The sequence below is a fragment of the Lathyrus oleraceus genome, chromosome 6 (assembly GCF_024323335.1).
Source record: "Lathyrus oleraceus cultivar Zhongwan6 chromosome 6, CAAS_Psat_ZW6_1.0, whole genome shotgun sequence".
Taxonomy (NCBI): Eukaryota; Viridiplantae; Streptophyta; class Magnoliopsida; order Fabales; family Fabaceae; genus Lathyrus; species Lathyrus oleraceus.
Genome location: NC_066584.1, coordinates 500,471,281 through 500,543,369, shown reverse-complemented (window position 1 = coordinate 500,543,369; position 72,089 = coordinate 500,471,281). Strand labels below are relative to the sequence as shown.

The following is a 72,089-nucleotide window of genomic DNA, read 5'->3' as shown; positions in this document are numbered from 1 at the left end:
TGCCTAAGACTATGGTGAAATTCTAGGACTCAGTCGAGATTTGGTGGAATTGAAACTACCAATTAGATCTAACAAAAGACCTGTGAAACAAACACCAAGAAGGCTTGCACCATACATAATGTCAAAGATCAAAGAAGAGATCAAAAGGCTTCTTAGGAATAAGTTCATAAGAACTTCCATGTATGTTGAATGGTTAGAAAATATCATCCATTTGATTAAAAAGAATGAGACTATTAGAGTTGTATAAACTTTAGAGACCTAAATGTTGATACTCCAAAAGATGAATACCTTATTCATGTGGAAAAATGCTAGTCGATTAGACGACAAACTTTGACTATTTAAGTCTTTTAGATGTCTATTCTGGATATAACCAATTTTTTATTGTAGAGGAAGATTTTTTGAAAAAGGAATTTTGATGCCATGAGGCCTTGGGAACTTATGAATGGTTAGAAATTCCTTTTGGCATAAATAATGTTGGTTCGGCATACTAAAAGGCAATCAATCATATGTTTCATGAATTCATTGAGACCTCTATGTTGATATACATTGATGATATAGTCATGAAATACTTATCAAAAAATGGTCCCTTATACCACCTTTGACATTCCTTTGAAAGGATGGGGAAACATGGACTTGAAATGAATACATTAAAATGTGTTTTTGATGTTCATGCATGTGACTTCCTGGGCTTTGTAGTTCACAAGAAAGGCATGAAGATAAATCAAAATAAAACAAAGGCCATATTCAACACAAATCCTTCATAAAATAAGAAGAAACTCCAATATTTACAAGGGAAGATAAATTTATCAAGGAGTTTCATTTCGAATCTAAGTGGCAAGACAAAAGTATTTTTGCCTTTGCTATGATTAAAGAAAGAAGGATTCACATGGGAACCAGAACATGAAAAATCCATTGAGGAGATTAAGACATATTTGTCAAGTCCTCCTATATTGTTACCTATTGAGAGGAATAAACCTATGAAATTGTACATTTTTGCACCTGACTCGACATTAGGTAGTATGTAAGCATAAGAGAATGATGACATCGTTGAAAGGTCTATTTATCACCTCAGTCGAGTCTTAAATGATGCAGAAACTATATATAATCCAATAGAGAAATTGTGTCTATGTTTACACTTCTCTTGTACGAAATTGAAATATTATATAAAGCCAACAAATATTTTCGTCTATTCTCATTTCGACATTATTAAACATATGTTGTCAAAACCTATTTTACATAGTCGAATTGGAAAATAGGATATGGATTTAACTGAATATTCCTAAACTTACGGACCTTTAAAGGTCGTGAAAGGCCAACTTGTGGTTGATTTTATTGTGAATCGTGCAGTAGTCAAAGTGACACAAAGTTATGAAGAGCTAAAATCCTGGAAGTTATACTTCGACGGCTCCAGACACAAGAATGGAACTGGTATTGGAATTCTGATTATTTCTCCTAAAGGGATTCCAACCATGTTCAAATTCAAAATCCAATGTTGTTTCTCTAATGTCGAGGTTGGATATAAAGCCTTAATTGCATGCCTTAATATCTTGTTAGAATTAGGGGCAAAAGGAGTCAAAATTAAAGGCGGATCAGAGTTTGTTGTGAAGCAATTAACAGAAGACTATAAATGAATCAAAGAGAATATATTGATGTACTTCATTTCATAGAACTCATTGTTAAAAATATTTGATTCAATCGACATCCTACATGTGCCTCGATTGTAAAATTAAGAGGCTAATGACTTTGCACAATTGTCAAAGTCAAAATTGGTTGGGGTAGAAAGGTTTGAAGACTTTTGCAATTAACAAACAGTGGAATAATGATTAGCGAAAATCAATTATAGATTTTTTAATAGATCCAACAGGAACAACATATCGAAAGATCAAATACAAGGCATTGAGCTATGTTACTATTGGTAATGAATTATTTAAAAAGACTGCTAAAGGAGTTTTACTTAAATACCTTAGTGAAAGCGAATCGTATTTGGAAATTTTTAATGTCAATAGTGGTCATGTGGCACTCATCAAGCAGGTCACAAGATGAAGTGTCTTTTATTTTGACAAGGTGTGTATTGGCCTACAATACTGAAGGATTGCGTCGATTTTGCCAAAGGTTGCCAAGACTGTAAAAAACATGAAGGTATTTAACATGTCCTTGTGAGTGAATTACATTATATTGTTAAGCCTTGTCAATTTAGAGGTTGGACATTAGATTTAATTAGTGAAATTCGTCTTGCATCATCCAAAAGTCATCGGCATATCTTAGTATGCATAAATTATTTTACGAAATGGGTGAAAGTCATACCTTTGATGAATGTTGATCAAGAAGTTGTGATCAACTTTATTCAGAGTCACATCATTTGTAGGTTTTGAATTCATGGAAGTTTAACCACTGACCAAGGTTCAGTTTTCACCAATCGAAAGATGGTTGAATTTGCTTTAGAATTAGGAATCAAACTTATAACATATACACCCTACTACGCTCAAGCAAATGGTCAAGTTGAAGCAGCCAACAAGATCATAATTGGCCTAATTAAGAGACATGTTGGTCAAAAGCCAAAAAATTGGCATAAGATTTTGGACCAAGCACTTTGGGCTTGTTGAATACCTCATAGAGAAGCAAATAACCCTACTCTATTTCGTCTGACATTTGGCTATGATGTTGTCTTGTCTATGGATATTTAGTTGCATTCAGTTAGAATCCAAAGACAAGTTTAAATCCTATCTGACCATTATTGGAAAATGATGCTAGATTAGTTAGTCGATTTAGATGAAGAAAGGTTAGCTTCTTTAAATGTCCTTATAAGACAAAGGGAACGAATAGATAAATCCTACAACAAAAAGGTTAATTCAAAAATATTTGCAATTGGGGATTATGTTTGGAATGTTATTCTGCCCATGGATCAAAAGGACATAACCTTAGGTAAATGGTCACCAAACTGGGAAGGGTTGTTTCAGATGCTTACAAGGTCAAAGAGTTAGGTCATGACAATAGAATAATAAGGATAAATGGCAAGTACTTAAAATTGTACAAGCCTATACTCCAAAAAATTCATATAGTCGGAGAATAATAATGCATGGGAAATTATAGAACGTTGAAATGGAGTTGATTTCAAAAAATGCCAAAATAGAAAGAGTCATTACACTAGTAATACAATTACAAATAGTCCAAAATTAAGGAGAAAAAGTCATCTTTCATTTTTTCAAGTGTAGTTTGGAAAATCGAATCTTCTTGTCATTCATTGAGTCCTCAGTCTTCAACTTGTTGACTTTTTTCCCCATTGCACGAGAAATTTTAGCATACTAGATACCAACCTTAGCCTCTTCAACCAGTTTTGCTTTAACAGAAGCCAACTGTGAAGTATCAATCCCAATTCCCCCTTTTCTATTGCTTTAATTTTTTGTTGTAGCTCATACATTTGTTGCATCCACGGTTGAATATTGGCATCACAAGTAGCCACTCAATCTTTGTATGCTTTAACCTTCGACTCCAAATCTTTGAATTGACTATGAGCTTAAGTAACTAAGTCATATTGCTAAGACATAGTGTTAATCAGTCGGTCAAGTCTATTAGCATATTCCTTTTTAAGCCTAACATTTTGAATGCTTTGCTCAAGAAATAGTTTGAAGTCAAGAATAAAACTGGAAATAGAGTCGGCGCCTTTGGCCTATTCAGTTGTGCCAACAATCCCTTTCTTTCATAGAGAGCAACAATATTGTCTTCTATGTCATGAAATAGATCCATATCGACAATATTGGTTTTTAGTTGTTGGATTAACTTAGCAAAGACATCACCAGAAGGTTCGGTGCTTGGAGCAGGTGAGGAGTTGGGAGATATTTCAATCAAATTCCCTCAAATACCTATGAGCATATTGAAAGCTTTTATATGCTTATTCTTACTGACATCCTCCAGTCCTCCCTAATTGAGATTGGTGTTGAAAGTGTTGAACGAAAAAGGCAAACTCGTACTTCCGCTGGCTATTGGTGAGGGCATTGAAGTATGAGTTGTGTGAGTTCCCTCCTCTTCGACCACATAAGGATGAGATTGGATAGGACCTTGAGTTTCCTGGTCTTGACCAATATTTGGTTCCTTTTGAATTGGATCATCATCTTGATTCCCTTACGAATGGTCAACTTTATTTGGAGTCCCTGATGCCATTGCACTCTTTTCTCGACCAATCAATTGGTGGTCAAGGTCATCGTCCTCAGAGTCAAGGTTTTTGTGGCATGACCCATCAGTCGAAAGTCCATATTGTTGGTTTGCAGCTATTTTGTCAGATAGCTCTGCAACATTTACCTAGACCACTTTCTCTGGTTTATCAACAATCATCCCTCCAACTAGATTGTAAACTATTATTGATTAAACTGATGGAGAACTTGGTATATGAGTCAACCAATGGATACTTGAAGCAACGTTTGTTAAAGGAGGATTAACAGGTTTGGAATGTGATGATGGAAACTTAGCATTAATGGGTTATTCTTATGAAACAAAGTCTAATTAGAATATGGAATGTAAATATGGAGATCAAAGGAAAATTGGAAAGGAATATAAAAGAATACCTTAGTGAACCTGAAATCAGGACTTGTGTTAGCACCCACGGGGATTTTTCTAGGCTGAAGTGGCTTTTTTTATTCTTTTTTCTTTTTGATCATCTAGGGGAGTTCCTCTTCTCCATTCCCTTCATCATCAATAGTGACAACCTTTTCTTTCCTGGATTTTTTGGAGCTTCCCTCATAACTATGTTTCTTTACTTTCTTTTTCTTTCCAACTTGGCGAGGTTCAGAAGTTTCAGCAGAGGATTTTCCATTCTTCTCTTCTTACCTTATAATAAAAACATTTATTTTATATTGAGAGGATGTGCTAAGTCGAAACCACGCTTTTGTCACTTTCAGCAATTGATTCATTTCTTTGCTACCTTCCTGATTCCTTTGTCTATGTTGAGGTATTCATAATTGTTAGTATGGTAAAGGATAAGAGAAAGAAACGAAAGACACAAGAAAGTAAGTTAAACTCATGTCACTTATTGGTCAATAAATTCAGTCTCCTTGTTCTTCTTAGCTTTCTTTGTATTGGTTGGGGCAACCGCGGGGGTGTTTCCCCTCTTTCGACCCTGAAAGATAAAAGAAAAAAGGAATAAGTTTTGCAAAAATGTCTATACACTTAATAGAACAAATGTATGGAAGTTTACTCGTGTTTTTTCCCTCGCTTGTTATTCTTCGTTGGTTGTCTCTTTTTGTTTGTTTGATTATTTTGGATTAATGAGAATGGTTGAAATAGTTCGAAACAAGTGAGTAAAAGGGAAACATAAAGGAATGTTCAGAATTTTCCTAAGAGTCTTGTGTTCCACCTTCTGAAATGGGGGACAAAACTTTAACATGTTCGACATCAACATGAAGATGACCTATATAATTGTCCATCTGATACTTAGTTGAAACTACTCTATGACAAGGTTCTTTCAGTTCATTATTTAAAGCTGATAAAGACCCATATGGGAACCAGTCTAGAATTGGTGTTCAAAAATCCAAGCCAAATTCACAAGTTGGCAATGGTGGAAGTTTAGAAAAATAAAATTTTAATGTGAAGTTATACTTATCTTCTACATATGGAGGAATTTTCAAATTTGGAAGTTTTTCAATAACTTTATGTTTTAAAGTAACAATTGTGTCATACATGATTCGACAAATATCACAAGGGTTATATAAAATTTCAAAATAAAGCTAGAAATCTTGAATGTGTGCACCTCTGCTTTTCTCCGGCTGGTTATGCAGAAATGAAAAAAAGCATTTGTTGGCCACTGAACCATAACTAAAGGTTTTGTTATGCCATGATAGTAAATGAACCACCCGTTTTCGAACTCTTTGATGCAGTGGGAAGAGGGTGTGAATTAGAAGGATTCAAGGGCAAGACCTTTTTGGTATAAAATTTAAGCCCTCTTAATACAAATTTTCATTCAGCTCATTAGTAGCTAAGAATACTGACCCTTCTTTGAAAAAAAAGGACTTAGGCAAAAATTGGATGAAGCCAAATTGTATGGCCACCGAATTTGGATACTAGGTAGCCGCCTCAAAACCTGTTTTGCATAAGAGATTCTAGTCGAAAAAATGGTAGGTTTAGAAAACTCCATCCAAATTTCATGGACCTCTATCTGGTCTTCAGGTGAACTGACCCAATCTGGTATGTAGCTTTGACTAACGAAGGGTGCCATAGTCGAGATAAAATCTTTGCAATGGTGAAACATATAGAAGTACGTTTCAAAGACTTATTTTGATGGAGCGTTGCCATCATCTGATGTGACCATGTTAAGCCTCGGGGCTTCGACTCTCCTCTATAAATCTGGCGAAATTTTAGCATTGAGAGAAGGCTCGAAGGTGGAATTAAGCCACAACTGCAAATGTCATATGGGGTCAAAAACTAAATAATTATCCTCAGGATCTTCGTGTTCCTTGAGGTCACAGGCGGCAGTTCCCAAGGATTGGTATACGTTACCCAAAAATAGTTTGTGTAAGCAAACATTCATCTTCTCATGAAGCTGAGTGGCCAGATTAATAAATTGTCTGGCTACTTGAAGGTAATTGGAGCAGAAAACAAAGTGGGATAGCCAGAAGGCCAAGAAGGTTATGTGTTCCTAAACGCTGATGGTGTCAATGGATTCATGGTGATCCTTGATGAAAGCATTAAAAATAGCATGTGAAAAGGTAAATCCGATTTACTTTTTGTTTTTAGAGTGAGGTCAAAGTTTTCTCCAGTTAGTCGAAGACCAACAATTGAGGTTAGGTCAAATAATGTAGGGGTAACCATCCCATGTGGTAGATGAAATATGTTGGTCTATAGCTCCCAGTGGCAAATAACAACGATCAACATATGAGGACTATACTTAGGTCTAACTCGTGAGAGTTATATCATATCAAATATGCCATGATTTTTCCATGTTCTTTCTTTCTTCCGCTGAACCCTATTAAGCCAACTAACATAGGCAACATTGTTGATTGAGGGGGCAAAGCGAAATACACGTTTTTCATAAAGTTGAAATCAAAATGTTCGTCCTCAACACATAAAGGGGTCATATGATAGAAGACAAGGAAATGATTTCAAGTTATGAGGTTTCTTGTTGGAATTGGGTAGAGGACCCATGAAAGCATGGATGGTACCTACAATAGGGTAAGCGGTTAATACACGAGAAAAACAAATTGCAGTTTTTTCCTCTTGCATTGGAGGTTATGGGACGTAGGTGCATCCATCTCTAAAAATAGGTGTTTTGAGTGTGGCAGCAGAAGGAACTTGGGGTTCACGTTTGGTAAAAGAACTGGAAGCCATTGTTGTTCTTGAGAAATTTTGAGTGAAAAAGCTTGTTGAAGGAGTGAGAACGAAAGTTGTAGAAAGATAAAGGGTTTCCAGGGCTCTGAATAAGAAGAATATAGAAAAAGGGAAAAGAAATGAGGATGGTGCATATATATAGCCACTAGGAGAAAACTTTTCAATTTTCCTCTTAAAAACTAAACAAGTGGCATTTTGAATTAGACAATTGGTATCTAACTTTTTTTTAGGGAAAATTAAATTAAATGATTTCTTTTAAGTTGGCTTAATTTTGTGGCCCACAATTGTCCTAGGAAATCAGAGTGATGATGACAATCTGCACGCACATCCTTGACACGGTGGTTTGGTGAAAAGTAGCCACGATGACTAAAATCGTCTAATTAATATGACTTGTGTAGGCTATCTTGAACAGTATCGAGCAATTACTAAAAACACCATATTTCTTCCATATTTTGTACATGATCGAAAGTGGCGTTTTGGGGGGGGGGGGGGGGGGGCGTCTGTTAGTATGAAAATTATAGTTGAAAGAATTTGACAAAGAATGGTAATAAACACGTCTGAAAATGCTAAGTATCAAGAACCTCAAACGTAACTTCCACATATTAACTATGTCGACTAAAAATGGTTCGATCACCTGGTCAGATGACCTATGACATAATGTATTTTTACGGCCATGAATCATAAGTCTTAGGAACAGATCCATAAGATTAGAACTACTCTCTCTTCAAAACATGTCCAGAATGTCGAAGAGGTTTAAACAAATAAACACTTGGAGTTCGACACCTCTATCAGAAGTTGGAACTTAATGTATTTTCAGTCTATAAGTAAGATAAACTAAGGATGTTGAGAAAACAATATAAGGGTCGGCCAAAGATTCTCGACAGAGGTAATTAGAGGTTTCAAAGGCATATCAACATAATGGGTAGTTTTCAATAGTTTCAACATTAAAGAATCGTGGAAGTAAGTTAAAGTGTTGAAGTCCACGTAAAGGGATACATGTCAAATCTTGTGAAAATATTTGTTGTCGACCATTACCATTGTATTAGTATATAAGTTAATCTCGTTGTTGGGATCATGGTCGCAAATTTAATTTATTCTCTATAGAACTAAAATATCAAAGTCGCCGAGAAAAACAGTTTGTGAGAGAAAATATATGTTTGCATCCTTTCTTTAATTTTATTCAATTAAAACATTTATTTTTATGACATTTATTATGCTTTTTGTGTGTTTTGTTCTTCCAAAAAAAATTCTATATTGTTTTAGTTAGAACTTACATTCAGTTTGTCGATATTCAAACATTCAAGATTAAATCACACACATTTTCCGTTGCTCTTTTCTGCACAAATTGTCTGTGATATTTTTCGAGTTTAATCTCTTAAGTGTATTAAAACTCGTCATTGTTTACTAAAAATACCAGTAAACATAAGCAATAACAACAATAACCAATTTATAAATTTCAAATAATAATAACTCTTTGGTATAGATCAGAGACACAAAAAATTAAAATGTTGAGTATGACTCATAGTCACAAAATAGGGACAGGGGCAGAAAAGTCAAGCTAGTGGAATGCCACAAGTAACCAAGTGCTGAGAAGGAAAACAACTTCAGAAAAGCAATCCATAAATTAAAAAGATGCAAGAATAAAAATGTTTAAGATACAAAAGAGTGAAAACGAGAGAAAGAAGGAAAAACTCCCTTCTTTTTTAGGATGTTTGAACCAAGAAGACCAAAAAATAAAAGAAAATCTTGAAATTAAGAAAAATAAGAAACCAATCACCATGGGTCGTGTGAAATTTCTAAGAAAAAGTTGTATATGCTGCAAATCATCACACTATGATTTCCCATGCCATAATCATCACACCTTGATTAGGGGGCATTAAATGTACCCTTAATCTAAAATTTTGAATGAAAGTCATATTAGCCTCATGGCAACGCAAAAGGATGTCAAGAGTTAGCACGGTGACGATGATATCCCCTGTCACAAAAATTTCACATAAAACAAGATTCAACAGGTAGTTCATTTAGATGGAGTGCTTAATTTTTTTTTGTCTTGATCATGTGAAGATTTTTTTATAGAAGAAGATAGTTTTACATCACATAAATTTGCTTTGAAGATCACTTCAAAACCTCTATCACATAATTACACATTTTTATCATAGTATACATCTTCCATTATTATAGAGAGTGTCTTACATATGATACATTTACCTTTGATTTAACCTTTGTCGTTATTTTCAAAAGTCACTTATCTTCCTTTTTTCTTCTCAAATGAGTCTTGGATAATTGAAACATTGTCTGTCGCTAATCATGTGTCTTGAACAATCATTGTTCAAATACCATGATGTTCCTTTGATTTTGGAGATGATATCTACATTTTGATTGATCAATACTTTAGGTACACATGCTACCTTGGATAATTGAAGGTTAATGTTATTTTTCTCAAATACTTTTTTTTTTGAGAAAATGATGCAACATGGTAAAACCTTTTTATTACAATAGTTTTTTATATTTATAAAAGTTGTGCAAATTTGCTATCAATAGAATATAATGAGCCAGTTTTTATGGAATTTTTACTGTGATGATATGTGTATTAAGATGTTCATTTTTGTTACCATACTTTTTTTTAATGTTTCTTTCCCTCTTTTCTAGTATAAAAATGTTTTCATATATATTCAAATATTTTGAGATATTAAATCTAGACCAGCTCTTTTTTAAATCAGCAAGAAGCAATCAAATTTAAAGAAAAACATGGTGGTTTATTTTAGATCAGCAATATCTTTTTTAAAGAAATACATTTTTTTTGTTAAAGAGTTTAATTTTTCCAGCTATTATTAACACAGTAGTTCCTAAGAAATGGGAATTCGATGCTCCATTATTGATTAAGGGACTATTATCATTTTCAAAAAAGTCCTAAACCCAAAATATATCTATAAATACATCTTCTATAGCGGGAGAGAGGACAACTTATAACATATTCAGAATAAATATTTTAAAAATTGGACCGAAGATAAAATCAGTGAAAATTGCGGTTTAAGATTTAATTGGTTCAACCGATTAAACCGACGATTGAACCGTCTATTAAATAAACTAATAATATGAAACTAGATTTCATAGATATGTCACACATAATCATCCGTTTACAACTAAATAAAACAAATATTTTAAAAATCTATTACAAAGTTAATACAACAAGATGAATAATACATATAATAACATAACATAGTTTTACACTTCATTTCGACCTTCATTTAAGAATAATTTGACAAAATTAAAGAATTACAATAAAATAAGTTAAACTAATTGAAACCAATATTAAAATAATAGAATATAACAATTAAAATAAAGTCCAAATAATTAAGAATATCTAGGATAAAATACTAAAAATAAATAATACGTTATACTTCATTAAATAAAAAAAATGAATTTGAGTTGAACTATGACAAAGAAATCTTAATTGACAACAAACAATATTGACTTTAACGACAATCAATATTATGTTGAATATCACTATGTTTAAAAGAGATGTCGTGATGATGATTGAGTGTGGTCGAAAGAAAAATTATAATAGAGTAAAAAAATTTAAAAGTTTGTATGATTGTAAAAAAAATATAATTTTTTTTTGTGATTAGAGAGTGTATGTTAAGTTTTGATATTAACATATTAAAATTTTAAATAAAATTTAAAAAATGGTTAATTTGATAGATTTTTTGAACCATACGGTTTTACAAAATCGACTCTAATTCTTTAGTTCGAATGATTTTGGACGGTTTAATCTGTCTTTTTCGATTTTATTCTGATTTTGACTCATTAACGATTTTGAAAGATCGATCCAACCAAATTCATCTCCGATTTTCAATCCAACCGATTGAACTGATCAATCCGATCTAATTTTTAAAATATTGATCAAAATAACATTAGTAGATTTGTGAGAATAACAAATAGATTTTTTACTTCAAACTTTTTTTCCTTTGAAAAGCAAAAAGAAAAGGAAAAAAAAAAATTCACTTAGTTGTTTCCGGGGTTAAAGAACAAAAGCAAATCACATCTGATTGCATAATAATTTTTTTTAACTATAATTAATTAATAATAATTATTTTAAGTAAATTCAAGACTAAAAAACAATTATCCAAATTTAAACCAGGGAGACAACAGTAAAAGTCACACATATTTTTCCCGCCAAAAAACAAAACAAATCATATTTTTCCCGCTATTATTAATTTTTCGCCTTTTTCCGCTCCCAATACATAGTTACGCTCTCTCACAAACGCATTGGGGTTTCTCTTTCATTCACTCTTAGGGTTTCAAGATCAAGATTCCAAAACAACAATAACACACGGTAATTCTCATTTCTTGTTCTCTGATTCAATCAATGTCTATTGCATGAACTGATTCATTCATTATATACACTATCTCCACCAGATTCTTCTTCTTTTTCGTATGCACTTATCATGTTTGTTGAAAGTCCTCGCCGACTTTTCCTTCCTTTTGTTTTTGATTTGGACAATTACTATATTATGAATTGGGTTGAAGGTTAAAATCAGATTTCTGTTATGTTTTAGATCCTGTTGTTGATTTTGGGTTTTTGATTGTCACCCAGAAATCAGAAATTTGAGTTGTTTAATTCTGGTTTGTATAAGACCTATAAAGTTGGATTCTTTATTGATATTGCTGTTTTCTTTCAGGTTATGGACACTTCAAACCCTGCTGCATTTGTCAATGGACAGGTTCTTCCCAATTTCATTGGAAAGAAAGTAAGAACAGTGGTTCAGGTGAATCAATCTGATGGAGCGGTGATCACAGGAAAATCCACTGATGATTCTCAGATAATTGTGAAAGGGTTATCATCACAAGTTCCTGTCTTGAATTATGTTGAGGTTATTGGCATTGCCGAGAATAGCAACACTATCCGTGCTGAGATATTTACAGACTTTGGTGCCACATTTGGTATGATGCAGTGTTGTTTCATCAATATAATTTTCATACATGTTATCAATTAATTTGATTCACTTTTAAATTTTCAAAATGGGGAAAATTTCATTAAGTAAATTATGTTGGCCGTCAATCTTTTTGTTCACAATTTAAACACCCAAATGATAATTAGATACTATTATTTGGTATTTTAATTTCCTCTTGTTTTGGTGTTTATCTGCTTGTGTAATGTGTTGATTTTGATTTGTCTTTCTTTGTAGATGTCAACTCTTATAATCAATTATGCCAACTTGCAAATGGCGAATTCAGAAGTCTGTTTCTTTAGGGATCTTGAAGATTGCTGTGTCAGCTACTGGATGGTTTTGAGTTGCAGATTCTTTGCCAAAGAATCTGCATATTTTTTAAGCATTTTATGATAGGAACTAATATAATGTATATGTTTATTCCCTGAGGATCCAGACATGTGTTGTGTTTGAACTATTTCATGTTTTTGAAATCTCCTTAACTTATATCTATATGCTATGTTTAGCCGTTTAGTTTGGTTTATACATGTGCCAATCTCACTATATACCATTAATCATCTTCCCTTCCAATCTTCCTAAGAAACCTTGCTAGTCATTTTTAACAAAGTTCTTGGCTCTTGAATGGATGTTTGAGAATGCAATCTAAGGCCTGTTTTAAATCCGAGCCTTCCACACTTTTGGTTTTATTATAAACATACTTTTACACAAAATGACTAATGGTTATATTTGTTATGTAAAAACAAATTTCACTTCACAAAAAAAATTGAAGTATCAATTTGAGGACGGGAAGGGAATTGACATTTAGGAGTGCAATCGAAGGAGGCTCTATGGCACATGAGAATGGTTCATATCAGTGAGGGGGAATTCAATTGGTTTTGTAGTAATAAGGGCATTGTTAGACACAAATTAGGAACACCTCAGGAACATAATTTGTAAAACACACTTCAATTAGAAAGATGTTGGCCTTAATGGTACAAGATAATTGGAACAACAACTTGATGTAAATACTCCATTCTTACATGGAGAATTAGAGGACTAAACACATTGACGTCAAACAACATTTTGTGAGGGAAATTATTGCAGGAGTGGACTACAACTTGGAAATAATTGTGAGGGACTGAAGATAATCATGTTGACTTGTTTACAAGGCATTTTTTGGTCCTAAAATTTCACATTGCCAAAACATGTTGGATGTTGTGAAGATGTAAAGATCAACCAAGGTGGAGAATTGTTAGCTTATGGCTTAGATTGTTACACATGAAGTTAGATTGATAGAGTTGTAACTAATTTAGCTATAACTTGTAACATAATTAGTTATTGAGCATGTGTATAAATCTTTTTGTAACAATTCATTTGCTAATAAATGGGAAAACAAAAAACTTCCACGATTAGGTTCTCTCGATTATTCATTATTTATTTCCTTTCTTTTCTCTATTCTTTCTTTTTGAAAAATGATGTAATTTTGACTATATTTTAATATTCAATAATATATATTTGTATTAATATCAAAATTAATATTTTAATTTATAATAAATGAGTTAAAAATAAATTTTATTATTTTAAAATTATTTTTCATAAAATTATTTTTAAAAATACAAAGAACTTTTATAAATAAAAACAAAGAGTCCTTAAAGGACTTGCTAACATTTTATAAGATTATTATAGTAGATGATCGATGACAAATATGTTGAGACCAATCTCATAAAATTCAAAAGATAGTTTATAAAATCATCATTGAAAGTATGACTTTAAATGAACAATTTCAAGTAGTTGTTTTTATAGAAAGTTTTCTATGATTTCAAAAATCTTTCAAGGCAAAAACCCAAAGAGTTTTCTCTAAAAATTATAGAGGAATAATCTCGTAGACAAGATCAAAAAGATTGAAGTGTTGAGTGTTTCAAACATAAGAAATTCAGAAGTGTAATTTTGAAGCCTATTGAAAAATCAAAATCACGGTAGAATAAGAACTTCAATACTAATCACAACAAGAATGATGACCTTCTAAAGGTTCAACATGCGAAGGAGAAACTACTATCGTCAAAAAGTATCTGACATATTCCTACACTTATGTGACATACGACACACAATTGTAGGAACATGTCAGTCGTTGCTTTATATGCTAACCTGACTGAAGAAAAATTCATTGATACAATTGAGAACAAAATCGTAGATGATCAGATGGATAGTGGATTGACATTAACGTTTGTCATGTTTGTTATGATCGTACTATGTGCAAAACATGCACATTTATTAAACATAAGTGTTGTTGGAATGATCTCATACCACTGATTATACCAAAAATGAAGATGTGAAGTTAAAGTTCACCATTGAAAAAAATGTAGATTCTCAAAGATATTATACATACTCTAAAGACAATTTTACTCTGTCTAATGATTGACTTGTACACCACTATTAATTTTTTTTTGTTGAAAATGATACACAGCTGATAACATGTTCAAATTAAACATCAATATGAATAAAGTTGTAAATTCATTTTATATATAATATGATTTTAATATTTGATAGTATGTGTTAAGAGTCCCACATCGGATAATATATGACCTGAACATGTGTTTATAAGTGGGGGTAATCCTCACTCTACCAACCGATTTTGTAGGGTTGAGTTAGGCCCAATCACATTTATTAATCCAATCGTAATAATCTCTCAAGCAAAGAGAAATTCGAATAATTCTCCATTTGACCACTCAAAATGATTTCTCAAACAAAGAGAAATTTGAATAATTCTTTAAAGAGAATCCAAAAATTATACTTGATAATTTCTCAACTCAAAAGAGAGGAAACTAACATAATTCTCTAATGAGAATTCAAGAAAATACTCAGAATATTCAACGAGTAGAAAGAACGGGGAGAGGTTGGCTCTTCAACAATTCAAAAGACGCAGAGTTATGAGGGTGAGGAAGGAAAAACTCAAAATAAATTTTTGGTGTATTTTGGACTTAAACAAGGAATTTCCTTATATAATGAAGTGGGGAAGGAAATATATCTCACCTAAGCAATGTGATACTAATAAACCTTTTTAACTAACACACAATGTGAGACTTGACTTAAGGAACTTTTTCAAACTCATCTACCTATATTTGAATATTGACATAATATTCAAACAATCCTCCACTTGAATTAAAAAAAAGTGTTACAGAAGTCTCGCCAAACGTTTCTAAGATTATGCATAAACAAAGGTGTCTATGACTTGAACCTTTGCGTAGCAAGTAGGATTCTAATTCAACAAGAGTGACACAATCATCTTAAACTCTATCTCAGACATCAAACCCGCACACAACCTTTTCTTAAGGTGTATTCTAATAATAGCCCGTGCTTTAATGGCCATGCGTGTGTATCCTGGTTTAGTGAAGACTCTAAGAATTCTGTCTCGCAATTCCATAGAAACCGGCCTAAGTTCCACATTCACATAGGTGAGTCTATCAAGAGTACTCATGTAGCATAGTACTCCCTCATACAAAGTATATATCTCATTACAAATTTATATTATCTCATTCTCTTATCGTTTTAGGATTCATGCTTATCTTATTTCCTCTAGCATGATCATCTCATATTACTCACAATTTGTTATTACCCATTAAACCTATTTCTTGGGCTCTCCAGTCATTTAGGTCGGGTTACCATCATGAACAACTCATTTCTCTATAGACATTAGTACCATCTTCTTTGATGTTTTCTGGACTTTCTCTCTAGCTAATCTTTTCGTCAAAGGATCTGCTAAATTTACATCAGTGCGTACATGATCCATTCTTACAGCTCCTTTAGAGATACAATCTCTAGCAATGATGTGATTTCTTCTAATTTGACGTATTTTACCATTATAATAATGACTCTCAGTTTTTACAATAGTCGCGGTACCATCAAAGTGGATCAACACAGCTGGCATATTAGAGTACAAAATAATAAGCATATAGAAAGAGTAAATAGACATTGTAGCTAACTGTGCTGAGTTAGCATAGTTAGGCTTCCTATAAATACCAAACTTTATCTTACATTGTAATAAGATTCAGTTACACAAATATTCAATTAAATACTAATTCTCTTCCTTCTCTTCTCTCTCTTTCACTTTCTCTACTATTCTTTGTTTGTAATATGGTATTCAGTGTTGTCTGTCCTGACTCACCACAGTTAGTTACAATGCCTATTTACTCTTTCTATATGTTTACTATTCTATACTCTAATATGACATAGGTTTTTCCAACAAAGGGGTCTCAGCTAGCAAGCATCTTAACCAACTTGCTTCTTCATTAGCAGTCACTAATGCTATCATCTCAGACTCCATCGTGAACTATATTGTATATAGCCACTAGTTAATTTGGAATCATCTTATAAGATATTCTAATATGCATCATTTTATCCTTCAAGTACAACAGAAAATCTCTGATAATGCAAACCAAGATTCACAGTCTTTTTAAGATACCGCATGACTCGCTAAATAGCTTGCCAATGTCCATTACTCGGTCTACTAGTCAACCTGCACAACAATCCTCAACATATACAATGTCTGGTTTAGTGCAATCAGAGGCATACCTAAGACTGCCAATGATGCTCACATATTCTGTTTGTGTAACACTTTCATACTTGGATTGTATGGTGTGCATGCAGATTTACAGTTAAAGTGATTATATTTCTTTAAGATCTTCTCCACATAGTGTGATTGATCCAAAGAAATTATTTGTTCAGATCTCGTGATCTTGATACCAAGAATCACACTCGCTTCTCCGAGGTTTTTCATATCAAAATTGTTGCACAACAATGGTTTCACATCATTAACAAACTGAATGTTTGATCCAAATATGAGTAGATCGTCTACATAGAGACACATGATAGTGCAAATGCGATTTTCATATTTGTAATTGTCATACGGTGAACTGACTTTGTGTGTTTTTGCTTTGTAAAGCAAATGTCGCGGATAGCAATAGTCGCCGCCGACTTTTCTTTTATCCAATAAGGAAAGGTGGAAAAGAACAGGAAAGACCTTAATTAGATTTTGGGTTCGGGAGGTACATTATACAAAGGGAAGGTGTTAGCACCCTTTGTATCCATGGTTATCCATGGGCTCTTAATTGCTTGATCACTTATATTATTTTTCTTGTCTGAAAAAGTGTTCGTGAATTGTTTAGAAAATGTTTTGAAAAAGAGCATTTAACTTTGTAATGATTCTCGTATGAATGTATACAAAGTGGTTATCTCGTTTAGTTTTGAAAATGGTTTAGAAAAATATAACTCAGTAATGATTCTAGTATGAATATATACCAAGTGGTGATTTTCTAGTATTTGTGAAGTGTGAAAAGTATTTTTAAATTGTGAGTAAGCAATTAAGAGTTATACCTACCCAAGGTCTTGATGGGCATTTCCTATCCTCGTGAGGGTAAAACCGTCCTTATTATTGAGAAATAAGTAGTTTTATTCTTTGGATGTAAAAGGGTCATCGTAGGGTCATCGTTTGGTCATTGAAGGCAACATTTGTAAGGATACCTTAGCATTCGAAGGGACTATCATCATTTAACCGTAGGCTACACCGAAGGGTCATCGAGGGACAAAATCATATATTCGAAGGCAACATCCGAGGGACTATGATTTATTTTATAGGGACATGATGATTTAATCGAAGGGTCTTTGCTAAGTGTATCCCCACATTCGCGGGACATGACCATAATACCGTAATATCGTAAAGTAACAAAGAGAGGTCCAAGATCACATATTCAAAGGCCGTATTTTACAATCAATTAGGTAATTAGGAGGAATCCCCACATTAAAATTAATACATTAAGATCAATTAAGCAATTTAGGGTGGATCTTTTCCATAAAATTAATACATTAAAATCAATTGAGTAATTCAGGGTGAATCTCCACAAGGGTATCCCACAAATAAAGTGGAATACCTAACAAGCAATCTTTTCCTGGGATATGTGAACCTTTACAAAACTCAACAAAACATGTCAGAACACCAAAACAGGGTGCAATCGAGTATTACACCACAAAAAAAAAAAGATCACAACAGTAAATAGGGTCGGGTAAATGATGCATGGCTATGATAAAACATGAGTGAAAAATCAGAACAGAAAAGTCAGCTACTGTCACGTTCGCTCCTGCCTCGCCTAGCGAAGGCTTAGCGAATACTCGCTGCATGCTCGCTTAGCGATGTGCTAGCGAGCGGCTGCGGATTCTGGTTATGATATCAGTACAATTTCAACCAATTTTATGCCTTATGGCTTTCATTACAGCAATTATATGGTTAATCATTTAAGGCATTCAGGTACATACCAAAATTCACATGCCAAACTTAAGATATTTTCATAAATTTAATCATAATGCCATATGCAAATTAAGAACATAAGGCAGTAATAGCAATGTAAACCTGTTTGCAGTTGAATTGCGACTTTGAGTCGGCAAATCGGATTGAATTGGGCAGAGGTAAACCTTGATGCCGCCGAGTTCCTTCAGGGTTTGCCTCCCGTGAGTGTTAGAGTCTGCTTGCTAGGGTTCTTCTTTCTCCCCTTTTTCGTTTTTCTTTTCGTGACTGAAGTGTCGGTATTTATAGTGATTGTGGTGACCTAATGGGCTTAGAATGAAGCCCAAAAATTCGGATATATCGCAAGCTTCGCTAGGCGAGAGTTGTAGCGAAGGGTTCGCTAGGCGAAGGATTTGCTCGCCTAGCGAGCAGGCCATCTGTGACCTAATGGGCTCAGAATGAAGCCCAAAAATTCTGGTATTCGCAAGCTTCGCTAGGCGAAGGAGTTGCTCGCCTAGCGAGCAAGCTAGTTTGGGTCTTTTTCTGGATTGGGCCTGTTGTGAGCTGGGCTTTTGTTCCTTTAAGGTCAATGCCTTGAAAAATAAGTTGGAGTGCCTTGAAAAATGCCTTATAATATGAACGGGCAAATTTTGGGGTATGACAGCTGCCCCTGTTCAATATTCTTGAACCGAGAGAGTTAGAATGGTGTGTACGCCATTCGTGATCGGGAGGTGGAAGATTATTGAACACTAGAATGCCCCAAAAATTTGCGCTTGTTAATCGAAAGTTGGTCTTGATGGAGATGGGCTTAAAGATGCCATCCAGGAAGTTTGATGATGAGAGCTTCAGAGTGCATCGTACATTAGACGATATCTGAAGACATGGGTGTTATACCGGGTCATACGCTAGACCGTATAGTGAGTCATCCATTAGGCTGTCGACTTCGCCGGGGAGTCAGAGTGTGTTATACGTTGCTGGGGATATGGGATCAGAATGGATCATACGCTAGACCATATCTGAATAGCAGAGTGAACCGTCCGTTAGGCTGCATCTGGAGAGGTAAAGATCAGAACGGATCGTACGGTAGATCGTATCTGAGTAGCGGACTGAGTCGTCCATTAGGCGGGTGACTTCACTGGGGATGAAATACCAGACTGGATCGTACGCTAGACTGCATCCGAGTTGCAGAATGGGCCGTCCATTAGGCAGTATCTGAGAGGGGTAGTCGTATGCTAGGCTACACGTCAGAAGGTACCGTACGCTAGGTAGTCTCTGAGAAATGAAAGGTCCAACTGGGTCGTAAATTAGACCGTATTGGAGTAGTTGAAGGTCAGAATGGATCGTCCGTTAGATCGTATCTGAGTGGAAGGAGTCATATATTGAGCTGAATCAGAATGAACCGTACGTTAGACTGTATCTGATCGTATTTGTAGATGCTGTATTTGCAATAAATGGCCGGGATGGGCTTAAAGATACCATCCTTAGGAGGATAATTAACCTGAAAAATAAAGTTAGCTTCATGCCATGTCATGATGCATGAGATGTTTTATGCTTTCGACAATAAATGCGAGCAATGTATGCATGCGTATGCTGTGAAATGATGTAATGAATGAATTATGCATCTGAAAAGTTCTTCCCGAGGACTCTATTGGGGAAATAAATCTCAGTCTTCTGGTTGGAGATACTGGTATCGGTGATCCTTTCTTAGCTGGGGGTACTTGATTTCTGTCTGATGGTGGAAACACTCAACAGAGCCCGGCTGGGGATGGAAGAGATGACCAGTCTGTCTGGTGATGCCAACCTCTTCTGGGGAATAGCTGGTTTATGCTGGGGAATGGAATTAGCAGCCAAATTCATTGGAACGCATGGTTAGAGCTTCTCCTCGATCCTGAAGTCTCTTGTAATTGCTATTTCCGTTTTATGCATGTATTTTGATAAACATCGATCATATTCAAATGCATATATCAGTTCAAATTAAATCAATGGACGTTTACGCAAACAAAACAGAAAAAGTAAAACAAAAGCATCTTTTGGAAATAAAATTGTATTGAGTTTGAAAGAGGGCCTATAAACAGGCAATTTGTGTACAAAGAGACAGAAATCCTAGTAAGAGGAAATTGTCGAGAACATAAAGAAAAAGCCATGAAGGAAAAGCCCTATCGATTTTAATTCTGCTACTGTCATTATATCTTCAAGCATCTCATCTCCTGCTGTCGGATGGAAGTGATTGGCTTGTTCAGTCCCTTAAACTTGGATAAAGCTGTCTGAGAACGGGGTATAGTCATACGCTTTTAATCCCTAATTTTTGCCTGGACCGCCTTTTCAGGTTTTCAGTCCACCAGGATACCCCTTTTTGCCCAAGCCGCCTTTTCAGGTTTTTGACTTGCCGGGTGTACATTTTTATATGTTTATCCCTAATTTTTGCCCGAACCCTTTTGGTTCGCCGGGATGCCCTTACTTTTGCCTAGGTACGTCGACTTAGCGGGTCTCTTTTATGCGTAGTATTTTTTGACTATGTCTGCGTTCACGGGATGTGGGAAGTCTTCGCCATCCATCGTAGCAAGTATCATGGCTCCACCAGAGAACACCTTCTTAACTACAAATGGCCCTTCGTATGTGGGAGTCCATTTGCCTCTGGGATCACCTTGTGGTAGAATGATACGCTTTATCACCAATTCGCCGATTTGATACACCCGTCTCTTGACCTTCTTGTTGAATGCCTGGGTCATGCGCTTCTGATATATCTGCCCATGACAAACAGCCGCCAGTCTCTTTTCATCAATCAAATTTATCTGATCGAGTCGAGTCTGAATCCATTCATCCTCATCTAAACCTGTCTCTTTCATGATTCTTAGAGAGGGAATCTGAACCTCTACCGGTAGGACGACTTCCATTCCATAGACTAAAGAGAAAGGAGTTGCCCCTGTCGAAGTGCGTACTGAAGTGCGATAACCATGAAGAGCAAATGGTAACATCTCATGCCAGTCTTTGTACGTTACTGTCATCTTTTGTATGATCTTCTTGATATTCTTATTAGCAGCCTCCACGGCGCCGTTCATCTTTGGCCGGTACGGAGAAGAGTTATGGTGTTTTATCTTGAATTGCGTGCATAGTTCAGTAATCATCTTGTTGTTCAAATTGGTGCCATTGTCTGTGATAACTCTTTCAGGGATGCCATATCGACAAATGAGATTATTCTTGATGAATCGTGCCACCACATTCTTGGTGACAGAAGCAAATGAGGCTGCCTCTACCCACTTTGTAAAGTAATCAATAGCCACGAGGATGAAACGATGTCCGTTGGAAGCAGTAGGTTTAATCTCTCCAATCATATCAATGCCCCACATTGCAAAAGGCCAAGGGGCTGTCAGCACGTTTAATGGAGCAGGAGGCACATGTACTTTGTCCGCATAGATCTGGCACTTGTGACAAGTTCTGGAGTGATGGTGGCAATCGGCTTCCATGGTAGACCAATAATACCCTGATCTCAGGATCTTCTTGGCCATCGTATGTCCACTAGAATGGGTCCCAAACATACCGTCATGCATGTCTTCCATAATCTTTTCGGCTTCCTTTTTGTCCACACAGCGAAGCAAGGTCGAATCATGATTACGTTTGTATAATACTCCATTACTCAAAAAGAACTTAGCGGAGAATTTCCTCAGGAATTTTCTATCATTGATGGATGCCCCTTCAGGGTGTTCCTGAGTTTCTAAATATCTTTTCACTTCGTGGAACCAAGGCTTCTCTTCTACTTCAACAACGTTAAGTTCATAACAATATGCTGGTTCATCTAATCGTTCAATGGTGATCCTGGGAGCTTCATTATCCCATCTGACTCTGAACATAGATGACATGGTAGCCAATGCATCTGCCAACTGATTCTCTTCTCGTGGAATATGTTCGAATGTAATCTCTTCAAAGTATGGGATTAATGTCAACACCCGCTCTCGGTAAGGGATGAGATTCGGATGTTTAGTGTCCCATTCTCCTTTGATCTGACTGATTACTAATGCCGAGTCTCCGTACACGCTCAAAAACTTGATTCGCAGGTCTATAGCAGCTCTGAGTCCCAAAATACATGCTTCATACTCGGCCATATTGTTGGTACAATCGAAACATAATCTAGCAGTGAAAGGAGTATGGCCACCCTTGGGGGAAATGATTACGACACCAACACCATTACCCAATGCATTAGAAGACCCATCAAAAACCATAGTCCATCGGGATCCCAGTTCGGGTCCTTCATCCGGTCCAGGCTCTTCATAATCAGTAACAAGCATGACATCCTCATCGGGGAACTCAAAATTCATGGATTGGTAATCATCCACTGCTTGATGAGCCAAATGATCGGCCAACACGCTTCCTTTGATTGCTTTCTGGGTAGTATACTGGATATCATACTCTGTTAAAATCATCTGCCATCTCGCTATTCTTCCGGAGAGGGCAGGTTTCTCGAATATGTATTTGATGGGATCCATCTTAGAAATCAACAAAGTGGTATGATTCAACATATACTGTCTTAGTCGGCGAGCAGCCCAGGCCAAAGCACAGCAAGTTCTCTCGAGCAGTGAGTATCTTGTTTCACAGTCGGTAAACTTTTTGCTAAGGTAGTATATGGCATGCTCTTTTCGACCAGACTCGTCATGTTGCCCCAACACACACCCCATTGAATTTTCTAACACGGTCAAATACATGATTAGAGGTTTTCCTTCAACTGGTGGCATCAGGATCGGAGGTTCCTGGAGATACTTCTTGATTTTGTCAAAAGCTTCTTGACATTCACCATTCCATATCATCTCTTGATTCTTCCTCAATAGTTTGAAGATGGGTTTGCAGGTAGCAGTTAAATGGGAGATAAACGGGCGATGTAATTCAAACGTCCCAAGAAACCTCTGACTTCCTTATCTGTACGGGGTACTGGCATTTCTTGAATAGCTCTCACCTTAGCCGGGTCAACCTCAATTCCTTTACCACTGACAATAAATCCCAAGAGTTTACCGGATCTTACTCCAAAGGTGCACTTGTTCGGGTTCAATCTCAGCTTATATTTCTTCAACCTCTCAAACAATTTGTACAAATGATCGAGATGTTCTTCTTCAGTATAAGATCTGACTATCATGTCATCCACATATACTTCTATTTCATGATGAATCATATCATGGAACAAAACCACCATAGCGCGCTGGTACGTTGCCCTAGCGTTCTTTAAACCGAATGGCATTACTTTGTAACAGAAAGTGCCCCATTGCGTCACAAACGTAGTTTTCTCCATGTCTTCAGGTGCCATCTTAATCTGGTTATAACCCGAGAATCCATCCATGAAGGAGAATACTTTGTGTTGAGCGGTATTGTCTACCAGAACATCAATGTGCGGGAGTGGAAAGTCATCCTTGGGACTTGCTTTATTCAAATCTCTGTAATCTACACACATTCGCACCTTGCCATCCTTCTTTGGCACTGGTACCACATTAGCAACCCATTGCGGATAAGAAGTAACGGCCAGAAAACCTGCATTAAATTGTTTCATAACCTCGGCTTTGATTTTCTCAGACATTTCAGGACGCATGCGACGAACTTTTTGCTTAACAGGACGACAATCTTCCTTCATTGGCAGACGATGCACTACTATATCAGTATCCAGTCCTGGCATGTCTTCATAAGACCAAGCGAAAATCTCTACATAGTCATGTAACATCTGAATCAATCTTCCTTTGACACTGTTTTCCAAGCCTGCTCCTATTTTGACTTCTTTCTTGTCCACTTCCGTACCCAGATTTACAATTTCGATTGATTCTTCATGCGGCCGTATAGTCTCTTCTTCTTGCAGTACCAGTCTGACAAGTTCTCCAGGTACTTCACAATCTTCCTCACTTCCATCCTTGGCTTGGTAGATCGGATTTTCAAAGTCATAATGAACAGTAGTAGAACTATTATCAACAGGATCCAGAGTGGGTATGGATCTGCAATTCGTTACGTGAGTGTGTGTAAGAAAACATAGCTTTTTTGGAAGATGACAGGAAAGATAAAGAGCGCAATATCTGAATGCAAAAAAAAGTCCATTGATTTATTGAATATGAATATGCTTATGAAAATGACAAAACCCTTAACAAATTAGCTATTGTGCCTCGGGCATAGACACAATGCTTTAAGAAGTTCAATTGTAAAAACTAAAAAATTTGCAACACTAAAATAGACAATAACAATTACTCCTGACTAAAGGAAATCGGGATAGTGTCTTCAGCCTTCCAATTATTGAGTCCGTCACCAATTGTTGGGAAAATCCAGCTATCCAGGTCGCAATCGCTATCAGCATCTTCTACAGCATTAACCTGATCTTTGACCATCCTTTCAGAGTTAAATCCCAGACCAGACTTGTCAGACTTGTACGGTACGTTGATCAGTTGACCCCAACCAGTACGACCACCATTTTCAACCACGGCTTGAGCGTCCTTCAGAGAAATCATGGCAGGAGGAGCATGAATAACCTTGGGCACAAGGGGAGTCGGCTTAAGGACAGGACTGGGCGGAGGGACCACTTCAAATGACTGAGAAGGAGTCTCAACGAACTCGCCATCCATCTCGATGTATCTGAAGGCCTGCACACTACTGACAATATACTCTTCTTCTCCACACACAATGACGATTTTACCCTCTATTGGATACTTCAGCTTTTGATGGAGAGATGAAGCTACAGCACTTGCCCCATGGATCCAAGGTCGTCCCAGCAAGCATGAATAGGCAGGACGGATGTTCATCACGTGAAAGGTAGTATTGAAGACTTGAGGTCCTATCTTGATAGGGAGAACCACTTCACCATGGACAACACTTTTCGCACCGTCGTACGCACGCACCACGGTATCACTAGGTTTCAATTCGATGCTCTTACAGTCAAGCTTATCGAGTACAGCTTTCGGTAGCACATTCAAAGAAGAGCCATTATCGATCAACACATGAGCCAAGGTGATCCCCTTACACTCAATGGAGACGTGCAGAGCGTTGTTATGATTCTTTCCTGCTGGTGTCAGATCAGCATCAGAAAAGCCTAGGCCATTGTCAACAGTCAGGTTGGCAACATAGTTTTCGAACTGATCGACAAATGTCTCCTGAGGTACATGGGCAGTCTTCAAGAGTTTTATCAACGCTTTGGCATGGGATTCAGAAGATAATAACAAGGATAACATCGAGATCTTAGACGGAGTATGCCCCAGCTGTTCTACCACATCAAAATCACTCTTACGAATGATTTTCAGCATCTCTTCCACTTCATGCTCGGCAACATCTTCAGTAGTAACTTCGACTGGTGTCTTCGACTGAGCAGGGTTGATCGCTGGTTCCTTTCCTCGAGTTTCAGGGGCGGGAGGTGAGATTTCTGGAGAGAAGATCCTTCCACTTCGAGTAATTTTACTAGTCCCAACAATGCCATTAGGATTAGCAGAATTATCGACTTGCTTTATGCCATGGATGTAAACATCACCTCCGTAATTCCACGGAATAGCTTTGCCTGAGGAATACGGTACTGGGCCAGGTGCAGTAATGATTAGGGGAGCTACCTTGGGCTCAGCAGTAATTTTCACAGGTACTCTAGTAGCGGTAATCTTCACTGGACCTTTGGACCTGGCAATCACAAATATTTCTTCCTCAGGGTTTTCCACCTTAGGAATCTTTTCGAAGAGAATTGTACGATCGTCCATCAGCCGTTGAATACCATTCCTCAACTTCAAGCACTCGTTGGGTCGAAGTATGCAGAGATCGCAATTCTCAGCACAACCTGGAAATAAACCAGCTTGTACTAAATTCTTCTTGATGATCAGGAGAGGAGATGCTAAGTCAGCTACATTAGAAATGTGAGAATAGTCATCCACGGCATTAACAGTTTTGTCATGATTAGGCATAGGTGCAGTGATGACGTTAGGAGTCTCTGGAGGCTCAAATTCAATTTCTCCCACTTCGATCATATCCTGAACCTTATTCTTCAATGACCAACAATCGTTTGTATCATGCCCGGGGCTATCGGAGTGATATGCACACCTGGCATTGGGATTATAATGAGAAGAAGTAGTGTTGGGTTTCGTAGAAGGATCTCTGAGGGTGATCAGATTTGCCTTTAGCATTCCCTGCAGTGCCTGTGCCAAGGTCATATTGATCCGGGTAAACTGCCTTCTTGGCTTGTCTTGTTTGGGCTGGAAGTTTTGAGATGGCGGTGCTGCAATCGTAACCGCTCCAATGGTATGGTCACGATTTTTCTTGTTACGATCCTTTTGACCGTACACAACATTTGATTCATTCCTCCCCTGATAGGACCTTTTGGTGCTTGCAGAGGTAGCTGTCTGTATCTTTCCACTTCGGATGCCGCTTTCAACACGCTCACCTGTCAATATAAGTTCAGTGAAACCCGATGAAGAACTTCCCAGTAGATGGCTGTAGAATGGACCAGTCAGTGTGCCCATGAACATGTCCACTAATTCTCGGTCAGTCATAGGGGGTTTGACTCTGCCGGCCAAATCTCTCCATTTCTGAGCATATTCTTTGAAGCTTTCTTTGGATCCCATAGTCATATTCTGCAACTGTAGCCGAGTAGGCGCTAGTTCAGAGTTATACTGATACTGTTTATAGAAAGTTGTTGCTAAGTCAGTCCAGGTGCGGATGTCAGAGCTCTCGAGCTGATAATACCATTCCAACTGTGTGCCAGACAGACTCTCTTGGAAGAAATGGATCCATAGCTTCCTATCAGTAGTGTGCGGCTGAATCTTTCTCACATAAGCTCTCAGATGCATCTGAGGACAAGACGCACCATCGTACTTAGTGAAAGTGGGGATCTTGAATTTGCGAGGAATGGTCACATCGGAGACCAGACCCAAACTTTCGAAATCCAGACCGGGTGCCTTCTAACCCTCCATGGCTAGCATACGTTCTTCCAACAACCTGTACTTATCATCTCTTGGAGAGTACTGTTCATTTTCATAATCTTCATCGTCATCCTCGGGGTTGGAGAAATCAACATTCTCCTCCTCTGAATCATTCTCCGTCTCCTCTTCTGGACCATTCGGAATTCCAAACTTGACTCCCGCGGCCTGTCTTTTAAGCCTTCTTCCCGTGTTAATGTAACTCACAGCTTTCTTGTCTTTCTTCTTTTCGAGCAAAAGAGCCTTCAGTTCCTCCTGCCCTTTGGATAAGCTCAAGATCAACTCCTGGAATTGAGCATTCTGAGTCTGGAGATCTTTGACAGTTTGTTCGAGGTCCATTTTTCTGTTCAGAGGGAAGACCGTAAGAACATTGATCTTTTAGAACACCTGTTATGCAATGTTATGTTATGCTATGCAATGTATGAAATGTTTTCAAGGACTTTTGGAATTTAACTTTGCGTAAACCACCAAAAAGATAGGAACTTTTTATTAATAATTTCTTTAATCAATGTTCATTACAAAAAGGAAAAATAAAAATACAATGAAAGCTCAAGTCTCCCAGGGACGGCTTCTTTTTGGGCGAAGATATGTATTGAGTCTTCGTTCCTCATTAAGCTGGCTGGTGAGCTCTAACACTTTCTTCCTTTCTGCAACAAACTGAGTCTCAAAAGTATCCCTTTCCTCTCTCAACTGGATCCAGGATCTCTTTAATTCTTCAACATCGGTAGGCATATCAGGATAATGAATGATCTGAGGAGTACCTCCTTCAACTTCTGGTTCAACAATCAGCGGTCCGACTGCAAGGTATGGCATGACAAGTTCACGAGCTCTGGCTCGTACCCGTCTGAGATAAGGTTCCATAGGAATAGAATTTTTCTGTCCTAAAGTACTTCTTTTCACCATGCCCCAGGCTCGTACAAACCTTTGACGGAGACCTTGAGAGTCGTTGTCATAGTCAAACACAGTGCCTTGAATAATTACTTCATGTGGACCATCTCTTCGAGCATAACCAAACTGGCGTAGGGCTAGAGCTGGGTTATAAGTAATACCTCCTCTTATCCCTAGGAGTGGTACGTTAGAGAATTCTCCACAACGATCAATGACGGTAACATTTTCTTTGAGATGAGGACACCAACGGATGTCTGAATGGGAGAGCGACATTATCTTTTGAGACCATTTCAAATTTTGATCGTTCTTCAGGACTGATTGAGGAAGGTGCGAAATAAACCACCTAGACAATAAAGGTACGCAACACATGAGAGTCCCTTGCCTTTTCATAGTACGAGTGTGAAGGGAATGCAAAATGTCTCCAAGAAAGGTGGGCATAGGGTTATGAGTGAGAAATACCTTAATAGCATTCATGTCTATGAATTGGTCTGGATTAGGAAATAACACCAAACCATAGATTAGTAATGCTAGGACATCTTCGAAAGCATGGACATCCATAACCTTTAAGAATTCTCGGGCCTTATTTATCAGAAATTTGGCAAGTAAACCCTTAACTCCACTTCTTGTTACCCAATTGGTTTCAATGTCGGACTTTGTCATGTGTAAACCTGCGGCAACTTCTTCAGACTTCGGAATCTTTTCTAAACCACTGAAAGGTGTTTGATCAAGGATGGGTATCCCAAGCAGTCTGGAAAATTCTTCTAATGTGGGTACCAACTGATAATCTGGGAAGGTGAAGCAATGATGTTTAGGATCGAAGAACTGGAATAGAACTCTCATCATATCTTCTTTGAAACCAGTAGTAACCAAATTGAGGAGGGAACCATGCTTCTTAATGAACTGAGCATGATCGGGAAGTTCTGACACTAAATCCTTTAGTTGAGGAAAGATTGCTACAAAATTGATCCGGATGGTCTTCCTGGAGGCCATAACCTTACAAAACAGAGCAAAGTTAAATCCCCAAGTCCTTGAAATGGTTAGTACCATGTTATGATGTTATGATGTTATGATGTTATGATGTTAAATAAATAACAAGCACAAACAAGTCACACAACAATCATTCCTAAGTTTTAAGGCTTGCATGAGTTCCATAGGTAAGTACCCTCCCCACTGAAGTTTGGTTGGTTCAACCTGTCCTAGAATAGTAACCGGGTTCTAGAAGGATCTCAAATCATTGACCTTCCTTTAAGTCCACTTCAGTGCAACACCAAGTGGTTGACCGAAGCTTCCCTAAAGTCCAATCTCAAAGAGTGTAGTATCGAGTCTCAACCAACCCCAGTCGGAACCGAAGTCAGTTATCTCACTACTTTCTAATGGCTAGTGTAACACCTCAAAATTTGCCCTCCTCTCTTGGGACTAGCATTAACATATTTGCATTGCATTTTAGGACATTAGGCAGTTCATGTTGCATATCATGTGGTTACATTATGCAAGCCATTCTCCCAAGTCTTGATCAGAAGATGAGGAAGTCAAAAGTGCAAGCCTAGGTTACTGACTGATCATGGCCATCTGAGGATTGGGCCGTGAATTAGGGTTTCATGATTCTCAAGGGTATCGGTCTTCATATTGATTGAATTGATACATCATCATCATGGTTGGATGTCATCAGAAGATTGAAGAAGATTCCTTGAGATTAGGGTTTTGACCACTGGTCAACCCTAATCAGTTGCATTGGGCCAATCAGGGCTGGATCAGGAGATGAGGTTTCTGAAGAAGATGAGGATCATTTTGTGATTATATGGTGATTATTGAGGCTAGGGTTTCACCCTTGAGCCATTTCAGTTGGAGATTGGGGTTCAAATTGATCTGTGCATTGCCTGATTCATCTGTCAGTTGAAAAGTCAACTGTGGTCAACTGTACATGATCTGGTGAATTTGGAGGTGGAAATGAGTTAGACACACTGCATTCATGTTGGAACAAGTGTTAAATGACATCTCAAAGCTTAAAATTGAAGAAAATCAGGTCAGGACAAACACTGCCAAAAATAGCAAGTGACTTGTAACTGAAGTTTCCAAAAGTGGAAAGTTTTTGACCTCAAAACAGAAGTCCAAGGAAGCTTCAAATGAAAAATTGTTCAACATGACAGATGTAGATCTTGTTCTCACCTTTCCAAAAAGTCCAAGAACTTGAAAATCCAATGTACGGTTTGCAAGATATGGCTCAGTGAATTTCAGAAATACCCGTAATCGGGAGGGCATAACTACCACATGGTTTATCCAAAATGCAAGTTCTTTATATGCACAAACTCCATTTAATGTGTACTTCAAAGTTGCATATTTGGATTTTTTGGAAAGGGCTCAATGCAAAATGCCATTTTTGAAGTGAACTATTTGGAAGGAAGGGCAAAATGGTCATTTTTGGAAATATTGAGAATTTGGGAACAAGGCTTATACCAACAGCTTCCAAATGCTATTTTGAGCTGGTTTTCAATATCCATTTTATGCTGTCATGCTTCAAGGCATTGAAGAGCTCGAATCCAAACTTCACCATAAACCATTTTTTCCATTTAATTCATTTGCTTAATTATGTTTAGACTGGGATTAAGAGATGATATATAATTAATTCCCAACAGAAATAGACTCTAACTACAACTGCATAATCACATTTGGAAGGGCTTTTTCGGCCAATCACCCTAATCTAATCACAATCTCACAATTTTCAACTCTAACAGAAAATCATTTTTCTGCACAATTTCTCCACACTCACTCTCACCATCTCTCTCGGCATAATCACTCTCTCACAATTCTCAACTTGGTTCTCACAATCATTTTTCAACTCAAACAGAAAATCATAACTGAAAAAATCACACTCTCACATTCTCTCTTTTTCTCAAAATTTTCCACAAATCCTTTTGCTCATTTTGACAAATCCTATCAAGTTCTTTGGAAATTTCTCTGTGGATTGAAAAATTGCAGGTACTGTTGAGCCTCTGTTGATGAAAGCTGGAGCAAAACCGCAACCGATTCCAACTGTTACGAAGCCTTGAACGTCCATGACAGTTGTTGATTCTTGATCATCTAAGCATCTTCGAGCTCCTAGAATCATTCTACGCACCTTCCAACACCGACTCCTTCATCTGTTTCGCATCACCGGAGCTGGAAATCGCAACGGCATCGCAACTGTCATCAAGAAAAGGTTGGGAATCAAACTTCACAGATAGATTAAATTGAGCTAGGTATATCGTAGATTGATGTGTATAGATTGTATATCAAGTATTGGATTGTAGAATTGCTGGAAATTGTATGAATTATTGTGAAATTTAGGTTTTCGTCGCGATCGCTTTTTCCATCGATTCGTCCTCCTCTTGAATTTCTGAACATATTCGATCCCATATTCGTGATCGCGGTTCAAAGCCGGTTCCAACGATGTGCTTCTCATCGATTTCCATCAAGATTCGCGCAAAACCTGCGTTCGCGATGAAGAACTTCAAGAACAGTGATGAACTTCATCAATTTCTGGAAAATGCTTCGCTTTGATCCGCTTCGTTTCCAGTTGCCTTTCGATCTTGTGTTTTTGCGCCCAGGCGTGATCTCAGCCATCCATTCTAACTTACTGCAACGGCGCCGTTTTGGCCCTAACTCACTGCTTCGTTAATTAATTCAATAAAATCCAAATAAATCATATTAATTCGAAATAATCATTAAATAATTATTTAAAATCTTAAAAATTCATAAATGGCTCAAAAATAATCAAAAGAATATAACATTTTTTTGTTAGTTTTGTTTCTTTCTCTACTATTTATAAAAAATAAAAAATATATAGGTGCTTGGGAATTTTTAGAATTGACATAGAGGTCCTTTTCATGTACATATTTTCATACACATTACCATTTTAATTCTACAATCCACATACTCCATCCAAATTAATTGAAAATTGAAACATGGCTTCTAGACATCCTTCTGGATTTTTTGACATAGGTTTGGGAATTTTTTAGCCTATGGTCTATTATATATGAATTATTGAAGTTGGACATGTATATATGTGACATAGTTTGGTATGCTGAATTCACCAAATTGATTACCATGCTTCCCATTGGCCAATGGCCCTAATTTTTTGCGTGAAGCTTGTTTAACATGTTAGCTATCACTGATAATTTTTGTGGATTTTTACAATCCATTTTCGATTTGATTCATATTTTTTCTTGCTGCCTAGCATATTAGAGTTCCATAGGTATAACCTTTAGCATTTATGTTACCATATCCTCATAATTAATCCAATGGACATGAAAATTGATAGCATAATTCCTGACACATTAATGTAGCTTTTGGCTTTGGTCCTACTGATTTATGATGCACCATTGCTGTTTACCATCTAATTGAAGTTGGTGCATAATTTGGACTTCATTTGATGTAGTTTTTGCATGCTGTACCATGTTTAATTAATTCCCATTGATCTACTAGTCCAAATGATTTGAAATTTAATATGTGGCTTGTTGAATGCCTTCTGGTTAGGATAGAATTTTTGTGGATTTTTTGGATCCTTTTTGACATGTGGTTGGATATGATCTTGCTGGTTGTTTGTATGAGACTCAACATTGCTTCATTTGCCTTCTAGGTTGCATAATTTAAAATAGGAACATAGTTTGAATATGGGACCAATTGGGATCCCTTTGTATTTGATATTACTTGGTTTTCATCATGAATTGGCTGCTGTTTTAGGATTTTTCCATCTTTTTGACCCTAGGCTAGTCCTAGTGGTCATAGTACTTACCTTTGAGTGTGATTGTACCTTTTCAGGTTAAAGATAATGATTAAGGAGATTTGCTCCACATTATGGATTGTGTTACTTGACACATATGACTAATGTATTTGTTTTGTAGGATGTTGGTTCATGTGAGCCTTGTGCTATGCACCTCATTATGTGTATAATTGTACTTGGTTAATTGATCATTATATTGTTGTCTGTTTGTGAAAGTAGATGCTGATTCTGTTTGACTTTTGTACAGGTACCTTTAGTTGCTCAATTCCTTGCGAACTTTTGCTTTGCGTTGCTTAAGCAACTTGCATTGAGGTAGGTCTTCTTGACTTCATGTAGTCTGGAGACCCGGCTGCTACCGGGCCGGGCAAATAAATGTCTGAAGTCCTCCTTAAGAGGCAATGATTGTGTTTGTTTATTTTTAAGCCCAAGCAGGAAAAGTCCTTCAAGTAAGGCAATTGGTGGAAGGTAGGGACAAGCAACCTGTCCCCCACTATTCAGTGAGTCTTCTCCTTGCTCCCATTACATGGTTGTAGCATTGAGATCAAAAGCCCAAGATCCTGTGCAGTGCACATTGAGTCAGAGTCATCGAGTATAGAAGGGTTCCCCCATTCTGGACCCATGCTCATTTGTCAGCTCCCCCTGGTTAGGGATATGAGCTGTGAGGTCTGATCCTCACTTCACCTCTTCATCTGCTTCACCTTAGCCTCGTAATGGCAAGGTTAAGAGCAAAACCAGCCTGTACAGACGACTCGCTTCGGCGGTCAAACCCCGTTGATTGAGCCTCTTGTTTGGTTATAGTGGGTGTTTTTGTGATTATTTGATTGACATGTTTGTTTGAGATGCCTGTTCTCATTTAATGTTGATATATGATTGTATGCTTGTGTGCTAGCTTCTTTCCTGGTTAGGTTAGTTTGCTTATACAAGTAGGATAGAAAACCGAACTTAGGGTTAACGATGCATGACAACATTAGGCTCGAGTCTCAGCTCCCTAGTTGTGTATCTTCCCCGGTTTCTGGTTAGCAATTTAGTCCCTTTCAGGGGAACTACATCGCCCTGATCCTCGTGCCAGACGAGGTATGTAGGCAGGTGGTCGTGCGAGACCACTCCGGGCAACCTTTTTCTTTTTTGCGTGTGTTTACTTGTTATCTGATTATGTATGTTTGGGTTCGGATGCCGACGTAAGCCCAGGATTGGCTGTCGAGCTCCATGTTTGCCCTTTTGAGTGTGTTTTGGTTCGGATGCCGACGTAATTCCATCCAGTGGTTGTCGGGCTCCATGTTTGCCACCCTTGTTTGTTTTTGTTGTTTTGTGTTGTTCGGCGGGCGTAAGCCGAACTACAGTGGCTCTGATTCTTGTTCCAGACAAGATATGTAGGCATAAGGTGCGATACCTTACCGAGCCCCTTCTTCTTAACCCCACCTGTGTGATCCGGTAGCGTGTGTGTGTGATGTATGTTTATAGCAACCTTATCTTTCTAGAGCGTGGATCCCGTCGAGTACGACGGACGTGAGGGGTGCTAATACCTTCCCCTCGCGTAACCGACTCCCGAACCTTTTCTCTCTGGTCGCGAGACCATGTCTTTCCAGGTTTCTCTGAGCGTTTCCTTTCCCTATCTTGGGATAAATAACGTTTAGTGGCGGCTCTGTGTGTGTTTTATTTTTAGGCTCGCCGGTTGATTTTTCGCAGGATGCGACAGCTGGCGACTCTGCTGGGGATTTGAGCATGTTGACCTATGCTGGTCCATGGTCCCTAAGCGAGTCTCTCCTAGCGCTTTAGTATAGGTTTGGTTGCTTGTATTGTTTATTTATTGCATTTATTATACTAACCATTGTTTATATACTTGCATTAAATGTTTGCATGCATCATACTATCATGTTGTTGCTGTCCTCTGCAGGTGGTTTTGTTGTGTGGGGTGGGTGTTCTGAGTGGGGCTAAAACCCAGGCCCGAGTGTACACCTAGGATTAGCGTGGTCTCATGTCGCTCATGTGTCGGTTGGGCATATTGTTGCGACGTGACATACCACAAGTCGGACGAGGTTCATCTGAGAAGTGCTCTTCCAGTGGGGTTCTCCACTTTGGTTGGGTTATCTCTTTTGGGCTGTTGACTCTGATGACCGATCATTTCCCGGATCTTTGGTTTAGACGATCTTAAGGGAGCTACAATGGCACACCCGCAAGGGCAAACCCATTGAGTATCTCCGCCCGATCGTTGAGACTATTATCCGCCTTAGGATGACCTGTTTAGAATTAACCTGTGAGGGGAGGTTGATTTGTTCAGATGCATAATCAGATGGTGACTTTTTGAGCTGTGATTCAGAGACATATTTATGAGTCGGATTTATGGTTATTTGTTGCCGTGACGCCGGAGTGCTGTCCGTGATTTATCAGTGGGGATCCGTTTATTTCGGATTCCCCGGGCCGAGATATTTATCAGTGGGGACCCGTTTATTTCGGATTCCCTGGGCCGATTCAGATGGTGATGGTGTGTCTGATCAGAGACCAGTGGTGATGATGATGTATCTGTCTTCCGTTTATTTCGGAACCCGTGGGTCAGAATTGTGATTGTGTATTCCTCAGATGGTTATGATCAGTTCAGAGCCCAGATTCAGTGCAGATGACCAGATGGCTTGGAGGATGGCAACGCATTGCATTCATTCATCAGCATCATTGCATCTTGCATTAATTACCTCTAACACATGTTTACCCATATGCAGGGACCCTTTGGATCGAGATCTTGGCTGAGAGACTTTCTATTCAGAGATGAGAAGACCCGGCTTGAAGGATGATGTTGCTTACAATTTCTTTGACCCGGATATCAGTGTGTTGAAGGATATGATAGCGTTGATCACTCCTGACCATGTGGGGTTGTTTCGTGCGGTGTATGGGGGTATTCTGAAGATGGTTTTCAGGCTCATGGACAGAGACAGGAGCGCCATCCATACTCTACTTCAGTTTTACGATCCCGAGCTGAGATGTTTCGTCTTCCCAGATTACGTGCTAGGGCCGATGTTGGAAGATTATGCTGATATTTTGAATATCCAGATCAGGGATCAAGTTCCTTTCCGGGTTACTAAGGAAGAACCTGATATTGGTGGGATTTCCCGTGCTTTCTATCTGAGTCCAGAGGAAGTGAAGAGTAATCTGAAGGAGAAGGGTAAGCTGCCTGGTTTTCATCTGAGTTTCCTAGAGGCTAAGGCTAAAGAGCAGTCAGAATTGGGGAATTGGGAAGCTGTCTGTGCTCTGGTTGCGGCGAGCATTTATGGGATCATTTTGTTTCCCAACCAGAAGAACTTTGTGGATATCAATGCCATCCGCCTGTTTATTCGAAGGAATCCTATCCCTACATTGATTGGAGATGTCTATTATTCGGTTCATAACCGGAATGAGAAGAGGCGTGGGGGTTTGATTCGATGCTGCGCGCAGTTATTGGTCAAGTGGTTTATGGGTTACTTACCATCCAAGGGTGCTTTTGTTCTTCTGGGCCAGAATGTTACTTGGGCGACCAAACTGATGGGCTTGAGGGCTAAGGACATAGATTGGACTCACAGTAGTGGAGTTGGACAGGACTTTATCTGCAGTTGCAGGGGTTTTCCTAATGTGCCGCTTATAGGGGTTCAGGGTTGCATCAATTACAACCCGACACTTCTTAAGAGGCAAATGGGATTCGCTATGGAGCTTCCACCGTACAAGAGTGAGATTCAGGAATCTGTGTACTTCCCGGTTGAGGGTAACCAGGATAGGGTAAAGCAGGTATCCGATGCATGGCGCAGCATTCAGAGGAAGGGCAAGGCTTCCTGGGGTAGAGCTAACAACAGATCTTTTCCTCCGTTCGATGATTGGCTCAGAAAGAGAGTGGAGCTTACTTGTCTACCATTTCCTATGGTCGATCCGTGGTATCCGTTGGTTGAGGAGACTCCTTCTACTGTTAGTATGGATGAGTTCTTAGAGATGAAGCGGGAACGAGACCAGCTACTTGCAGAGAAGACGGAATTGGAGATGAGTGTTGCTCGGGTTCAGAGAGCTAATCAGGAGCTCAAAGCGAAGATGGAAGATCAGGATAAGCGGCATGCTTTGGAGACCAAGCGATTTGAGATGGATACAGCCTATTATGGGAAGATCAGCCAAGCTTTAGCATCGTCCAACCGGGAGCATGACATCACAAAGGAGAAGCTGTTCAGAGCATCAAAGGTGATTGAAGATGAGAAGAGGAGGCAAATCCTAGTCAGGGATCAGAGGGATGAGAGAGCCAGAGTCCTCGCTGCAGAGTGGGAGGCGGAGAAAGCAAAGATCAGGACCGAGAGAGATCATTACATGGCAGAGAGAGACCACTACTTCAGACAGATGAAGATTCATCAGAAGGAAGTTGGAAGACTACAGCAGGAGAACATAGAGCTCAGGTTCGCCGCAGAGTTCGCGAGGATGGAGGGCGAGATAGGGCCATCTGCGGGACCCTCATCCAGTTAGATCTTTCTTTCGTTGTGAATTACCGTCAGGCTTGTTGACGGAATTCACTTGTCTGTATTTCTTTCCTATTCTTGAGGATTGTATCTGACCTTATCTGGTTGATGTATGACTACTGCACTGATTGTGCACTTTTGCTATGTGATGGTGATTTTTCATTCAGTGATTGGTTTTCAAGCTTTATTTGCTTTACCGTATGCACTTACACAAGCACACACATGGTTGGGGGTATTCTTGCTAAATCACATATCTCCGATCTGCACAACAAAATCAAACACTGCTAATCAGAATGTTAATGCCGGCTTATTATTTGTCTCGATGATGCCAGGGTCGAGAGACAAAGTGTCCTTCATATGGATAGGCACTGCATACATGCATTAATCATGATAACTTGTGTTTTATTTTGCAGGTGACTATTACTAACGTGCTTGTTTGTAAACAGGAACCATTGCTCGCGCTCGAAGAGTAGTACCCCTGCACTCAACTCGCCCTCACCGATATTACACAAGAAGAAACACTCCCAGACTCATGGAGTTTCCCAGTGCTGATATGCTGGAATTGAAGGAGAAAATGACCGAACTGATCAATATAATGCAAGGTTTTGCCATTGGTCAGAAGGCTCTCGCAGATAAAGTTGAGAAACTCGAGCGGGTTTCTGCTCAGAACAGTGGGGTCAACCTGGATGGAGTCTCCAACCAGGGGCAGGGATCTCGTGATGGTGGAAAGAGGACAACAGTTGGTCTGGTGAATAATGCTGGTGCTGCTGGTCAACCTGGGCCTAGTCAGAATATGAAAGACAACTTTGTGCCTCCGTTTTATGGGTTTGACGAAGATCAGGAGGAAGATAGAGAGGCTGACCAGTTCTCTATGCGAAATGAGCCTTTTGTGCCTTACGACATTCCTCCTCAGAATAAGGAAATCCAGCTGCTGGCTGAGAAAATCAAAGTGCTGGAGAGCTATGCCACGCCTGGGGTGGTAAATATGTCCAACATGGGGCTGGTGGAGGGGATTGTCATTCCTCAGAAGTTCAAGGCGCCTGCGTTCGACAAATACAATGGCAGTTCTTGCCCGGAAACTCATCTCCAGGCATTTGTCCGCAAAATCTCGGCATACACCGCGGATCAAAAACTGTGGATGTACTTTTTCCAGGATAGCCTGTCTGGAGGCTCCTTGGAATGGTACACCAAGTTGAGATCGTCCGATATCAAAAGCTGGCAAGATTTGGGAGATGCTTTCTTTAAGCAATACCAATTTAATGCTGATATGGCTCCGAGTCGTACCCAGCTGCAGGGTATGTCTCAAAAGCATAACGAAGGATTCAAGGAGTATGCGCAGAGGTGGAGAGAACTGGCTGCAAGGGTGCAACCTCCTCTGGTGGACAGAGAGATGTCCGATTTGTTCATGGGGACCCTGCAGGGGCCGTTTGCAGAAAGAATGGTGGGTTGCCCTGTCACCAATTTCTCTGACATTGTGGTGGCAGGAGAAAGAATCGAAAGTTGGTTGAAGCTGGGTAAAATCCAGGGTGGTGCATCTGCGTCTTCTTCAGGAACGAAGAAACCGTTCGGTAATAACGGTCAGAGAAAGAAGGAAGGAGACACCAGTGCAGTTTATACACAGCGCGGACCCAGTAGGGACCGTTACTTCCAGCACAATGCTGCAGTAACAATTCCTGCTGAGTCTCAGTCAGCACAACCGCAACAACAACAGCAGCAACAAAGACAACCGTTCCAACAGAGGCCCCAGAGGGCTGGATACCAGGTCAGGGGCAGAGCAAATGATAGACAATTCGACAGGCCTCCGGTGACTTATTCGTTTCTGTTGAAGAAGCTTCTGGATCTCGGGCTGGTGCAACTGAGGACGCTGGCGCCTTTGAGACCTGATCAGAGGCCGCCCAGTTACAATGAAAATGCTAAGTGCGAATTCCACTCGGGTGCGCCCGGGCATAATGTTGAGGACTGCAAAGCTTTTAAGCACGTAGTCCAGGACCTAGTGGATTCCAAAGCAATCAACTTTGCGCCTTCTCCCAACGTAAATGCAAATCCCATGCCTGCGCATGGTCAGAGGGGAGTAAACGCTATTTCTGTGGAAGATAGAGTGGGGCTGTCTGAGGTCGATCAGTTGAAGACGCCTTTGGTTGAGTTGAAAAGACAACTGCTGATGAATGGGGTTTACCCGGGCTGTGGGTTTGAGTGTGCTGAGTGCACTATTTCTACGAACGGTTGTGAGCTTCTGAGGAAGCATGTCCAGGGTCTGATGGACGGTGGTGAGATTGTGGTCGAGAGGACTGAAGGAAAGAAGGAAGAGGTCTCCACCATAACTATATACTATGATCCGGTGGATTTGTCTAACCTGGTGGAGGAGGCTCCAGTTACCATCACGGTACCTGGGCCAATTCCATATGACAAAGATGATGCCGTGCCATGGAATTATGGGGGAGAGGTCTACTGTAACGGTGAGAAGGTTGAAGAACAGACTGCTAGTGAGACCACCGTGCTAAGGGTGGATAATGCCGGTCCCAGCGGTTTCACGCGCAGTGGAAGATTGTTTGCTCCAGATGCATTGAGGAGGGGAGAGGAAGAAAAAGAGAAAAAAGAAAAGGCCGAGGCTTTAGCCAGGGCAAAGGGTAAAGCTGTGGCAGATAACGGTAGTACTCCTGTGATGACACCGGCGCCTGCGGGGTCGGATAACAAATTTAATGATGAAGCTGAAGAGTTTCTGAGAATAATCAAGAAGTCGGAGTATAAGTTGGTGGATCATTTGCAGCAGACTCCGTCCAAAATCTCCATTCTTTCATTGTTACTGAGCTCAGAAGGGCATAGGGAGGCTTTGTTGAAAATATTGAAGAAAGCCTATGTTCCTCAAGAGATTACAATTAACCAATTGGAGACGGTCGTATCCAACGTGCATGCCAGCCATGGGTTGGGCTTTACTGATATGGATTTGACCGTGGATGGGAGAAATCACAACCGGGCTTTGCACATTGCGATGGAATGCAAAGGAGCCGTGCTTTCGCATGTGCTGGTTGATACCGGTTCCTCGTTGAATGTGTTGCCTAAGAAGGCCTTGGCAAAGTTAAACTGTGATGGGCTGATTTTGACCCCGACTGATTTAATTGTGCGGGCGTTTGATGGGTCAAAACGGGCCGTGTTTGGGGAGGTGGAATTGCCAGTGAAGATTGGCCCGGAGGTGTTTAAGTCAACCTTCTATGTTATGGACATCCAACCAGCTTACAGTTGCTTGTTGGGTCGCCCATGGATTCATGCTGCGGGGGCAGTTACGTCGACTTTGCACCAGAAGCTGAAGTATGTCTGGGGAGGCCAAGTCGTTACTGTTTGCGGAGAGGAGGACATCTTTGTCAGCCACCTGTCTTCGTTTAAGTATGTGGAGATGGATGGAGAGATATGGGAAACGCCTAGTCAGGCATTTGAAACCGTCAAGGTGGAGAATGCTCTGTTTGCTAAGCAAGAAGAGGAGAAACCATCCATCGCTTCGTACAAGCAGGCTGCTGAGGTAGTTAAAAGCGGAGAAGCTCCAGGCTGGGGCAGGATAATGGAGGTCCCTGAGAAGAAGGACCGATTCGGGGTCGGATATAAGCCGAGCCGAGGCTCTGGGCCGAGCAGAGGGGGTCGTGTGCCTGTGACTTTCACCAGTGCTGGAATGCTAGATCCAGACCACATCTGCATGATGGGTGAAGATACTGACAGCGACTGTGATATGGACCGATGGATAACACCGTGCGCACCAGGGATGGAAATCCACAACTGGAAGGCCGAAGAAATCATCCGGGTCACTCTCCTCGAAGAGTAATATTTTTCTTGTTTTCTTTCTTATTTGCATGCAAACCACACGTGTTGCCCGACACGTAATGGTCCATTGTAAGGGCCTCCTCATGTTCATAAATTTGTAAGATTTTGCATCATTAATAAAAGGATGTTTTTTAGTCAAAAGCGGTGTTCCCTGTTTTTCATTTATTTTTGCAGTTTAAAAATTAAAAACAAATAAAAATGGCAATGTTTTCATTTTTCTTTTTCGATTTCTCACACCGGTTCTAAAGCAGTGCATGAATCAACATTCATGCAGATGCGATTCCTCTCCGGATCTCATTGATAACAATCCTGTTACACCCTTGTATGACTTCGACAATCCAATCTATCTTGCTGAAGAAGAAGACGAAGAAGATTGTGAACTGCCAGGGGAATTAGCCAGATTGTTAAAACAAGAGGAGAAGGTGATTCAGCCACACGAGGAACAGATTGAGGTTGTGAACCTGGGTACCGACGAGGAGAAGAGAGAAGTGAAAATCGGGGCTGCTTTGGAGGAAAGTGTTAAGGGCAGATTGGTGGTGCTATTGAAAGAGTATGTCGATATCTTTGCCTGGTCTTATCAAGATATGCCAGGGTTGGATACCGATATCGTTGTGCACAAGCTACCGTTGAGAACAGATTGTCCTCCAGTGAAGCAGAAGTTGCGCAGAACTCGACCTGACATGGCAATGAAAATTAAAGAGGAAGTGCAGAAGCAGTGGGATGCTGGTTTCCTTGCTGTCACTAATTATCCGCCATGGGTTGCGAACATTGTGCCAGTCCCGAAGAAGGATGGGAAAGTAAGAATGTGTGTGGACTACCGAGATCTGAACAGAGCTAGTCCGAAGGATGATTTTCCGCTACCTCACATTGACGTGTTGGTAGATAATACAGCTCAATTCTCGGTGTTTTCCTTCATGGATGGCTTTTCTGGCTATAATCAAATCAAAATGTCGCCAGATGATATGGAGAAAACAACGTTCATTACACCGTGGGGTACCTTTTGTTACAAGGTGATGCCATTCGGTCTCAAGAACGCCGGTGCTACTTATCAGAGAGCTATGGTGACTTTGTTTCATGATATGATTCATCATGAAATTGAATGCTATGTTGATGACATGATAGCAAAGTCCCAAACAGAAGAGGGGCATTTGGTAGATTTGGCCAAGTTGTTTGACCGGCTGAGACAATTCAGACTGAGGTTGAATCCGAATAAGTGCACGTTCGGAGTGCGGTCCGGTAAATTGCTGGGGTTCATTGTAAGTGAGAAAGGAATCGAGGTTGATCCTGCAAAAGTAAAAGCAATAAAAGAAATGCCTGAACCGAGAACAGAGAAAGAGGTTCGTGGTTTCTTAGGTAGATTGAACTACATTTCACGGTTCATATCTCATCTAACAGCCACGTGCGAACCAATATTCAAATTGTTAAGAAAAGATCAAACGGTCAGGTGGAACGATGATTGCCAAGCGGCATTTGAAAAGATAAAAGAATATTTGCAGGAGCCTCCGATTCTGATGCCTCCTGTGGAGGGAAGACCGTTAATTTTGTACCTGACAGTCCTCGAGGGGTCTATGGGGTGTGTATTGGGACAGCATGACGAGTCTGGTCGAAAAGAGCATGCCATATACTACCTTAGCAAAAAGTTTACCGACTGTGAAACAAGATATTCATTGCTCGAGAAAACTTGCTGTGCTTTGGTCTGGGCTGCTCGCCGACTAAGGCAGTACATGCTGGTTCATACCACTTTGTTGATTTCCAAGATGGATCCAATCAAGTACATTTTCGAGAAGCCAGCATTGACCGGACGGGTTGCGAGGTGGCAAATGATTTTGACTGAATATGATATACAGTATACCTCTCAGAAAGCGATTAAGGGGAGTGTATTGTCTGATTACCTCGCCCAGCAACCCATTGATGATTATCAACCAATGAAGTTTGAATTCCCTGATGAGGACATCATGTTTCTCAAATCGAAAGATTGTGAGGAACCGATCCCGGAGGAGGGGCCTGACCCTGAATCCGAATGGATTTTGATGTTTGATGGGGCCGTTAACGTGAACGGAAGCGGTGTTGGTGCTGTTTTGGTTACGCCGAAAGGATCCCATATTCCTTTTGCTGCCCGGCTAACATTTGAGTGTACCAACAACGTAGCTGAATATGAAGCTTGTATATTGGGGATTGAAGAGGCGATTGATTTAAGAATCAAGAACCTTGTCATATATGGAGATTCAGCTCTGGTGATAAATCAGGTTAACGGAAAATGGTATACGCATCAATCTCATTTGGTTCCGTATCGAGATTATACGAGGAGATTGTTGACGTTTTTCACCAAGGTGAAGATGCATCATGTGCCTAGAGAGGAGAATCCTTTGGCAGATGCTTTGGCTACTCTGGCTGCCTTGATTAAGGTGCAGAGGTGGAATCAATTCCCCAGTGTGGAAGTGGGACGTCTGGATAGGCCGGCTTATGTGTTTGCTGTTGATACAGCGCCTGATGATGAGAAGCCGTGGTATTACGATATCAAACGCTATCTTGAGACGCAAGAGTATCCTGAGGGAGCATCTAAGAAAGATAGAAAGACTCTGCGGAGGTTAGCCATGGTATTCTACCTGAATAAGGATGGGGTTTTGTACAAGCGGAATTTTGATTGGGTCTTGCTCAGATGTGTTGATGATGCAGAGGCAAGCCAAGTAATGAAAGAGGTTCATGAAGGTTCGTTCGGTACCCATGCCAGTGGGAATGCAATGGTGAAGAAGCTGCTGAGAGCAGGTTACTATTGGATGACGATGGAGGCCCAATGTTTCAACTACGTGCGGAAGTGTCATAAATGCCAGATTTATGCTGACAAGGTGCACGTGCCTCCAAATCCGTTGAGCTTAATGTCATCTCCATGGCCGTTTGCTATGTGGGGCATTGATATGATTGGAAAGATAGAGCCTACGGCTTCGAACGGGCACCGGTTCATATTAGTGGCTATTGATTACTTCACCAAGTGGGTAGAAGCGGCCTCTTATACGAACGTGACGAAGCAGGTTGTAGCCAGATTTCTCAAGAGAGACATCATTTGCAGATATGGGGTTCCCGAGAGAATCATTACTGATAATGGTTCTAATTTGAATAATAAGATGATGGCAGAGCTGTGTCGGGAATTCAAGATTGAGCATCACAATTCTTCTCCCTATCGTCCGAAGATGAATGGGGCGGTTGAGGCAGCCAACAAGAATATAAAGAAGATTGTGCAGAAAATGGTGGTAACCTACAAAGATTGGCATGAGATGTTGCCGTTTGCATTGCATGGGTATCGAACGTCGGTACGCACATCTACTGGGGCAACTCCTTTCTCGTTGGTATATGGGATGGAGGCTGTACTACCTGTTGAGGTTCAGATTCCCTCTTTGAGAGTCCTGATGGACGTGAAGTTGCAAGAGGCTGAATGGGTAAGGACCCGGTATGAAGAGTTGAGCCTAATTGAAGAAAAGAGGCTAGCAGCCATTTGTCATGGGCAGTTATACCAGCAAAGGATGAAGCGTGCTTTTGACAAAAAGGTGCGACCTCGGGTGTATCACGTGGGTGATATGGTGCTGAAAAGGATCCTTCCTCCTCAAAACGATCGAAGGGGCAAATGGACACCGAATTATGAAGGTCCGTTCGTGGTCAAGAAGGTCTTCTCTGGTGGAGCCTTGTTGTTAACGACCATGGATGGTGAGGATTTTCCGTCCCCTGTGAATGCGGACGCAGTTAAAAAATACTTCGTATAATTGACCCGCTGGACGAAAAGAATAAAATAGTCCAGGCAAAAATGGGCATCCCGGCGAACCAAAAACAGAAAGAAAGGTTCGGGCAAAAATTAGGGATAAAAAATGGAAAAAATGTACACCCGGCAAGTCGAAAACCTGAGAAGGCGACTTGGGCAAAAAGGGGTATCCCGGTGGACTGAAAACCCGAAAGGGCGGTCCAGGCAAAAGAGGGATTGAAACGAACCACTGCGTCCAGCATGATCGTTTGCGCTTTGGTTGAAGCATCATGGATAATACCCGGTGGGGATCAATCAGAATTGTCTTATTCAGAAGGCAGAAAGCAAGGAGAGTCTGAGGACGTATGGGGTGTAACCGAGTTGGAACTCGATGAGATCACGGGTTTCACATTGCCATTAGGATAGATTTTTCCTTTTGAGCGCAATTACCTCTTTTCAGGAATTGCTTCCTTTTGTATTGCTCATTTGAGCCACACTTTTTTTCAATTAATAAAATGCATATTCAGTCAAATAATTTTGTTTTTGTTTTTCATTACCGCTTTGATTGCGAAAACGTCCAGATATTTTTGATAAAAAATCTTGCATTTTTAAAACATACAGGTTTCCTTCCAATGCATGTTTATAAGATTGAAGCTTGAAATTTTATTTGGAAGGTTGAGTGACCCAAAGGTTGAAATCTTGACGCGCCTGGGGCACGGTTTTATCTAACGATCTGTTTTGCAGGAACTGTAGATACTTTTCACTCACTTGCAGGGTGTGATGTGGAAGCTTTGACAAGAGAAATCCCCAGAGAGTCCGGTCAGGGACGAGTGTATGAAAAATGACGAAGGCGTTGAGGCGTACGACGAGCCTTGATGATAATCAAGAAGACTCTTCAAAGTCGGAAGACTGGAAAGTTTGTAATTCCCCGCAGAGTTCGATCAGGGAAGAAGGAGGAACGGTGGAGAGACGACGAGAGACGTCCGACGACCATTGAAATTAATCAAGAAGACTCTTCAAAGTCAGAAAATTGAAATTTCTGTATAATTCCCAGGAGTACGTTCTCGTCGAGCACGAAGCGGCTTGAAATACAAGATGATGGAGCAGAAAAGGTCCGGACGAGTCCGGGAATTCTTATTTCCCAGCTAAGTCCCCAAGCAGAATCGTAGGACTAGCTCCCCAGCCGAGTCAGTGTGGTTATACCTGGCAGGTTTATAATGGTGTTTCCTCAGCAGTCAGGTCTGAAGGTTGCTACCCCCGAGTGGAGCGGGTCTTTTCCAAAGAAATATATCTCCAGCAGTGTTCATCTTACCGGAGGATTGAACAAATTCCCGTGGCGGACGGGTTTCTGCATCCCCAGCTGAGCCGATTCTACCTATGGATTGCATGGGTAATCCCCAGCGGAGTAGCAGTCGTTTCTCCTAGCATGGTCTGGATGGTCATCCCCGGTAGGTTGAAGATTGCCCATTTCCTCAGCGGGAGTATCGGTAAGGGTTCCCAAAGCAGAGTTGGGGCGTGTATCCCCAGCAAGACAAAGAGATTGTGGTATCCCCACAGAGCGCGATGATGGTTCTTCTGACCCAGCAGGTCCTCGAGAGGGTTGGGTGCAAAGGAGGTATTCCCCAGCAAGGGTGGCATTCTCCCAGCAGCAGTACTATTCCCCGGCAGGGTGGAAATCGGAGCAGTGACGAGAGCCTCAGCAGAGAGTCTCGTGTCCCCCAGAGGATTCCCCAGAGGGGGATATTTCTTTTTATGCATTCATCATGAAAAAATAGCATGGCATATTGCATAAAAAATGAATAATCGCGTAGCATTTCCATGTTTATGGAGCATTACGCAGAAAAATCAATCATGCATCATTGCAAGCATAAGCTAGTCCCAAACCGTGGTTACCGTTTGAGGGGTGGTTTTGCTGAAAGATAAAGGTGTTATTCTGAGGAGTCTAGCATCAGAACGTTAGATCAGCAATGTTCTCCAGTAGTGCGATATTGGAGGAAATGTTTCCGTCGGGCGGAGAGGGAAATAAAATCAGAGGACGTTACGTGATTAGCAGTTTTCCGGAGTTCAGACCGAGGCGGTATCCAGACCGAAGTGGCGTTCAGGCCCAGTTTCCGATTCTCAGATCGAAGAAGTTTCCGACGATCAGGTTGATGTACTTGTGGTATTCAGGCCCAGTTTCCGATTCTCAGATCGAAGAAGTTTCCGACGATCAGGTTGATGTACTTGTGGTATTCAGGCCAGTTTTCCGGAGTTCAGACCGAGGCGGTATCCAGACCGAAGTGGCGATCAGGCCAATTTCCCGGAGTTCAGACCGAGGCGGTATCCAGACCGAAGTGGCGATCAGGCCAATTTCCCGGAGTTCAGACCGAGGCGGTATCCAGACCGAAGTGGCGTTCAGGCCCAGTTTCCGATTCTCAGATCGAAGAAGTTTCCGACGATCAGGTTGATGTACTTGTGGTATTCAGGCCAGTTTTCCGGAGTTCAGACCGAGGCGGTATCCAGACCGAAGTGGCGATCAGGCCAATTTCCCGGAGTTCAGACCGAGGCGGTATCCAGACCGAAGTGGCGATCAGGCCGATGTCCCGGTGTTCAGACCGAAGGGGTTTTCAGACCAAGAATTATCAAAAGTTCCGGGGTTCAAATGCAGAGATCCGAGGATCGTTTGCGCAGAGAAGTTTCGGGGTTCAAGAAAAGAACAAGAAGAAAGAATAATACTCCCGAGGGGATGTGCGGTGTTCAGACCGATTTTCTCCGTACCAGACGGATTTTTGTTCAAAGTTTGTTTCTTCGCCGATGCTGACAGGCGTTGTTAATTATTATCCCATCAGAGTGCAAATTGTTCGCCTGTTCTTGGTATTCAATCACTCTTCATCCTGATCATCCGAAAGCCGAGGCTATTTCGTATCGACAGGTTCACAGTGGATTGAATAGGGGCAGCTGTAACACCTCAAAATTTGCCCTCCTCTCTTGGGACTAGCATTAACATATTTGCATTGCATTTTAGGACATTAGGCAGTTCATGTTGCATATCATGTGGTTACATTATGCAAGCCATTCTCCCAAGTCTTGATCAGAAGATGAGGAAGTCAAAAGTGCAAGCCTAGGTTACTGACTGATCATGGCCATCTGAGGATTGGGCCGTGAATTAGGGTTTCATGATTCTCAAGGGTATCGGTCTTCATATTGATTGAATTGATACATCATCATCATGGTTGGATGTCATCAGAAGATTGAAGAAGATTCCTTGAGATTAGGGTTTTGACCACTGGTCAACCCTAATCAGTTGCATTGGGCCAATCAGGGCTGGATCAGGAGATGAGGTTTCTGAAGAAGATGAGGATCATTTTGTGATTATATGGTGATTATTGAGGCTAGGGTTTCACCCTTGAGCCATTTCAGTTGGAGATTGGGGTTCAAATTGATCTGTGCATTGCCTGATTCATCTGTCAGTTGAAAAGTCAACTGTGGTCAACTGTACATGATCTGGTGAATTTGGAGGTGGAAATGAGTTAGACACACTGCATTCATGTTGGAACAAGTGTTAAATGACATCTCAAAGCTTAAAATTGAAGAAAATCAGGTCAGGACAAACACTGCCAAAAATAGCAAGTGACTTGTAACTGAAGTTTCCAAAAGTGGAAAGTTTTTGACCTCAAAAACAGAAGTCCAAGGAAGCTTCAAATGAAAAATTGTTCAACATGACAGATGTAGATCTTGTTCTCACCTTTCCAAAAAGTCCAAGAACTTGAAAATCCAATGTACGGTTTGCAAGATATGGCTCAGTGAATTTCAGAAATACCCGTAATCGGGAGGGCATAACTACCACATGGTTTATCCAAAATGCAAGTTCTTTATATGCACAAACTCCATTTAATGTGTACTTCAAAGTTGCATATTTGGATTTTTTGGAAAGGGCTCAATGCAAAATGCCATTTTTGAAGTGAACTATTTGGAAGGAAGGGCAAAATGGTCATTTTTGGAAATATTGAGAATTTGGGAACAAGGCTTATACCAACAGCTTCCAAATGCTATTTTGAGCTGGTTTTCAATATCCATTTTATGCTGTCATGCTTCAAGGCATTGAAGAGCTCGAATCCAAACTTCACCATAAACCATTTTTTCCATTTAATTCATTTGCTTAATTATGTTTAGACTGGGATTAAGAGATGATATATAATTAATTCCCAACAGAAATAGACTCTAACTACAACTGCATAATCACATTTGGAAGGGCTTTTTCGGCCAATCACCCTAATCTAATCACAATCTCACAATTTTCAACTCTAACAGAAAATCATTTTTCTGCACAATTTCTCCACACTCACTCTCACTATCTCTCTCGGCATAATCACTCTCTCACAATTCTCAACTTGGTTCTCACAATCATTTTTCAACTCAAACAGAAAATCATAACTGAAAAAATCACACTCTCACATTCTCTCTTTTTCTCAAAATTTTCCACAAATCCTTTTGCTCATTTTGACAAATCCTATCAAGTTCTTTGGAAATTTCTCTGTGGATTGAAAAATTGCAGGTACTGTTGAGCCTCTGTTGATGAAAGCTGGAGCAAAACCGCAACCGATTCCAACTGTTACGAAGCCTTGAACGTCCATGACAGTTGTTGATTCTTGATCATCTAAGCATCTTCGAGCTCCTAGAATCATTCTACGCACCTTCCAACACCGACTCCTTCATCTGTTTCGCATCACCGGAGCTGGAAATCGCAACGGCATCGCAACTGTCATCAAGAAAAGGTTGGGAATCAAACTTCACAGATAGATTAAATTGAGCTAGGTATATCGTAGATTGATGTGTATAGATTGTATATCAAGTATTGGATTGTAGAATTGCTGGAAATTGTATGAATTATTGTGAAATTTAGGTTTTCGTCGCGATCGCTTTTTCCATCGATTCGTCCTCCTCTTGAATTTCTGAACATATTCGATCCCATATTCGTGATCGCGGTTCAAAGCCGGTTCCAACGATGTGCTTCTCATCGATTTCCATCAAGATTCGCGCAAAACCTGCGTTCGCGATGAAGAACTTCAAGAACAGTGATGAACTTCATCAATTTCTGGAAAATGCTTCGCTTTGATCCGCTTCGTTTCCAGTTGCCTTTCGATCTTGTGTTTTTGCGCCCAGGCGTGATCTCAGCCATCCATTCTAACTTACTGCAACGGCGCCGTTTTGGCCCTAACTCACTGCTTCGTTAATTAATTCAATAAAATCCAAATAAATCATATTAATTCGAAATAATCATTAAATAATTATTTAAAATCTTAAAAAATTCATAAATGGCTCAAAAATAATCAAAAGAATATAACAATTTTTTTGTTAGTTTTGTTTCTTTCTCTACTATTTTATAAAAATAAAAAAATATATAGGTGCTTGGGAATTTTTAGAATTGACATAGAGGTCCTTTTCATGTACATATTTTCATACACATTACCATTTTAATTCTACAATCCACATACTCCATCCAAATTAATTGAAAATTGAAACATGGCTTCTAGACATCCTTCTGGATTTTTTGACATAGGTTTGGGAATTTTTTAGCCTATGGTCTATTATATATGAATTATTGAAGTTGGACATGTATATATGTGACATAGTTTGGTATGCTGAATTCACCAAATTGATTACCATGCTTCCCATTGGCCAATGGCCCTAATTTTTTGCGTGAAGCTTGTTTAACATGTTAGCTATCACTGATAATTTTTGTGGATTTTTACAATCCATTTTCGATTTGATTCATATTTTTTCTTGCTGCCTAGCATATTAGAGTTCCATAGGTATAACCTTTAGCATTTATGTTACCATATCCTCATAATTAATCCAATGGACATGAAAATTGATAGCATAATTCCTGACACATTAATGTAGCTTTTGGCTTTGGTCCTACTGATTTATGATGCACCATTGCTGTTTACCATCTAATTGAAGTTGGTGCATAATTTGGACTTCATTTGATGTAGTTTTTGCATGCTGTACCATGTTTAATTAATTCCCATTGATCTACTAGTCCAAATGATTTGAAATTTAATATGTGGCTTGTTGAATGCCTTCTGGTTAGGATAGAATTTTTGTGGATTTTTTGGATCCTTTTTGACATGTGGTTGGATATGATCTTGCTGGTTGTTTGTATGAGACTCAACATTGCTTCATTTGCCTTCTAGGTTGCATAATTTAAAATAGGAACATAGTTTGAATATGGGACCAATTGGGATCCCTTTGTATTTGATATTACTTGGTTTTCATCATGAATTGGCTGCTGTTTTAGGATTTTTCCATCTTTTTGACCCTAGGCTAGTCCTAGTGGTCATAGTACTTACCTTTGAGTGTGATTGTACCTTTTCAGGTTAAAGATAATGATTAAGGAGATTTGCTCCACATTATGGATTGTGTTACTTGACACATATGACTAATGTATTTGTTTTGTAGGATGTTGGTTCATGTGAGCCTTGTGCTATGCACCTCATTATGTGTATAATTGTACTTGGTTAATTGATCATTATATTGTTGTCTGTTTGTGAAAGTAGATGCTGATTCTGTTTGACTTTTGTACAGGTACCTTTAGTTGCTCAATTCCTTGCGAACTTTTGCTTTGCGTTGCTTAAGCAACTTGCATTGAGGTAGGTCTTCTTGACTTCATGTAGTCTGGAGACCCGGCTGCTACCGGGCCGGGCAAATAAATGTCTGAAGTCCTCCTTAAGAGGCAATGATTGTGTTTGTTTATTTTTAAGCCCAAGCAGGAAAAGTCCTTCAAGTAAGGCAATTGGTGGAAGGTAGGGACAAGCAACCTGTCCCCCACTATTCAGTGAGTCTTCTCCTTGCTCCCATTACATGGTTGTAGCATTGATATCAAAAGCCCAAGATCCTGTGCAGTGCACATTGAGTCAGAGTCATCGAGTATAGAAGGGTTCCCCCATTCTGGACCCATGCTCATTTGTCAGCTCCCCCTGGTTAGGGATATGAGCTGTGAGGTCTGATCCTCACTTCACCTCTTCATCTGCTTCACCTTAGCCTCGTAATGGCAAGGTTAAGAGCAAAACCAGCCTGTACAGACGACTCGCTTCGGCGGTCAAACCCCGTTGATTGAGCCTCTTGTTTGGTTATAGTGGGTGTTTTGTGATTATTTGATTGACATGTTTGTTTGAGATGCCTGTTCTCATTTAATGTTGATATATGATTGTATGCTTGTGTGCTAGCTTCTTTCCTGGTTAGGTTAGTTTGCTTATACAAGTAGGATAGAAAACCGAACTTAGGGTTAACGATGCATGACAACATTAGGCTCGAGTCTCAGCTCCCTAGTTGTGTATCTTTCCCCGGTTTCTGGTTAGCAATTTAGTCCCTTTCAGGGGAACTACATCGCCCTGATCCTCGTGCCAGACGAGGTATGTAGGCAGGTGGTCGTGCGAGACCACTCCGGGCAACCTTTTTCTTTTTGCGTGTGTTTACTTGTTATCTGATTATGTATGTTTGGGTTCGGATGCCGACGTAAGCCCAGGATTGGCTGTCGAGCTCCATGTTTGCCCTTTTGAGTGTGTTTTGGTTCGGATGCCGACGTAATTCCATCCAGTGGTTGTCGGGCTCCATGTTTGCCACCCTTGTTTGTTTTTGTTGTTTTGTGTTGTTCGGCGGGCGTAAGCCGAACTACAGTGGCTCTGATTCTTGTTCCAGACAAGATATGTAGGCATAAGGTGCGATACCTTACCGAGCCCCTTCTTCTTAACCCCACCTGTGTGATCCGGTAGCGTGTGTGTGTGATGTATGTTTATAGCAACCTTATCTTTCTAGAGCGTGGATCCCGTCGAGTACGACGGACGTGAGGGGTGCTAATACCTTCCCCTCGCGTAACCGACTCCCGAACCTTTTCTCTCTGGTCGCGAGACCATGTCTTTCCAGGTTTCTCTGAGCGTTTCCTTTCCCTATCTTGGGATAAATAACGTTTAGTGGCGGCTCTGTGTGTTTTTATTTTTAGGCTCGCCGGTTGATTTTTCGCAGGATGCGACAGCTAGGATGAGTCAATTAGGGTTCTAAAGGTCTGGTTAACGCTTTGATGACACCACGCGGACGCCAAATTTTTCCTCAAGTAAACATGAGGAACATCAGGACATCCAAAGTGTCACGTTAACCGTAGCCATCATTTTAACCATTCCAGTATACGCCGGATAGTCGCGATGATCTCTTGCTACATACCTAAGGTACACTAGATCCGGGTGTAGGATCTTTCACTCAAGCATAAAATACCCAAGCAATCCCTTAAAAGTAAATCAGACAATTCGAATACATAAGTGATCTTGTTTTTTAAGGTAACCTCTCTTTTTAATGTCCCCAGCAGAGTCGCCAGTTCTGTCATACAGTGAACTGACTTTGTGTGTTTTTGCTTTGTAAAGCAAATGTCGCGGATAGCAATAGTCGCCACCGACTTTTCTTTTATCCAATAAGGAAAGGTGGAAAAGAACAGGAAAGACCTTAATTAGATTTTGGGTTCGGGAGGTACATTATACAAAGGGAAGGTGTTAGCACCCTTTGTATCCATGGTTATCCATGGGCTCTTAATTGCTTGATCACTTATATTATTTTTCTTGTCTGAAAAAGTGTTCGTGAATTGTTTAGAAAATGTTTTGAAAAAGAGCATTTAACTTTGTAATGATTCTCGTATGAATGTATACAAAGTGGTTATCTCGTTTAGTTTTGAAAATGGTTTAGAAAAATATAACTCAGTAATGATTCTAGTATGAATATATACCAAGTGGTGATTTTCTAGTATTTGTGAAGTGTGAAAAGTATTTTTAAATTGTGAGTAAGCAATTAAGAGTTATACCTACCCAAGGTCTTGATGGGCATTTCCTATCCTCGTGAGGGTAAAACCGTCCTTATTATTGAGAAATAAGTAGTTTTATCCTTTGGATGTAAAAGGGTCATCGTAGGGTCATCGTTTGGTCATTGAAGGCAACATTTGTAAGGATACCTTAGCATTCGAAGGGACTATCATCATTTAACCGTAGGCTACACCGAAGGGTCATCGAGGGACAAAATCATATATTCGAAGGCAACATCCGAGGGACTATGATTTATTTTATAGGGACATGATGATTTAATCGAAGGGTCTTTGCTAAGTGTATCCCCACATTCGCGGGACATGACCATAATACCTTAATATCGTAAAGTAACAAAGAGAGGTCCAAGATCACATATTCAAAGGCCGTATTTTATAATCAATTAGGTAATTAGGAGGAATCCCCACATTAAAATTAATACATTAAGATCAATTAAGCAATTTAGGGTGGATCTTTGCCATAAAATTAACATTAAAATCAATTGAGTAATTCAGGGTGAATCTCCACAAGGGTATCCCACAAATAAAGTGGAATACCTAACAAGCAATCTTTTCCTGGGATATGTGAACCTTTACAAAACTCAACAAAACATGTCAGAACACCAAAACAGGGTGCAATCGAGGATTACACCACAAAAAAAAAAGATCACAACAGTAAATAGGGTCGGGTAAATGATGCATGGCTATGATAAAACATGAGTGAAAAATCAGAACAGAAAAGTCAGCTACTGTCACGTTCGCTCCTGCCTCGCCTAGCGAAGGCTTAGCGAATACTCGCTGCATGCTCGCTTAGCGATGTGCTAGCGAGCGGCTGCGGATTCTGGTTATGATATCAGTACAATTTCAACCAATTTTATGCCTTATGGCTTTCATTACAGCAATTATATGGTTAATCATTTAAGGCATTCAGGTACACACCAAAATTCACATGACAAACTTAAGATATTTTCATAAATTTAATCATAATGCCATATGCAAATTAAGAACATAAGGCAGTAATAGCAATGTAAACCTGTTTGCAGTTGAATTGCGACTTTGAATCGGCAAATCGGATTGAATTGGGCAGAGGTAAACCTTGATGCCGCCGAGTTCCTTCAGGGTTTGCCTCCCGTGAGTGTTAGAGTCTGCTTGCTAGGGTTCTTCTTTCTCCCTTTTTCCTTTTTTTTTCGTGACTGAAGTGTCGGTATTTATAGTGATTGTGGTGACCTAATGGGCTCAGAATGAAGCCCAAAAATTCTGATATATCGCAAGCTTCGCTAGGCGAGCGTTGTAGCGAAGGGTTCGCTAGGCGAAGGATTTGCTCGCCTAGCGAGCAGGCCATCTGTGACCTAATGGGCTCAGAATGAAGCCCAAAAATTCTGGTATTCGCAAGCTTCGCTAGGCGAAGGAGTTGCTCTCCTAGCGAGCAAGCTAGTTTGGGTCTTTTTCTGGATTGAGCCTGTTGTGAGCTGGGCTTTTGTTCCTTTAAGGTCAATGCCTTGAAAAATAAGTTGGAGTGCCTTGAAAAATGCCTTGTAATATGAACGGGCAAATTTTGGGGTATGACAGTAATAAACACATTTGTCACTTTAAGTCACTTTGTACATATTTGATATCATTAAGTTATGAAGCTTCTCATGTCATTCCTTCTTCTAAGTCACCGTTAAAAAAAAGTTATTTTAACATCCATTTGGTCTACTATTAAGTTATAAATAACATTCATTGAAATAATTATCCTAATGGATGTAATTCAAGTGTATGGAGAAAAAGTATCAAAGCAATATATATTTTCTCATTGCCTAAAACCTTTGGCTACAAGGAGAGCCTTGTACTTATCAATTGTTCCATCAGGTTTTAGTTTCTTTTCAAAACACATTTACAAACGATATGTTTACAACCATGAGGCAAGTCTATTAAGTGCAAGGTCATGTTAGATTCCAGAGAATCTTTCTTATTATAAATAGCTTCTTGCCACAAATATGCATCCAGAGAAGACAAGACTTCTTGAAGATTTATTGGATCGTCTTCTACATTATAAGTCTCATAATCGGGCCCATAGTCTTTAGCAACTTTTACTCTTTTACTTCGTCGAAGTTCTATTTCTACTTCGTTGTTGCTTTTAGTGCTTCTTATCACAAAAATGTAATTCGATTTAGTGCCCCCACTATTTCTCAATTTGAAAGAAAATTTGTCTTCATAGAATTCAACATCATTCGATTCTATGATCACTTTAGCATTTAGGTCATAACACCTACATGCTTTACTGTTTGCTGCATACCCAATGAATAAACATTCATAGGCTCTATTAACGAGTTTGACTCGCTTCAGATCCATAATCTTGACATAAGCCAAGCAGTCCAAAGTTCGTAAATAAGACAAGTTTGATTGTATTTTCTTTAATATTCATAAGGAGAGATCTTACTTTTTGACTTGGAAACTCTATTTAGGACATAGCACACAGTCAACAAGATTTCTCCCCCACCAGTGAGATGCAACACCAGAATTCAACGTAATAACAACAACTAGTTCAGTAAGAGTTCTATTCTATCTATCTACTTTACCATTCATTTCAGGAGAATATGATGCAGTAGTTTCATGTACAATTCAATATTGTTTATAAAATTCATTAAATAAACTGAAATAATACCCAGTTCCCTTATCACTACAAATACTCTTAATCTTGTTACTCCCTCTGTCTCATAAAAAGTATCTCATTTTCACGTTTTCCATGTCTCAAAATAATTCTCTCGGTAAGATACCAATGCAACATTTATTACTTTTTTCCCAATACTACCCTTACTTATATTTACACTCCAAATAAGTCATGTTTAGACAACATGTTATTCATACTCTCTCTATCTCTCTAACTTGTTGCCACGTTCTCTCTCCTTTATACATAATGAATTTTTTTATATTATTTATTTCCTGAATATATATTCAATTACAACATGAATTTATAATGCTATAGTACTTCAGTTACTCATACAACTAAATAAACAAAAATAAATAAATACAAATTTACAACAAATAAATTAAGCTATGGAAAATTTTAAAAAAAATGAAAATTTTTAAAATAAATATTCTACAATTCAATTGAAAAAGTTATTTTTTGAAAATTTGTAAAATAATTTATTCATTTAAAAACAAAATTTAACATGGGATCACACTTAATTTGGTTAAGGAGTTGACCATCTTTTTCTAACATTACCTTCTTCATATGTGGAGTCTTGTACTTGTGTGAACCTCTACCTTTCATGATTTCCGTCATGCACGACTGTAGTGTCAAAAATATATAATTAGATTTGACTGGCGAAAAATTCTCAAATGATTTCACAACTGCGTTAATAAATTCATCAATATTTATAGGAGCCTCTTTATGTTATAAGGATTGAATAACATTTAAAAACCCAAGATCTAAAACATTTAAATATGGTAAATTCGAAGGCTGACTCATCAAATGAATATCAAATCCATCTTTTATGGCCGCTTGATGAAATTCATCATCACCATCTTTGACGTGCACTCTTGCATTGTCTTGTTGAATAAAAATTGGATTTCCAATATCCGCTCTTGGCCATTTTCTCTAATGGCGGGTAAAACTTTATCAATCATATATGATATTATAACATCTATTTTTACTGAAATAATTGGTTTTGCCTCTAATGTATCAGCTTCTCTGTTAATACTTGTCCTTTTAGCTGGTTCTTTCGTAATAAAAGGAAATATATCAATTTTTCTAGAAAAAATCTCATTTCTTTGTGCATCAAATCGCGGACGAGCTAAGACAACTAGAAACATGATTTTTTTATAAATTTTTTGCTCTTACACATGCTGATTGGATCTTCTTCATCCGGTAACAAGTAGTAATTCTCAGACTTTTTAGTCATGTACAACCACTTTTTGTCCATATAAATACTATTATGCATTCCTTTAAAAATTGGATCATGTGCTATGCTAGCACTATCAAACACTGTTATGCAAAATTGCAAGCGTTGTCTCTTATTTTCTTCCTTTAGAAAATGTTTTATAGCATTTGAGTGTCTTCGAATATTTCCCACTTTTAGATGCCTATGCAATGTGATTTTATCTACATTCATGTCAAAACTCAAAGTACGGAGATTTGTCCGTTGATTTAGTGGAATATCACATAATTTAGGAAGATCAATTTGTGCCCTTTTACGGTCGGTCTTTCCCATCATTTTGTGAGATATAACATCATCATGCATGTCATTTTCTTTGATCTTTTTCCAAAATCTCCCCGCTGTCTGAGTGGAAACAAAACATTATGATGCGACTTCTTTTATCATTCCTTTTTCTAATTTTCCATTCACACTTTTTTGAATTAATAATTCATATAAAACTCTTCGTTCATTCATGTTCATATTTTTCTTTGATGAACGTAATGACATTAGATGCAGATTGAAATCTACATCATCAATGATATTTTCTCCTATTCAAAACAATATGCATACATAAAATAGAAGATTTTTGTACCAAAATAACCCAATTTTTCAAGAAAATTCCCAAAATAACTCAATTTTCAAAAAAAAATCCCAAAGTACCCCACTTTTAGGAGGAGGCGTCAATCCAATTGGCGTCTCCTCTTAAAAATAGAGTGGAGGCGCCAATTGGATTGGCTATGGCACATGGTACAACCAATTCAATTGGTGCCCGTGTGTATCCGTTGAAAGGAGGCGCCAATTGGATTGACACCTCAGTGTAAAATGCATTTTTTTTGTTATAAATAGAGGTGTTGTGTGAATCATTTTTCCATATCTCATTTCATCATTTGGAAATCATGTTTGGTGTTCGTCACCACTATGGAAAGGTGATTTATGCGAGAAACAAACCACAGATGCTGATGCTCTTCTGGAACATCACTACTTTCGATTAACTGAAGAGGGAGCTGGTTCGTTGGTTAGATGGGAAAATATCATAAGGGAAAAAAATTAGAAGTATTGAGAGACTCGACAATATCTTTGGTTGGGTGCGAATGAAAACTGATAAGGATGTTAGGGAACTGATGTTCGGTCGAGATGACATCATCACCTTGATTGTTGTAATCAGTTAGAAATATTCTGTTTTCAGTTAGCTTATTTTGTAGTGATATTTGTTGTGAACCTCGTTGTAACAAAAAAATTATGATATATAATAATTGAAGGTTACAAAAATACAATGTTACAAAAAAATTATGACCCAGATGATGCTCCTCGATTGGGATAGTTGTTCTTGTTGTGTCCTGGTTGACGAAAGATACTACATAATCTTATCATTTTATCTGTTGAATCCATTTTTGTCCTGATACGTGTGCTGTTTGGCCTTCCTTTTTTATTTCTACGTATTTCGTCGTTGTGCCAAACTATGTCACCTTGTATGGAGGACAGTATTCCTCCATTGGTAGCACCGAGAAGCTTTTAATATATACATTCATGACGGTGACAGCCTTGTACACATCAGATAAATGGTTGTAAGCGTCTTGACGAGTATATGCGCATGCTACAATGACATGGGAGCAAGGAATATGGAAGGCCTGGAATTTTCCACAATCGCACCAACTTCTGTTTAGTCTAACAACATAGGCTAAATTTGGTCTCCCCTCGTTGTGGTCCATTGTTTCCTGGACGCTGAAATTTTTCCTATGACGGTCAAACACTGTTACATCATGCATGCTAGCTTTGATGCTCTCCTCTTTCATGACTTTCATGCAACACTCACTGAATACTTGCTTAGACATTAACACCACACTCCATCTTTCACCTCTGGTTGCGAACATAGAAGCCAACCTATAATAGGTCGATCTGACCAAGGCGGTTATTGGAAGATTTCTAATTCCTTTGAATACCCCGTTCATGCATTCCACAAGGTTTATTGTCATGTGGCCCATCGACAACCTCCGTCAAATGCCCTTGTCCACTGCTCTACCGGTATGTTATTCAGCCATCTTCCCGTGTCTTCATTAGACAGTCTAATTTCATCACGATAATATTGAAATGACGACTGAGTTAGAGCATACCCAACATTCATCACCTTCTTGTGAAGATTCTTATCTTTTATAGCACGCATGAAGTTTTGTGCAATATGTCTAATGCAATAGACATGGATAGAAGGAGGGTCATGCCATCCGTTGTCATGGTTGTTGTAGGCACTCTCAATGGCAACATGCCTATCAGAAATCAAACAGAGATTGGCTTGTGGACCCACATGCGTTCTGAGATGTCGAAGAAAGAAACCCCATCCACCAGCCGTTTCACCTTCAACCAGAGCAAAGGCAATGGGAAAGACATTGTTGTTTCCGTCTTGTGCAACCGCCATAAGCAAAGTACCCTTGTATTTGCCGTATAACCAAGTGCCATCAATTTGAATAATAGGTTTGCAGAATGCAAAACCTTTGATGCATGGGTCAAACGCCCAAAAGAGACGGTGAAAGATTCTATTACCTGTAATACATGTTCCGTCTTGCATCATTGCTGGAAATGTCTCCATAATTGCCACAGTTCCCGGGACATATGTTTTTAGTGCCCATAAAAATCGTGGCAATTCTTTGTATGAATCCTCCCAGATGTCGAATACCTGTTCAACAACCTTTTTCCTTGCAATCCAGGCTTTCTTGTAAGATGGAGTATAATTATATCTTATTCTGATATGGTATATAATTATACTCACCTTCACTGATGGGTCTTTGTTAACCAGCGGCAGAATGTCTTGACATATCCATGCAACACTTAATTTACAGTGATCTTGTTCAACGCTAGTTGCAATGTAGCTGTGAGGTGGGTCTATTGAAGCTAGCCAACCGAAACTTACAAAGGATGTTACGAAATTCGATGACATACCTTCTCGAATCAGTGCGTTTCACTATAAAATCAGCAAAGTTGTTCATGTGGAATTTTTTGATAGCTCGCACACATTCTTCTTTAGTGCGAAACATGTCTCCCACCTTTAACTCGCCTTCTGATCATGGATACGGGTTATAGAAAACACTGTTTGATGTTTCATCGTCATGCATATCCATGTTTGTCATATGTTGAGGCGGATTGTAGACATGACTAGGAGGTATTGGCGCTGGTTGAAGGATGATCACATCTCATGGATCATGGATAAGGAGTTATCAAGTCTTAAACATAAGTATGAATATTGAGAGTAATATTTATACTGGATTGACCCGCTACGAGAATACTATATAGAATGTTATGCTAAGTGTCATAAGTTATTCTCATGGTGATAATGGTGTATACCACCCTTTGACCTGAAACCAATATGTACCCTAGATGTAGAGTCGAGTGCCTTATTGCTGATCAAACATTGTCCGTAACTGGATGACCATAAAGACAGTTGATGGGTACTCCACGAAGCATGCTGAGGGACATGAGTGACCTAGATGGAATTTGCCCATCCCGCGTAACAGGATAAATGTCTATGGGCCCAATATTGAACTAGACAAGGATGACACGGTCTATGCCTTGTGTTCAATATAGACATAAGGGCAAAAGAGTAATTGTACACATAAGTATTATCACAAAAGAATTTGTCAGATCACATGATATTTTCATGTCTTGGGTAGCAGTGATGTGTTGCTAGATACCGCTCACTGTTTATTATGTTAAATACGTGATTTAATATAATTGTCAATGCCGCAAAAACCTACAGGGTCACACACAAAAGGACGAATTGATAAGAGATAGAGTAACTAAGGAACACCGTAAGGTATGGTGCACTTAAGTGAATTATAGAACATCGTAAGGTACGGTGTACTTAAGTAGAATACGAAATATGGTAAGGTACCACACGCTTAAGTGATTTTGGCATATTATAAGATATGGGTCACATACACTTAAGTGGGCTTTTTAGCTTGCAGCCCACACAAGTGGTTCTATAAATAGAACCCTTTTGCAGAAGCATTTATGCAGTTGTAATTTTGTTTCTCTCTCTCACACTCAAAGCCTTCATTCGTAGCAGCTAGCACTGAGTAGAGGCATTATCACCATTAAACGTTCGTGATCGCTCTGTAGATCTGCATCAAAGGTTTCAATTGCCATAAGAGGTAAAGATTTTATCACTGATCATGCCCATTCATAAGGATCAGTAAAGGAGAAATTTTAAATTCCGCTGCGTTTTGGATCGCTCTTCTCCTTCAGTGGTATCAAAGCCACTTACGAAACCATGCATCTGATAATTATTTATTTTCTGTATTTTCTGTATTAATACGATTAAAAGACAGAATGAATCAAAGAATAAACGAGTAATTAAATTTGGCATCATGTGTGTACGATTTAGATGATTGATGTTGACTATGCTTCGAAATTCGATGTTAGTATGGTGAAGCAGTGATACATCGATCATCCATAGGTTACGCAATTAAGATCGATCAAGTTATATATATGATATAAGTAATCCTGATGCAAAATAAGGTATATATGATATATTATTTCTATTTCGTTCATTCAAACACTTAATGATTGTTTTCCTTTGACCGATCAATGGTCATTTGCTTCTTGATCCGACATTAGTATGGTGAAGCAATGACGTGTTGATCAATCATACTGAATTAACAATCGAGGTGTGTTTGACGGTCTGAAATTGGTGCATTAGGGTCCATGACGGCACAAGGGTTGTGTTGTCAAAGAGTTATGCAATTAGGGTTGTGATTTCGCAAGAGTTGTGCTTTAAAGTATCAAGTGTTGATAACGACGTCAATTTCAAATGAAATATTCATTAAAATTTTGTATCGGGGCGCTGCCCCTAACAACCCCGCAAGGGAGCGCTGCCCCCTTGACCCCCCGGCCAACGGCACCCCGGCTAACTCTGCGTAGTGTGATCGGTCGCCGAAATTTAATTTGGTTTTAATTAATTAACAGAATTTAAACTAATAATAATAATGTGTTTATTATTATTATCTTGTGGTGATCGGTTATGGCCTTAGTTTTCCTTTATTTTGTTTTAGGATTTTAAAATACGACATGCGTGTCGTGCCTCTCTTTTAATCTCTTAATGTAACTTCTTTTCTCATCTCACTCCCTCGTATGTAAAACGAGTTTCTTTTATGTAATGTAATGTTATGAAGAAAGAGAAGAATACAATATCAAAGGAGGAGAACCTTGAAGATCTTGCTTGGAGAAGCTTATATCGTTATTAGGTTAGCTTAGGTTCTCTGATTGGCTTGGGAGAACAATTGTGCTAGGGGCCATAACTGTTTCATTATGTATGTTGATGCATGTGAATGTATGTTGATGCATGTGAGAGACGATTTATATAATAAATAAGTCAATGAGATCAGAATAATTGCAAATTCCCTCAAATTAAATATTAAGTGTATGCTTTCCAAGTTTTATCACTCATCAAGACTAGTATCGAATAATGTAGGTTTCGCCTATGTGAGGTGCATATTCTATATTAGTAAGGTGCGATAGGATAATTGTAATATCCAATTACGAAAACAATGGGTCAAACTTAACTAAACAAACTATAATAAGATTATATATTGAAATTCTGGTATCAGATATAAGATGTCGAAGATAATGTTACGACACTAATATCTGTTAACACACAATGGATAAAAAATACAGAATGGTAAAGCAAATAACACAAGCAATTGTTAACCCAGTTCGGTGCAACTCACCTACGTCTGGGGGCTACCAAGCCAGGAAGGAAATTCACTAAAATAGAATTAGTTCAAAGACTATCCGTACACTTCAACAAGTTACAGTCTTTCTCACCTAATCTCTACCCGTGCAACTTCTACCTAAGCACTCTTAGATATGAGAACCCACTCACTTCCCTTACAATCACACACTAGTGATTTTAAACAACAATCCCTTGTGAAAAGAAAGTACTTTTCAATTACACACTCTTGATTTTACTTCACAGTTTCAATCAAGAAGACACACTCTTGATCTTGCTTCAAAGCTTTGATTAAGAAGACACACTCTTGATCTTGCTTCACAGCTTTGATCAAGAAGACACACACTCTTGCTTAACAGCTTTAGAGTGACAAATTACAACCACAAATCAGTCCAATTCAATCATCAATGGATGACTTGAATGACCTACAAGTCTTACGACTAAACAAACACAAACCCTAGCTCTCTCTCTATATTTCGCTCAGTCTTGCTTGTGTATTCAAACAGGTTTTCTAAGTCCCTTTTTATAGAAGCATCCAGCTGGGCTTGGACATCTTGAAAACCATAAATCTATTTTCCAATCAAATCTTTTTATAATAGTTGTATAGATCTCCTTGGAAAATAAGTGAATCTGGTTGTAATCCATGATTGAATGTGCCAGCTAGCCATATCTTCAATCATCCAAAGATTGCCATTAATTGTGCAATCACAAAACACCAGACATTCATACTGAATGTTCTGTGTACAGGATGTCATGACATCGGGTCTGACATCCTGGAAAAATCCTGCATAATCCAATAATTCCTTTTATAACTTCCAGCAGGTACAGCCATATCAGATGCCATGACATTGTGTATGTCATCTGAAACAATCCTGCATGAACATGTCTTTCATCTAAGCTCCAGCAGGTACATCCAATATCAAAAGCCTTGTCATTGTATGTGGCATTCTGAAACAATCCTGCATGCACATATTCTTGAACTCCAACAGGTACATAGGATATCTCATGTTAAGACATCACACATGACATCTTGTGAACACTCTTTGTTTTACCAAAATTGCTGCCAACACTTAGAATCAACAAACTCCCCCTTTGGCAAATTTTGGCTAAAACATATATCTGTCCTTTTTGTTCACAAAGTAAACTATCAGCAGTTAAACAACATAACAAAAGTTTAATCAGCAGCAGAAGCAAAACAATTACTAGCTATGGCTACTAGTAATACACACATGCACAAGGGTACTTCTCCCCCCTAAATCTGTGCAACAAACAGAATTACTAGTTATGGATGCAACTAGTAAGACACACAAACACAATGCACAAGGGTATTTCTTCTCCCCCTAAATCTGTGCATACTACAAATAACAGCTACTGTAACTCCAGCACCTGTACCAGCCAGAATGTCATTCTGACATCTGCTTCAACATCAGCACCTGTACACCATATCAGACATCCCCTTTGACATCTGTAAACAAACAGAATACCATTCTGTTTTAACACCTGCGCATTTCTTTCAATAATAGTTGTCCTTCTGTCCAGCCACATACAACTTCCACATCAGCACTTCTCCCCCTTTTTAGTCAAAATTGACCAAAGGTGACCAATTAGACAAAATAAATGTCTATTAGCCTAGCAGAGAATGTTAGATCAGATGTTATAACATTAAGCATGTTAAACAAAATATTCAGGAAGTACACACCATCATTAAACACAACTGTGATAACTGGAATAATGAACAAATCCAAGGAACTCCTTAAGAGCCCTAAATATTACATAACAGGCATCAATACGGACTGCCACAAAATACATAATCAAAAAAAACAATCAAGACAACAGCCTTCCAAACAGCAGCCCAACTTTCACCACACCTTCCAATCTTCAATTCAATCAGGGACCATTAATCAGAAGAAGAAGAATCATCTTCACCTTCACTTGTATCTTCACCTGCACCTTCAGAGTTTTCTGAGCTTCCAGAACTTCCATTGGATTGGGATTTTGATCTTGTATTTGAGTCCTTCCCAGCCTTCTTTTTCACTCTTCCTATTCTCATTCTTGCCACACTTTTCCCTTGCCTAGTTCTCAGTTTCTCAGCAACACTAGGTTTTACAAGATTAACCAAAGGATCATCCTCCTTTTCAGAGCTTTCTTCCTCTAGGTTAATAACATTCTCCTGAGACATATTTGCTGGTCTCTTGCTAGGTAGGGTTTTACCTAGAGAGCATATCCCTTCAGCAACACCTTCTTTTTCTGACTTAGATGAGTCCTCATCTTTATCAGCATGAGGTTCCTCCTCAGGAGAGGGTTCCCTTCTAGACAGAGGGGTAGAAACCCCTTTGACTTCATGCCCTTCTCTTAGAATCCTAGTGACTAGGTTCCTTATTGCACGATCAGCATAATGCATGTCTTTTGGGAAAGAGGAGTTACCAGAGGTATTACCTTGCTTATCTCCAGCTTTGGAAGAGGGACCTGGGATGTCGCCTGGTATCATGCAGAGTGGAGTGACGTCTGTCATACCCCAAAATTTGCCCGTTAATCTTTCAAGACACTCTTAAGGCACCCCAACTTATTTTTCAAGGCAGTGACCCTAAAAGAACAAAGGCCCAGCTCACAGGTGGCCAAACCGAGGAAATGACTCCAATTGGTATGCTCGCTAGGCGAGCAAATCCTTCGCCTAGCGAACCCCTCGCTATACCGCTCGCCTAGCGAAGCTTGCGGATATCAGAAAATTCTGGGCTTTATTCTGAGCCCATTAGGTCACAAAAAGAGCATTATAAATAGCAGAGCTTCATTCAGGAAAGAAAAAGGAAAAGAAAACGAAGACGGTAGATAGAGAGAAGGCACAGCAAACCCTGGAGGCTAACCCAGAGAATTCAGAGCAACCCTAAAGGAAACCCTGAAGGAAACTCATTTGCATCAAGGTCACCTCCGCCCAACTCAATCCGACTTGCCGATTCAAGGTTGCAATCCAATTGCAAACAGGTTTGCATTACTATTACCGCTTTATGTTCTTAATTTGCATGTGATATTATAATTGAATTCATAAACATATTTGAGGTTTTGCATGTGAATTTAAGTGTGCCTGAATATCTTGAATGCTGAACCATGTAATTTCTATATTGGATGCCATAAAGTGTGCAATATGGGGAGATCGTACTGTTCTGAAATCAAAACCCGCAGCCGCTCGCTAGCACGTCGCTAAGCGAGCATGTGCCGAGTATTCGCTAAGCCTTCGCTAGGCGAGGCAGAGGCGAACGTGACAGCCACTAATATTTTTCTGTCCTGTTCTATGCTTATCGGATCTGTTATGCTATGATTTTTCTGTTCTGTTCTGTTCTGTCCTACCGCCGTGTTCCTTTTGTTTGGTGCAATTCTCGATTGCAACCCGATTTGGTATTCTGACTTGTTTGCTGAATTTTGTAATAAGGGTTCACATACTCCCGGAGAAGGTAGCTTGTTAGGTATTCCACTTTATTTGTGGGATACCAATGTGGAGATTCATCCTATTTTACTTAATTGATTCCAATGTGGAGATTCATCCTATTTTACTTAATTGATTCCAATGTGGAGATTCATCCTATTTTACTTAATTGATTTTAATGTGGAGACTCATCCTAATTATTTAATTAATTATAATGCGGACCTAATTACCTAATTGATTACAATTGCCTAATTGATTGTAAAATATTGCCTTTGAATATGTGATCTTGGACCTCTCTTTGTTGCCTTACGGTATTACGGTCATGTCCCGCGAATGTGGGGATACACTTAGCAAAGACCCTTCGGTTAAATCATCATGTTACTATAAATCATAGTCCCTCGGATGTTGCCTTCGAATATATGATTTTGTCCCTCGATGACCATTCGGTGTAGCCTACGGTTAAATGATGATCGTCCCGTCGAATGCTAAGGTATCCTTACAAATGTTGCCTTTAATGACCAATCGATGACCCTACGATGACCCTTTTACATCCAAAGGATAAAACTACTCACTTCTCAATAGTAAGGACAGTTTTACCCTCATAAGGATAGGAAATGCCCATAAAGACCTTGGGTAGGTATAACTCTTAATTGCTTACTCACAACTTAAAATACTTTTCATACCTCACACTTTGCAAATACTAGAAAATCACCACTTGGTATACATTCGTACTAGAATCATTGCCAAGTTATATTTTTCTAAACCGCTTTCAAAATTACACGAGATAAATACTTTGTATACATTCGTACAAGAATCATTACAAAGTTAAACTCTCTTTTCAAAACATTTTTTAAGCAATTCACAAACACTTTTTTCAGACAAACATAAGTGATCAAGCAGTTAAGAGCCCATGGATAACCATGGATACAAAGGGTGCTAACACCTTCCCTTTGTATAATGTACCTCCCGAACCCAAAATCTAATTGAGGTCTTTCCTGTTCTTTTCCACCTTTCCTTATTGGATAAAAGAAAAGTCGGTGGCGACTCTTGCTATCCGCGACATTGCGATTAAAAGCAAAACACACAAAGTCAGTTCACCGTATGACAGAACTGGCGACCCTGCTGGGGACACTTAAAAAGAGAGGTTACCTAAAAAACAAGATCACTTATTTAAATTGTCTGATTTACTTTTAAGGGATTGCTTGGGTATTTTACGCTTGAGTGAAAGATCCTACACCCGGATCTAGTGTACCTTAGGTAAGTAGCAAAAGATCATCGCGACTATCCGGCGTATACTGGAATGGTCAAAATGATGGCTACGGTTAATGTGACACTTTGGATGTCCTGATGTTCCTCATGTTTACTTGAGGAAAAATTTGGCTTCCGCGTGGTGTCATCAAAGCATTAACCAGACCTTTAGAACCCTAATTGACTCATCCTAGCCATTAGAAAGTAGTGAGATAACTGACTTCGGTTCCGACTGGGGTTGGTTGAGACTCGATACTACACTCTTTGAGATTGGACTTTAGGGAAGCTTCGGTCAGCCACTTGGTGTTGCACTGAAGTGGACTTAAGGAAAGGTCAATGATTTGAGATCCTTCTAGAACCCGGTTACTATTCTAGGACAGGTTGAACCAACCAAACTTCAGTGGGGAGGGTACTTACCTATGGAACTCATGCAAGCCTTAAAACCTAGGAATGATCATTGTGGGACTTGCTTGTGTTTGTTATTCACTTGACATCATAACATCATAACATCATAACATCATAACATCATGACATCGTGGCATTGTACTAACCATTTTAAGGACTTTAAACATTGAAAACATTTCATACATTGCATAGCATAACATTGCATAACAGGTACTCTAAAGGGATCAATGTTCTCACGGTTTTCCTGCAAACAGAAAAATGGACCTCGAACGAACTGTCAAAGATCTCCAGGCTCAGAATGCTCAATTCCGGGAAATGATCTTGAACTTATCTAAGGGGCAGGAGGAACTGAAGGCTCTCTTGCTCAAGAAAAAGAAAGACAAGAAACATGTGAGTTACATTAACCCGGGAAGAAGGCTTAAAGGACAGGTTATAGGAGTCAAGATTAGAATTCCGAAGGATCAAGAAGAGAGGACAGATTCAGAAGATGAGAATGCTGATCCTTTCGACCATGAGGACGACGACGAAGATTATGCAAATGAACAGTACTCTCCAAAAGATGATAAGTATAAGTTGCTGGAAGAACGTATGCTAGCTATGGAGGGTCAGAAGGCGCCCCGTCTGGATTTCGAAAGCTTGGGACTAGTCTCTGATGTGGTCATTCCCCGCAAATTCAAGGTCCCGCTTTCACTAAGTACGATGGGGCATCTTGTCCTCAGATGCATCTGAGAGCTTATGTGAGAAAGATTCAGCCATATACCACTGATAGGAAACTATGGATCCATTTCTTCCAAGAGAGTCTGTCTGGCACACAGTTAGTATGGTACTATCAGCTCGAGAGCTCTGACATCCACACCTAGACTGACTTAGCGACAGCTTTCTACAAGCATTACCAGTATAATTCTGAATTAGCACCTACTCGGCTACAGTTGCAGAATATGACTATGGGATCTAAAGAAAGCTTCAAAGAATATGCTCAGAAATGGAGAGATTTGGCTGGCAGAGTCAAACCCCCCATGACTGATCGAGAATTAGTGGACATGTTCATGAGCACACTGACTGGCCCATTCTACAGCCATCTATTGAGAAGTTCCTCATCGAGTTTCACTGAACTTATATTAACAGGTGAGCATGTCGAACGCGGCATTCGAAGTGGAAAGATACAGGCGGCTACCTCTGATCCTCCGGAGACTCCTAATGACATCACTGCCCCTCTGCCTAACCATGACGAGACTGTCAATGCTGTGGAAGATGCTGATAACGATTGTGACTTGGATAGTTGGATTTTCCTAACAATTGGTGACGGACTCAGTAATTGGAAGGCTGAAGACACTATCCTGATTTCCTTTAGTAAGGAGTAATTGTTATTGCTTATTTTAATGTATCAAATTTGGTTAAGGGTTTTGTCATTTTCATAAGCATATTCACATTCAATAAATCAATGGACCTTTTTGCATTCAAATATTGCGCTCTTTATCTTTTCTGTCATCTTTCAAATAAGCTATGTTTTCTTGCACACACTCACGTAACAAAATGCGTATCCATATCCACTCTGGATCCTGTTGATAATAGTTCTGCTACTGTTAATTATGACTTCGAAAATCCGATCTACCAAACCGACGATGGAAGTGAGAAAGATTGTGAAGTACCTAGAGAACTTGCCAGACTGGTACTGCAAGAAGAAAAGACCATACAGCCGCATGAGGAATCAACTGAATCTGGGTACTGAAGTAGACAAGAAAATTACTGAGGAAAAATCAAGAGATAATATGGAATGATGAATGTCAAGAAGCTTTTGACAAAATCAAGAAATATCTCCAAGAACCTCCAATTTTGATGCCACCAGTAGAAAGAAGACCTCTAATCATGTATTTGACCGTGTTAGAAAATTCAATAGGGTGTGTGTTGGGGCAACATGACGAGTCTGGTCGAAAAGAGCATGCAATATACCACACTTAGCAAAAGGTACCGACTGTGAAACAAGATACTCACAGCTCGAGAAAGCTTGCTGTGCTTTGGCTTGGGCTGCTCGCCGACTAAGACAGTATATGTTGAATCATACCACTTTATTGATTTCTAAGATGGGTCTTATCTTATATACATCTGAGAAACCTGCTCTCTCTGGAAGAACAACAAGATGATTACTGAACTCTGCACGCAGTTCAAAATAAAACACCATAACTCTTCTCTGTACCGGCCAAAGATGAACGGCGCCGTGGAGGCTGCTAATAAAAACATTAAGAAGATTATACAAAAGATGACAGTAACATACAAAGACTGACATGAGATGTTACCATTTGCTCTTCACGGTTATCGCACTTTGGTACGCACTTCGACAGGGGCAACTCCTTTCTCTTTAGCCTACGGAATGGAAGCCGTCTTACCGGTAGAAGTTCAGATTCCCTCTCTAAGAATCATGAAAGAGACAGGTTTAGACGAGGATGAATGGATTCAAACTCGACTCGATCAGATAAACTTGATTGATGAAAAGAGACTTGTGGCTGTTTGTCATGGGCAAATATATCAGAAGCGCATGACTCAGGCATTCAACAAAAAGGTCAAGAGACAGGTGTATCAAATCGGCGACTTGGTGATCAAGCGTATCATTCTACCACAAAGTGATCCCAGAGGCAAATGGACTCCCACATACGAAGGGCCATTTATAGTTAAGAAGGTATTCTCTGGTGGAGCCATGATGCTTGCTACAGTGGATGACGAAGAGTCCCCGCATCCCGTGAATACGGATATAGTTAAAAAATACTACGCATGTACACCCGGCAAGTCGAAAACCTGAAAAGGCGGCTTGGGCAAAAAAAAGGGTATCCTGGTGGACTGAAAACCTGAAAAGGCGGTCCAGGCAAAAATTAGGGATTAAAGCGTATGACTATGTCCCGTTCTCGGTCAGCTTCACCCAAGTCAAAGGGACTGAACAAGCCAATCACTTCTATCCGACAGCAGAAGATGAGATGCTTGAAGACATAATGACAGTAGCAGAATTAGAATCGATAGGACTTTTCCTTCATAGCTTTTTCTTTATGTTCTCGACAATTTCCTCTTACTAGGATTTCTGTCTCTTTGTACACAACTTGCCTGTTTATAGGCCCTCCTTCAAAATCAATACAATTTTGTTTCCAAAAAAAATGCTTTTGTTTTACTTTTTCTGTTCGGCTTGCATAAACGTCCATTGATTTAATTTGAATTGATATATGCATTTGAATATGATCGATGTTTATCAAAATACATGCATAAAACGGAAATAGCAATTACAAAAGACTTCAGGATCAAGGAGAAGGTCTAACTATGCGTTCCAATGAATCCGGTTGCTAAGTCTATTCCCCAGCATAAACCAGCTATTTCCCAGAAGAGGTTGGCATCACCAGACAGACTGGTCATCTCTTCCATCCCCAGCCAGGCTCTGTTGAGTGTTTCCACCATCAGACAGAAATCAAGTATCCCCAGCCAAGAAAGGGTCATCAATACAAGCATCTCCAATTAGAAGATGGGGATTTA

The 72,089-nt window shown here is 39.4% G+C and overlaps 2 protein-coding genes across 2 annotated transcripts; both read left to right on the top strand.

Moving 5' to 3' along the window:
- The first annotated feature begins 11,506 nt into the window (after positions 1-11,506).
- Positions 11,507-12,789, top strand: LOC127096793 (replication protein A 14 kDa subunit B). Its single transcript, XM_051035335.1, has 3 exons — positions 11,507-11,650; positions 11,997-12,258; positions 12,504-12,789. The coding sequence occupies exons 2-3, from the start codon at positions 12,000-12,002 to the stop codon at positions 12,566-12,568; spliced, it is 324 nt and encodes a 107-aa protein (XP_050891292.1). The 5' UTR covers positions 11,507-11,650; positions 11,997-11,999; the 3' UTR covers positions 12,569-12,789.
- Positions 12,790-32,689: 19,900 nt separating this feature from the next.
- On the top strand, positions 32,690-37,716 carry LOC127097428 (uncharacterized). The gene is made up of 2 exons (XM_051035922.1): positions 32,690-33,384; positions 35,787-37,716. Exon 2 carries the CDS (start codon positions 35,833-35,835, stop codon positions 37,534-37,536), a length of 1,704 nt encoding a protein of 567 aa, XP_050891879.1. The 5' UTR covers positions 32,690-33,384; positions 35,787-35,832; the 3' UTR covers positions 37,537-37,716.
- The last annotated feature ends 34,373 nt before the right edge of the window (positions 37,717-72,089 follow it).

Excerpts from the sequence above, each read along its gene's own strand:
- LOC127096793 (XM_051035335.1), top strand. The coding sequence starts at position 12,000 with ATGGACACTTCAAACCCTGCTGCATTTGTCAATGGACAGGTTCTTCCC. Across the intron at positions 12,259-12,503 it reads AGACTTTGGTGCCACATTTG|ATGTCAACTCTTATAATCAA; the intron begins GTATGATGCAGT and ends CTTTCTTTGTAG.
- LOC127097428 (XM_051035922.1), top strand. The coding sequence starts at position 35,833 with ATGAGAAGACCCGGCTTGAAGGATGATGTTGCTTACAATTTCTTTGAC.